The following is a 72089-nucleotide window of genomic DNA, read 5'->3' on the forward strand; positions in this document are numbered from 1 at the left end:
TGGGGGCTTTAAGTAGGATTTATTTTTATTTCTATAATTTTGCATCATTAATTACTGTTACTGTTACTATACTCTTAACAATCCAAGTTGACAAATCGCACCACCTTGTTATAAAACATATGTTCCAACTACACAGTACATACTTTTATTTCAGGTGGACTGATATCCTGCAGCTTTGACTACTCTGATAAAGTCTCTTCCTCCCCTCTGGCAGCCATGATGAGAAGTGCAGTGTAAAGTACAGTAGTGCTTTGCCTTGTCCGGGGGTCCGGGCCGTGGGACGTCTCGTATTGTTGGTCCCGTCAAGGTCAAGGGTGACACCTGTTTCCCGTCTCATCTCCCAAACTTAAGTCCAGTCTGTGGTGAGCTGGGGGGTCCGAGCCTTCTCCACGGGGAAGCACAAAACCTCCTGTGTCTGCTTCCTGCCCTGAGCAAAAGAAGGAGGGGGAAAAAAATACGAATAATGAGAAAGCCAAGTTTGTATATCGGGGTGGGACGTTCATTTCCGAGGTGAAAGCGAAGGCATGCATGTCTTTGAACAAAAACTGGACTTGTTCTTGTTTCGAGTCCTGTTCCAACTGCGCACTCCGCTTCTGGCCGGACTCAAGTCAAGAGCGAGTAGTCGGGCCAAATAATAAAGTAAACTTTTGCCAAACTGCAAGCAGAAGTGGAGGAAGAAAGATTGCAAGAAAAGGTATCAGCCCACTCAAGAGCAAGTAGTGAACGATGATGATAGTAACTGTAAGAACATAGTGTAGTAACTGGCCTACAACTATAATAATATAACAATAATAATAATACTTCAAAATGTCTTCTGTATCGTTGTCTGTATATATTATACTATACTATATACTCAGAATCAGAAAACTTTATTAATCTCTTGAAGGGCAATTAGTTCCAGCCACCAGCGAAAACACATAAAAAACAAGTACCATATTTTCCGGAGTATAAGTTGCACCGGAGTATAAGTCGCACCAGCCCAAAAATGTACAATAGAGAAGAAAAAAACATATATAAGTCGCACTGGAGAATGAAATGCAGTTGCAAGTGTGAAAATAACAAATAATATCACATATAAGTTGCTCCGGAGTATAAGTATAAGTATATAAGTATAAATATAAGTATAAGTCGCACCCCGGCCAAAACTATGAAAAACGTACGGTAATAAGTATAGGCCATAACAGTTCACATTTAGGCTGGGATGAAAGTATACTTAGAATACTTTTACATTAAATTGCATTTTATTATGGCGTAAAAACACACACACACACACACACACACACTAAGGCGTGCAGTTTGAAGCCTGTGTGATCAGTGCAACGTATTCCTTTGATTTTAGAAAAGTCAAATCATCATATTAAAGAGTACCTGTGCATTTATTTTAAATTAGTTTTCTGAATACTACTGTATTTATTGCCAGTACATTTAGTGCATTCAGTTACTTCCCAACACTGTCTATAACGCCTACTCCACTACTGCTTTAGAAGTCGCCGTTATATATAATGCAAGGACACAAAGGCAATAATAATCTGCAACAAAAAATACCAAAAACACATTTCAAACAATAGCTGACTTTACATTTCCAACTTTTCCCTCTCCACTACCATCCATGTCTCCAGTGTGTGCACTATGTGGAGGAAATACTGGACCGAGTCTGCCCCCTTGTGGATAAAAGTGGACAGAGCGCATAACAGAAAGCAGATTAGAAGAGGGTGTTTGTAGTAAATATATTTTTTAAGCTTGATAATGCTTTCAGGTATGGAACTGTATTATTTTTACCCACTGCTGTTTAAATTAAATCAAACACAGTATATTTATTTATATTGGATTAAAGTACAAAAGCCTAAAGTGTACAAAGAGAGCAGCAGGTGGCGTCAGTGGGCACGATGCATGGCTGTATCCCTCTCTTTTGTAAATTACACCTTCAAATTCCAAACTAGTCTTGATTAAATTCACACAAAATGTACAGTTCTCATCAGCAGTCTTGGACCCAGCACACTGGAACTTATCGATCCGGCATCCCGAACATCTAATTTGTCCAAGCCAGACGAAAGAAAGTATTTTATCTCTTAACACATTAATCCATTATTCAACTGTCAGCCCTTTGGAAAGTGTAATTAACAGCGGTGAGATAATTGTACTAGTATTGATTACGGTCCAAAATCGTGGAGTCTTGAAAATGTCTTAGCTCATCCACTACAGAGATAAAGCAGGTGATGTAATGCAGTACACCGCACGGTATTTTAACATTTCAGTCCTGGGAGACTATTGGGGATGCATAAAAATGTCTGCCAACCAATGAGCGCTTGACCTATGACCCACATGATTCACTGGGAATTAATATGTGTCTTCAGGACTGACTGCTATTTTCAGCCAAGCCAAGGCAAAATTTGACAAATGCAATCATATTTGTGGTGCCACTCAAACAGAGGATTGTGTGAGGGATTATCAGTCTGTGTGACGCTGTAACAAGTCCATACATGTGTGGGTAAACAGAATAAACATGAAACATTCAATACAGACAGCCCTGTACCATTTTACCTTCACTGTACAAAATGTTCCACCATAAAAACCAAACTTGCTGCTGTTGTATTGTGAGCCCCTCTGACTTCTCTAATGCTGAGCTTCCATTCATGAAAGCACTGACTAATCAAGAGGACATGTACGTACACTCATACTTTCTATTGTAAAATATTTCTACAAATTCCTCACAGACATTCTGTATCAAGTAAGTAAGTAAGTAAGTAAGTAAGTAAGTAAGTAAGTAAGTCAATTGTATTTGTATAGCACCTTTTACAGACAGAAGTCACAAAGTGCTTCACAAAACACAGAATAAAACGATGAAAACACAAAAAATGTACAGTGAGCAATAAATATACAACAATATACAGTAAAATCAGCCGCTAAAACAAATGCAATTAAAATCATTAATATGAGATAAGACAAATGATAAGCAGCTGTCACAGTTTTACACTTTACTGAACATCAGGGCCATTTTCTTACAGTCACATTACTTGTTCAGCCTGGACACTGCTGTGTTTGACCCGTGTTCTTGCAGATAAGAGTTCATGTGATAAGGAACTTTTGAAGGATGTAAGATTGGGTCAAAATATGTAAATGCATTTTCATTCTTTAAGTCTTGTAACATGACTTTGACATTAGTGACGGTGTAGAGTAGGGCTGTCAAAGTGAAATTGTTAGCTGACTCATGCAATTAATCATCAAAAAATGATGCATTAATCACGGACCGACACTGATGAATCACACGGACTGTTTTGACCACGTTCTTTTAGACTTTTACACTATGAGGTTTTATCCTCGTCCCTGACCACACACACACACACACACACACACACCCCTGACCACACGCTGCTTAACTTCTGCTTAACTCCCACATCTCTGCGCCGTCCCCAGATCGCTCCGCAGCACGTCTCCAAAAAGTGGTAGAGCTTCAACTAAAGTTTTTAAGTTGTTTATACAGACTATTGTGTGTTTCTACAACAGTGAGTCAAGTGCAGGGATGATAACTATATATTTAGTTACGATCACATGAGTTGTGAGCCGTATGAATGGAAAATGTACTTTGAAAATCTAAATGAATAAAGATTTAATAAATCTTATTGGCCAATAACTTTGTACAGTGTTATCAGTATACATCTCTTGTGAATACATAAATGATGGCATTGCTGTTTTTTCCCACTACATCAGCTCGAACCTGCTCATCAGTCCCTCACGCACAGTCGAGGTCACGATCGCTTAACCCAATCTACATCCCGACCACAGAGTAATGCCTTTTCTCGCTTGTTAAAATAAGCCGACGCTTAATGAATTCTCCTACTGTCACTGCTCTGTTCTCGGGGCTCAATTTTCCCTTTCCATCTGTGAGCAGTGGACATCAAATAGTGCGCAAGGCCCCAGTGCCGGATTAGAGGGCCTGTTCCTTTCTAATAGGCCCTTGACCTTCGCGGTTCGCTCCTCTTAGCCTGAGCTCCGAGCCCTGTGCTCTTATGATGCAAATTCCACGTCATCAAACGTCGCTCTGATCAAAGGTCAGCCCTCCTTTGTGTAGGTGCTTGATATCAAAATTTCTATTTCATCTCCTGCTGTCGGGAGCGGTTAGCGTCCAGGAGCCCAGTAAGTGAGCGCGAGACAGGGGGGAAGTAATGAGAGAGATGGTCTGAGCAAGAGTGGAGATGTTGGAACGGTATGAAAAGGGTGATGAAAAACAGGATTTTTGCTGTGATTTTCATATCCATAATTAAAACAGTTACGGTTAGATCCTAGAAGGTGCACACGTCCAGCCATCAGGTTTCCAATACTTAACTTATACTAATACTTAGACTCAACCGGTAGTACACCATCAAACTGCTGAATGGAACAAGAACCTCCTGTGAACCAGTTTCAGAGTCCGGCCTGATTCATTTGTCCTCTTTAATAAAATAAATGACATGCAGGATGCAAAATGTGGGATCTGCATCTTCCACAACATTTGCATTGGTCTATTTGAGGCACATTTAGTGACATAAAAGGCAAACTGAGCTCACAGCAAGGACATTGCAGTGCTAGATCTACCTGGTCAACTGTGCCTTAATTGTCTTGTCTGTATCTACCGTCTGAGATATCACCAACCAATAAACTGCCCCTCTTTTCTCCGCGATAAAGAAAGATTTTCTCGAGATTTCTGGAGAAAATAGAGAATCCTTGGATAAAATCTGTGCTTACGACTTGAAGAGAGTTAATCTAAGCATGCAAACTAAACAAGGATGTTACAATCTTAAACTGACTGGCTCACAACCAAGGTTTTGCACCAAATAGCACCGCAAACTGCACCAGCAAATCAAGGACTGCAACTCTCAAGCTACTATATGTTGATGGGAAAACAAAATGCGAGTCAGGCTGCCCAATCTGATAAATTTGATTCATATTCCCTGTGAAAAGATAAGGCCCGTCCCACTGAAACTAGTAAGATAAGATAAGATAAGATATTCCTTTATTGTCCCACATGGGGAAATTTCATTGGTGCAACGCAGGTAGATACAGAGGTAGATACAGAAGAACAGATCACTTATAGGAAGTCTGAAAAACACTTTCAGTAGAAGATCTCCTATAAATAAATAAAAACTCCCATAGACAAATAAATAAATAAATACATAAATACCATTGCATGTGATCACGACAGTAATTGCACATGAATATGTGTCACGACAGCACATAGGTTGCACATGAATTGCACATGAATTCCAACTGCAATTGCACATATGACAGAATTGCACATGGTTAGGTCAGTATTGCGAGTGTTCAGTACTAACAGTTTTTGTTATAAAGTCTGACAGCAGCAGGAAGGAAAGACCTACGGAACCTTTCCTTCGCACATCGAGGGTGGATCAGTCTCTCACTGAAGCTGCTCTCCAGAGCGGAGAGAGTGTCCTGCAGGGGGTGACACTCATGGTCCAGCATAGATGTGAATCTAGCCAGGACCCTCCTGTCCCCCACCTCCTGCACCGAGTCCAGAGCACAGCCCAGGACGGAGCTGGACTTCTTGATGACTCTGTCCAGCTTCCTCCTCTCCCTCTCTGTGATGCTGCTGCTCCAGCAGGCCACACCGTACAGGAGGGCTGATGCCACCACAGAGTCGTAGAAGGTCTTCAGGAGTGGCCCTGTCACTCCAAAAGACCTGAGTCTCCTCAGGAGGTAGAGCCGACTCTGGCTCTTCCTGTACAGTGCATCTGTGTTATGAGTCCAGTCCAGTTTGTGGTTCAGATGAACACCCAGGTACTTGTATGAGTCCACTCTCTCAATGTCCCGTCCCTGGATGTTCACTGGTGAGGGGGCGGTGGGGTGGCGTCTGCGGAAATCCACCACCATCTCCTTGGTCTTCCCCGCGTTGATGAGGAGGTGGTTCCGCTGACACCAGTCCACAAAGTCCTGCGCCAGTCCTCTGTACTCCGCATCATCGTCGTCCGTGATGAGTCCGATGATGGCAGAGTCGTCAGAGAACTTCTGCAGGACACAGCTGTCCGTGTCATGTCTGAAGTCTGCAGTGTAAAGGGTGAAGAGAAAGGGCGCGAGGACAGTGCCCTGGGGCGCCCCCACACTGCAGGTCCGAGTGTCAGACACACAGTTCCGGGCTCTCACAAACTGGGGTCGGTCTGTGAGGTAGTCCAGGATCCACTCTGCCAGGTCATACTCCACACCAGCCGTCTCCAGCTTGTCCCTCAGGAGCAGCGGCTGGATGGTGTTGAAGGCGCTGGAAAGATCGAAGAACAGAATCCTCACAGAGCTGCCAGGCTTTTCCAGGTGAGAGAGAGAGCGGTGCAGCAGGGAGATGACGGCGTCCTCCACTCCGATGCCAGACCGATATGCAAACTGCAGCGGGTCCATGGCTGAGCTCACAGTGGAGCGGAGGTGGTCCAGGACTAGCCGCTCCAGTGTCTTCATCAGGTGGGACGTGAGAGCCACTGGCCTGAAGCTGTTGAGGTCTTTGGGGCGCGGTGTCTTAGGCACAGGTACCAGTGGTACCACCCTCAGCTTCAGGCTCATGTTGAAGACATGCTCCATAACTCCACACAGTTCATCTGCACAGGACTTAAGGAGCCTGGGGCTGATGCCATCAGGTCCTGCTGCCTTCCTCACTTTAATCCTCTTCAGCTCACTCCTCACCTGTGCTGCTGTGATAGTCAGTGGTTGGCAGGGGGACCGTGTGCTGGGGGGATGGGTGAGTCCAGGCGAAGTGGGGAGCCGATGGTCCGGGGCATATAAGCGAAGAGGAACAGATGCAGGGCATTGTCCAGCTGTGGAAGAGGGAGCATGCAGCTGTGCAGGGGGAGGGGCGGGTGACCGATCAAACCTCAAGAAGTGAGCATTTAAATCATTCACCCACTGTAGATCCCCCTCTGTCTGGGCAGGGGGGATTTTGAAGCCCGAGATGGTTTTCAGGCTCCTCCACACTCCCTGAATGTTCTTTTGCTGCAGCTGCTCCTCCATCCTCCTCTTGTAGCCGGCCTCAGCCTGCCTGATCTTCCTCCTCAGCTCCTTCTGCACAGTCCTCAGCTCCTCCTTGTTCCCTGACCTGAAGGCTCTCTTCTTCTCCTTAAGCAGAGCCTTCAGTTCACGGTTAATCCATGGCTTGTTGTTTGGAAAACACCGCACCGTCCGGGAGGGAACAATGTTCTCAAAACAGAAGTTGATGTAGTCCGTGATGCACTCTGTGATGGTGTTGATGTCCTCCCCATGTGGGTCATAAAGCTCAGTCCAGACAGTGGTGCTGAAGCAGTCCCTCAGAGCCTCCTCGCTCTCAGCAGACCACATCCTCACCTCACGGGACACCACAGGCTGCCTGCGCACGATGGGTTCATACACAGCCCTCAGATGTACAAGGTTGTGGTCCGAGCTGCCCAGGGAAGGGAGGGGGGAAGAAGAATAAGCCTCCTTGGTGTTGGCAAAAAACAAATCCAATGTTCTATTCTCTCTGGTGGAGCAGGTAACATACTGGGTGTATGTTGGTAGAACAGAAGAGGGAGAAGCGTGGTTAAAGTCACCAGAGATGAGGAAGAGAGCCTGTGGATGCTGTGTTTGCAGCCTACAAGTGCAGGAGAGCAGTGCTTCACAAGCATTTTCAGCATTGGCAGACGGGGCCACATAGACTGCGATCAAAATCACATGTGAGAACTCCCGGGGCAGATAATATGGCCTCATGCCAATAGCCAATAGTTCAATATCCTTGTTCCTAGTCTGAAACTTGCTGTGCTAAATGTCAGATCCTTATGTAACAATTGTATTTCTTCTCATAATCTTGATTTTATGTTTTTAGCTGAAACATGGCTTGACAAAAACGCAGAAAATGTAGTTCTGATAGAATCTGCTCCACCTAACTTTAAATCTGAATCTGAAACACGAGAAAACAAAAAAAGGGGGAGGAGTCTGTGCTATCTTTAGAGATGAAATAATTACCCACAGGTTGTCTTGTGGGGTGTTTTCATCATTTGAGTATGTATCCTTTAAAACGGAGCTAAAACAGTCTCCATCAAGCCTCCCCAGCACTGCCCAAGTTTTATTGATGATTTTACTGAGATGCTTCCAGTCGTATGCACAGACTTTGATGGTTTGGTCATTACAGGTGATTTCAATGTGGATGTGGATGTTGATAATATTTGTGACAGAAACGCTAAAGAGCTTGATGCTGTCTTTGAAACCTTCAGTCTTACTCAGCATGTGAGAAGCCCCACCCACAGCAGAGGGCACACTCTAGATCTCATAATTACAAAGGGGGTAAATATTTCAAATGTCAATCTGGTCGATGCTACTCGATGGTCGATGCTCGATCATTTCTGTGTCTTCTTTGACCTGTCTGTTTTTCCCAAACCACCGGCTGGTCCTGCAGTTGTTCAGAGGAGACACATAAATGATGGCACAGGTTCACTGTTTATGGAAATGATAAACTTTGAAAATGTCTCTATCTGAAAATGTGTTCTATCTAGTGTTTTGAATGTTCTGGACACCATTGCCCCTATAAAGGCTAAAATGGTTTAAAAAAAAAGCCGTGGAGAAATGATGATTCGGTCAGGGCACAGAAAAGGGAGTGCCGCAGGGCCAAACGGAAATGGCACAAGTCAAAGCTCCAGGTTCAAAAAGAGATTTACAAAGAGAAGCTGAACATGTACAACCTAATTTTATGTAGAACTAGGGAAAGATATTTTCTGAAATAATTGGAAGCTGCAGTAACAACTGGCGTGTCCTGTTTGCTACAGTAAACAGATTAACAAACCCTCCAGCTCAGCTGCCGTTAGAACTCATTTCCACATCCAAGTGTAATGAGTTTGCATTATTCTTTAATGACAAAGTTCAGGGCATTAAAAATGCTATAAATCCCACAATGCAAAAAATTACCCTAGAACCACCAAGACACTTAGAGCTAACTCACTTTGCACCTGTAACTGACAAAACTGTCCATGAGATCATCACCAGTCTGAGTTCATCTACATGCTGCCTCGATGTGTTACCCACCAGATTTCTAAAGTCTGTTCTGAACAGTTTGTTAGCACCATTCACTCACATAGTTAACATGTCGCTTCAATCTGGAACATTCCCAATGTCTTTGAAAACTGCGGTCATAAAGCCTCTCCTAAAGAAGAGCAGTCTTGATGCCGCAGTACTGAGTAATTACCGGCCCATCTCTAATCTGCCATTTTGGGGCAAAGTCCTTGAAAAGGTTGTTTACCAACAGCTCACAGATTTCCTCTTAATAAACAACTCATTTGATGTTTTTCAGTCAGGTTTTAGACCTCATCACAGCACTGAGACCCCTGTTGTCATGGTGACAAATGACATCCGCCTGAACACTGACACGGGCAAAGCCTCAGTTTTGATTCTGTTAGATCTGAGTGCTGCTTTTGACACTGTCGATCATGGGATCCTCTTACAGAGACTAGAGGACTGGGTGGGCATCACTGGCACTGCCCTAAACTGGTTAAGGTCCTAAGGCAGGAAGTACTTTGTTGAAATTGGTAGATGTATCTCAAGCCACATGCCCCTGACCTGTAGAGTGCCCCAAGGGTCAGTCCTGGGACCCCCTCTGTTCAACCTCTACATGCTGCCGTTAGGTCAGTTGATACGCAGTGAAAATGTGTCCTATCACAATTATGCAGACGACACTCAGATCTATGTTTCACTGTCGGCAGGTGACTATGGACCAGTAGATTCACTCTGTCACTGCATCCAACAGATCAGTGTGTGGATGCTAAACAACTTTCTCCAGCTGAACTCAGACAAGACTGAAATAATCGTTTTTGGCCCACAGAAACAAAGAGAAAGTGTTAGTGGTCACCTCCAGAGTCTCGCTCTAAAACCTACAAATCAATTTAGAAATCTGGGGGTAATAATTGACTCAGACTTGAACTTTAATAGCCACATCAAATCAATAACATCAGCAGCGTTTTACCATCTAAAAAACATTGCCAAAATTAAAAATAATGTCTAAACCAGATTTAGAGAGACTTATCCATGCGTTTGTCTCCAGTAGATTAGACTACTGTAACGGCCTGCTCACTGGCCTCTCCAAACGAGCTGTAAAACAGCTGCGGTACATCCAGAACGCTGCTGCTCAGGTCCTGACTAGAACCAGGAAGTATAATGAAGGTGAGGAAGAATCATATAGGGTCAGTTTTTTCTCCAAAGCCACAAATAAAATCTACCCTAAAATACAAAAAATGTAACAGGACTTTATTAAGATTCTGCCTGGACTTTTAAAAACGTTTTTATAAGTCCCTAAATCAGTGGTGGGCCGTCAGGGCCTTCTCTGCTAGCCTAAACATAATCAGAACGTCATTTAAAAATATATATATATTTTTAAAATTATTCCCCCGAGTAAGAGTTATACTCTTCATTTCATGGCTTTCCTCTTGGTTGCACTTCTTCTGCCCCAGGTTGAGACTTGGAGGGCTGGTCTTTATGTCAGATATTCTATCCAATCATATTCAGCCATCATGTGTTGCCATGGGTCTCAAATCTGCCCTCAGGCCTTCAGACTCAACAGTGAGGGTGCTTGTAGCTTAAAGTGAATGGAAATGAAAATGATGTGTCAACCAATCAGCTTCAGAGTTGGCTCCTGTACGTCTGCTGGTTGTTACGCAGGAGCCATCGAGCAGGTGCATCACGTGCACGTCTTTTGATTGGATCACCAATATTGAGAGGCAGGTCCTCAGAACAAGGAAACGGAATTTGATAAACAAATTAATTTGCGTACTTCTAAGCTGTTTTTCCAACCCACACCGGCAGAAGGAGGAAAATATATCGATTTGGTCGAGGATATAATTATAACGCCTTTCTCAAGACGAACTTTTCAAGAAAAGTTAGACATTGTAAGGAGAGGTCGTCCGACCTGACGCTGCAAAGCCTGTTAAAGGCGGATTCGTTCCCCATTTTCAAAGTTCCAACGCGGACATCGGCACGGAGAACACGCGGACATCGGCGCGGACCACGCGTTGTCCATGCACGGAGAACGGCGTGGAGGACGCGCGGACAAGGTGATGCAGAACTGCGTTTCTCTCTAAATGTATAGTGTCTAGAGCCATGGCATCATAATTATGGTAATAAGAGGTGGATTAATTCTGGTGGAACTGTGTATGACCTGACTGAAGGCCCAAGCCCCAGACCCACATTTTATTTAGGGCCACTGCCCTAAATAAAATGTTTAGTGAATTTACCTTCAGCTTATAAAAAGGAATTGTCAAAATTCAACAAATGCTTAAACTAGTGTCAATCATCCCTCCAGACACTTTACTCTGATTTATATTTAACAACAAATTTAAAATCCGATTTCCTCTGTGCATAGCTTGTTTCCGTTTATAATTAGAGTAAATCATCCTGAATACAAAACTACAGAGTCTCAGCTTCACACAGAGTCCAGCCAATCGTTTGTGCTCCAGGTCCAGGAACAGCTTCAGTTTGAAATGGGGGTCATTTTAGTCTGGTGTTTTAGGGAAAAATTGGAGTAAATTAAGGTTTCCCATGTTTCCCTTTGACTTGCATAAAAGCTCTGGGAGTTTGGCCACCAAGCAGAGCGTGGTTATCATTCAATGAGGTGCTAGTGAAGGAGTGGCCCATGCAAATGTGTGAAGAGGCTGTGGAATAAATCTCAATACAGCATCAGTAAGTGAGGCCATGTGTGGAGGGTACAGACTGTCAGTCATAGCTCCCAGGGTTAAGGGCTGGAATTTATACACCGCTCCCATCCGATTCTTATATAGGGACACTAAGTGAATGTTTGAGAAGAAAGGGGGAACATTAGTTTTGTGTTTGTCTAGCTTTTACTTTTATTTATTTTTGTTCTGGGAATTAAACAGTTTGACTGGAATTGCAATCTGCATTCTTCAGAAATTCTAGTTTTCTGCTAGAAATGCTCAGAGGCACCCCCTTCCACACAATCCCCTTTGAAAGTGCAAAATATATATTGGGCTTTGACATGGCTAATTAGTTATACTCAAGCAAAACGCTAGAGTCCAGACAATCAACCAGGACAAGCCTCCTCTGTGACACAATTGTTTGGCGCTCGCTGAAGTGCTGTGTAACAAGCTCAAGTTCACAGAGGCTGATCTGCTGCACGTCTGAGGAGCTCCAGGTGCTGCTGCACCCGCAGGTGTCAGAGAGGGGACGACCGAACCCAAACACAGGCGCTGCAAACCGACCTACACCACATGAACTGCTGGTTTTAAACCGACCTAAACCACATGAACTGCTGGTTTCAGTGGACTGTGTGTGGAAAGTATGAGGCGGAAACAGAACTGTGTGTTTCCTGCATGTGTGCTATAAATGTAATGTAAAAATATCATGTAATATAATAATGAATTACTCATAGGTTGTTAAAGTTAACGTTTAATAATTTAAATAGTCATTATGTTAAATGTGCTGCAGTATGCATCAAGCTGTTACTGTTTGCATTTGCCTTTTCAGAATGATTTAGGCTTTCCGAGGTTTATGACGCATATGCTTTTAATTAATTACAAATCTACTATAATAAAGAGTATTATAAACTGTTGTTACCAAAGGATCGGTGTCACTGTGTCATTAATTTGAATTGCAGTAGGTCTACAGACATATTATGTAGGCACTTAAGCTTCAGACAGGTCTAATCTCCTTCTTTGCTGCTAAAAGTTAAATTGAAGCGAAACAAATGTTTGGCGCAGTATGACAGGGTTAGAGTCATGATACGCACATCTGCGCCTCGCCTAAATAAACAAAGTAGAACTGCTGATTTTATTATTCATAAACAAGTACCGAATAGTCAACCCAAATTTGTGAGAGACACAAACAGAGACAGTGACAAACGGCTTATACATTACGTCATTTTTGAAGCAGCGTGGTTTGAGTTATAAATATGAGGAGAACAAATGCGTTCGATGGACTGAATTATTTTTGTTGCCATGCAGTAATCATAATAGTATTCTTATTATTCGCAACTCATAACTCACTTTTATGTAAAGCCCCCACAGTCCCTAAATTCCCCTGCTCTAGCACTCACACTCTGCTCCAGAAAACTGTAAACTATTTTGACTGATCTGTCTGTGTCTTTTAAAACTTTACCGTGGTAACCTACTGCCGTGCACATCTCAAACACACTGTGAGAGCAATAACATGGACTCGAATTTTTGTTTTGAAATGATAAAGAACTAACGCCAGGGTAGGCCTAAGCTGCTGCACAAATACAACATTCATTATGTCATTCAATCAAAAGTGAATGGTCAAGCTGGTACCCCCTCGAAGCCCTTGTTGCCCTACACACTGCACCTTATGTGACAGATATGGAGCAATATGCTATTATTTACTGCACCATAATAAACACAACATTTTAAGGCAGTGTTATTTGTCCATAGACTTCTTTTTCACATCCCAAAAATCAGACACACATATAAACACTACTAGGCCTACATGATGGCCCCTCAGACCATGCACTCCTGTTTACAGATGCTAGGTGGCAATGTTGGTCTTCCATAGGGACAATACTGCGCTAAATGCTTTCCAAATGGCAGTTTCTTTTCTCCTCTGATTGACCAAAATGCCATCTTGCCATCAGATGCAGTCTCAATGTTTGGACCCAGTTTAGTCCCGGATTTCAACCTGGTTTGAAAATGTCAGAATTAATCTTCATCAATTTAACTTCATACATTGTAAAAGTGTCAGATATATCAAACAATCAATAACATCGCCATTGTTGTTTTGAAGATACATGTCAAATTCATTTGATATTGAGTACATTAAAAATAGGACGTTTTGATCCTCATCCAAGACTCATTCTCCATCAGATTGAGAATCACTCTTAGATGACAGTCGAAAGGAATATCTTATCTTATCTATCCTGGCGACAAAAACAGAATATTTTTCTACAATGGAACACTCCAGGATGAATGAGGGATTACACTGACAATATTGATAATAATAATACATATATGGCAAATCAAATATGCCAAGTGTAATGTGATTAATTATTTTTTTATCGCTTGTTTCCATTAGGGTTGCGGGTGACAGAGAAGACTTTGGGCCGTAGGCGGGGCACACCCTGGACAGGGGCCGGCTCATGCAGGGTTAATACAGAGACAAAGACACACAGTCAACCATTCACTCTCACATTCATTCACTAGGGGCAATATAGAGTCACCAACTGACCCAACACATGCAAGTGTTTGGACTGTGGGAGGAAGCCAGAGAACCCAGAGAGAACCCACGGTAGCATGGGAAAGACATGCATGGCCTGAGAATAACCTCTAACCTCTCTGACACCGTGCACCCAAATGCGTAATGTGGTATTGGTTCATTTTACAGTCTATTCATGTTTTATGCAATACTTCATTCAGTTAGTAATACCGTCAGCAGGATGAGCCCCCGAAACATTGAAATAATGTTTTTCAATCTCACCCATTTTTTGGTATACATGGCAATATTTGACATTTTTAGGTATACGTGGCAATGTCACTTACAAACAGTGGTCCTTCCATAGTCAATGGTTATTGGTCACATGGAGCAGCAGATGGTCAGTTCATTTCCACGACTGGAGTTTGTATTTTGCAAAATCCAGCAACAGAATTTAATCTTTTTATGTTATAGATTTACTTTTTAAATTATGTAGTATGCCATTCCTAGATAACCAAATTAGCATGTCTGTAACTGTGACAACTGGCTCTCATGTCCATATAAGATGTACAGTATGACATTGTGTTTCTTCAAATGAGATGAATGCCAACAGCTATAGATCAAAGTGCACGGGTCAGATGGGGTTAAAGGTAACATTTGGTTTGTTCTCTGCTCCTACTCACTGCCCCCATCTGGCACATCTGAGGTCAGTGTGGTTGACTCTCAGTAAGCGCTCTCATTAGTATTCTGGAGAGGTGGATGGCACACGTCCAGTTTGTGTGTGGTGGTGGAGAATGCGCTTTATTTGTGAAGAAACACATAAACTTTCCCTAAAGTATTGCTTGAACCCTTTGCTCATTGTAGATTTCACAAGCATTTGTCAGAAGGAAACTAAAGGGGTTTACTCTGACGCGCGTACAAACAACTCTATTTGGAACCATCCCAATAATTAATTTGATTTATTTATCAGTTTTTGGTCACTCAAAAAAAAAACCTCCCTGCTTTTTTGTTTATGCAGCTCTATGTTAAAAAACTGATTCTTTCCTGCACCAATTTCTCCTATTGGTCAGACTGTGATGCTCTGAGTGAGTGACAGGTGGTTTAAACCAATCACAGTGAAGGGTGAACTTCCGAAATGGCAGCAGTAAATATACAACAAAAACATGATTGAATTAAAGAAAAACTGGATTCTGCTTAAGTGTCTTTTTGAACTCCAATCAGGTATGTCAGATGGAACTAAAACAATCAGAAACATGAAGGTATAATACAAGTAAGACTTACAAGTCAGCATTAAAAAGACTCTGCTTTGGGATTATAGCATTTCTTCACACTGATCACACTAGAATGACTGTGATTGCCTTGGAGTGAGAGCAGCATTCATGAATCCAAATATTTCAGCTGGTGTCAGCAGGTACCACTGCATCCAACTGAGTTTCTTTCCACATGAGCTGTGCTGATGTATAAGCAGTCATTCTAAGGCAGCATATTCACTGATCTCCAAATGGAAATGCAAGTGCAGGAGCCCGGAACTGAAGAGCCATACACAAGCAGCAGGCCACCGCCAGGGATCTGCACTCATATTGTGTGGAATCCTCGCAGACTCAGAGTGGTGTGTGCTATAGCTGAGATGATTAAGTGCTAAAGTTGCATTTCTCCTCGGCCCTGTGGCCAGAAGAGCAGCATGATTGCCTCTGTGTGGTACATTACATTGACATGATGGAGAATACTCTCCTGGGGCCTGGAATAATGTGAGAGGAAAGCGGTGAGAAGGGGAGAAGCAGAGAGAAGGGAAAAGCCACTCTGTTGGGACCCTGGAATTCTGTGTGTGGAATTGGATTTGGTGATGGATCTCTGTGCGCCACTGACTCAATATTGATGACAGAGAGAGTATGGGCACTGTGCATAACAGAACACACAGGAAGTTTTCGACTCCTCCCTGCTGCGTGTCCCATATCAGCCCACACTCAGTACTCACTGAGGAAGCACTGGTCTGTGACCAGACCAATTCATTCAACTGGAAAAGAGGCTATAGCTAAAGGTAAACTGGACAAAACGTGTCCTTTCACAAATAAGCAGGCAACAAAGCTAATGCATCAACTGTGTAAGTGAAAATATAAGCTGCACTTTATCTGTGTTGGGTTTTACAACTAAAACTGGAATTCTAAACTACACTTAAGGGGTTATTCATGTAATTAGAGGGACTTGCTAGCAACAGCTGATTTAGTCATTTTTTTTTATTGTAACTTTAGCTAAATCTGGTAATACACTTGTGTTTTGGTGGTACTCCTTGATTCTGCTAGTGTAAATTCACAAACACCTCCCATTGCGCTCCTATTTGTCTCCTCCTGAGTGGCAGACGGTGCAGCACTTATGGCTCTTCACAACATCTGCAGGCGTCCCTTTACAGGTCTCCAGATGCACTTAATTGCCTCCATCGTTGTCAAAAACACAGATTTAAACTACAATTACACCCCCTGCCTCATTTCCTCACGTGTGCCATCTAATGAAATTCACTCCTTTGTGTGTGTAACATCAAAATGGACATATTTTTCACAAATGTAAATAAAACTGGGCTTACAACAATCAAACAAATGTATTTCTTTATGGTAACATTACTAACTAAACTAAACATTTATTAAAAAAAACATGTTTTTAATAACAGTGGTTTGGCTTTAGGATTGACTTGTCTTGACCAATAACAAGAACCAAATTAGTCTAAAACACAAGGCTGTAGCACCTCAGTATGTGCAAAACACTGAGGATTAGATGATGCTGTTTTTGTCCTGGAGGAGACTTTCCTTGTGTATCCTAGGGCTGGACCTACAGGTCCTGGTTCACTTCTGGCTGTCAGGAGGCAGGAGTTTTTTCTAAGTGATTCTTCTAATTTCTCTTTGATTTCAAGAACAATGTTGTGGCTCATTTTGAGCCCAGAAGGAAATGGAAATTGCATGAGAGCAGAGGATTCTCTTTGAGAGTACACTGAGTACACTCTGCATCTTTGTGCCACAGTAAACCAGAACACAGTGTGGTCTGAACCCTTTCAAACGTTGGGGGCATTACAGTTTTTTACAATTGAATAAACACAATTTTGATTGTTTTGTTTTATTTAGCAAAACCCTACACACAATTGGCACAACCACAAACCAATTAGCAAAACACCTTAGCTCCTTTGCAAAATGAAACACTCTTGTAAAAACTATACACTAATTTATCAAAACCATATTTTTTACCATATGAAACACACACGTTGCATATGACTTAACTATGTTTACACCAGTTACACACTGCTGTGGAAAACCTTAAATACTTTCGGCTAATTCTGCTTCTAAGTGCATAGAGTCGTATGGGTGAAGTACACAGAGAATTTGCAAAACATCGCTTGGATTTGCACAACTGTAACACAATGTCTGCTCACACTTTTTGCAGACAATACACACAGTGAACACTACACACACTTGGATGCATCACTGTAGACACCACACAGGACACAAGACTATTGCTGTTGACAATGTCATTTATTTTTTTCCATTATACTCAAGCCAACATGGCGGAAAAAAAAACATTTCCCAATTTTCATGAACATTACTTTTTATCCAGTACAAAGAAGAACCCCCCAAACTTCTCCCCCTCTTCCTCCTGCTTGAAGTCTTCCTCTTCCTCTTCCTCTTTCTCTTCCTCTACCTCTACCTCCACCTCCACCTCTGGCACGGCCTCTGCCTCCTTCTACTTCTCCTTCTCCTCTTCCTCCTTCTCATCTTCTCTCTTCCTCTTCCTTCCATTTTGGTTAAGTTTGATAAACTCACCTGCTTCATTTTTATAGTGTTAAACCTGATTGGTGTGTCTACAATTAAGCGATCTTGTGTTTGTGCGCCTGATGACAGTGTTCAGTGGATTGGCACATGGGTGTGGTCATTTGACAGTCAGTGCTTTAGAATTGCAAGGAAGTGACATCTTGATAAACTTCTGTGTCTAAATGCACAAGTGTGTTCACTGTTGCAAATCACTGTGTGTATTGTTTTGCACAAAGTGTGAACTGACTTATTGTGTTTACAGTAGTGCAAATCTGAGGCTGAGTTTTGTTCCTTGAGTGTGAGGTTTTGATAATTGGGCAAAACTTTAGATTTAGTGTTTATTCAATCGTAAAAAACTGTAAAAGGGAACAAATACAAATGACAAACGAAACATTAAAAACCCATAGACCTTTTTCAACTGGATTACTTTGAATTTCTGACCTGGAAACCAAAGACTATAGTACAGAGTACAGCCCGACAAAGGCATGAAGAATCAGAACATTTATTTTCCCAAAGTGATAAAAAAAATATACAGCCAGGGGCAATTTTAACCCTACGTTTGAGGGAAGGCCTTGCCAATATAATATAGTTAAATAAACTAGAAAAGTGTTTGATATAGTGCTAGACAGTGAGAGGACTTCCTGTAAGACAAACATGAGGTGATTATTGTAGGACTAAAAATTTAAAGAAAATAGAAAAAAATATGTGACTTGTAACTTGGCTTGGTCATCTGCATGTCTCCATGGAGATAGACAATTTTAATTCAAATCAATTCAATTTATTTTTGTAACGCCAAAAATCACAACAGCAGTTGCCTCAACGGGCTACAGTAAGAGAAAAATAAAAGAAAAACAGATTAAACAATGTTCATAGGGACTTGGCAATGTCCCAGCATCCCGTGTTTGATCTAATTTAAGTTTAATGCCATACTGAGGAATATTCAAAGCATCTCCATAGAGTCTGGAGACAAGCAGGTTGTTGTTGTTGTTGTTGTTGTTGTTGTTTTATGGCGGTTGGCATCCAATTGTTGTTGTTGTTGTTGTTGTTGTTTTATGGCGGTTGGCATCCGAGTGTTGCATTACCGCCAGACTTTATTGATGCACAGCTCACCAAAACTTCTACTTCTTCTTTGGTGTTTTATGACGGCTGGTATCCAAGCGTTACATTACAGCCAGACTTTATTCTTGTTGTAGTTGTTTTATGGCGGTTGGCATCCGAGTGTTGCATTACCGCCAGACTTTATTCCTCAGACGTTTCGTAGTCCTCAGACTCTGTCGTAGTCCGTAAAAGTACTCCTCCCATTGCTTTGGCGTTACAAAGCCCATGAGGTCATGATGTGTTTTTGTGACTAGAATAGTTGTTGTGTCAGAGACCAACCGGCTTTATTCCAGGGAGACTCTTCTTCACCTTCCTCGGCCTCTTTGACGTTCGGTGCTTTGGAAGTACTGTCGTTTTATCCTTTAGAAGTCCTTCTTCCATCACTTTGGCGTTTCTAGGCCCATGAAGTCCAAGCGCGTTAGAACATCCTCTTGCTCCTCATCCTCGGCTCAGTCTCCAACACCCCCCACCTCTATAAACGTTTACCCAGCCCTGTGCTACATAAGTAAGCAACCACAGCCTGACACAAACCCTGTGACTGGATCGCCAGAACGTTCCGCAGATTGAACTCCCGCCCATTATTCCGAAACCACAAGGCCAACCCGGCCCTTTCTCTATCATAAGCCTCACAGCAAATCAGCACATGCTCGACAGTCTCTGGCACCCGACAGTGACCACACAGACCGGTCGGATGTTTGCCTATCCTACTCAGTGACCAATTGAGTCCAGTATGGCCAATCCTCATGCGGGCGAAGGCCCTTTCCTCCCACGCGTTCCTGCCCATAGACCCGCAAGGACCCACACTACCCTGTATGTGATAGAGATGCCGTCCAGTAACACAGTGGCTCCAAAATTCCTGCCAAAGGCCGACCACATGACTCTTGATAACGGGCTTGATTTCAGACTTGCCCAACTCAACCGCCACATCAATTGATGGCCGCCGAAGGGAACGTTTAGCCAGTGCATCAGCCATTTCGTTACCATCCACCCCCACATGCGCAGGGACCCAAATGAAGGAAACCCTCACATCCTTCCTGGACAGGGAGAGCATCAGACAGAAGATGCCATTCAACACATCCTGTCTGCAATCCGATTTCCCAGATTTAATGCTTTGCAATGCAGAAAGGCTGTCAGAGGCCACCACAATGCCGCAACACTGCAAAGCAGATTCCGCCCATTCCAACGCCAACCGTATCGCTATAAGTTCCGACGTGAAAACAGAAAGGCGATCTGTCAACCTCTTCTTGACCGCTAGCCCCAGGTCAGGCACAAAATAAGCTGCGCCAGTACGCCCACTCTCAGGATCCCTAGACCCGTCGGTATAAATAAACACATCACCTGAGTGCTTATCGATGAGCGCTTGAACGGCAAACTGCGGTGCCCTCCCAGCGACTCCTCTAAGCTTGCCATGCAAGCTAACATCAACAGGAGCCGGGACAAACTTCCACGGAGCTATAGCAGACAAAGCCACCGACGGGCTCACACGCAGATCACCAACCCCCGCAAGCCGCGCCTTCGCATTTCCTACCTGGCTGAAAACCATACCGCCAGCCTCACTCTGCCCCCCATCAACCCTGAGAAAGTCCCTCACCGGGTGAGAGCTCGTATGACCTTGCACATTCACCCAGTAAGCCAACAGAAGTTCTAGCCTCCGGAGCCGTAACGGCAATTCCCCCAACTCAACCTGCAGCGCCGAGACAGGGGAGGTCCTAAAAGCTCTACAGCAGATGCGCAAGGCCTGGGCTTGCTCCACATCAAGCTTCTTTAAGTTAGTCTCAGCCGCAGACATGTAGGCTATACAGCCATAATCAATAGCCGCCCTCATGACGGCCCGATAAATACCCAGGAGCGACCTTCTGCTGGCCCCCCAGTCCTGGCCGGATAGACAACGAAGCAAGATATTCACCCTTTTGCATTTACCACTGACCTCATCAATGTGCCGACGCCAACTAAGCCTCTCGTCAAAGGTGACCCCCAAGAACCTCACCTCCCTGACCTGTTCGAGCACCTGCCCATGCAGTCGAAGGGAGATGTCCCTATGCCCATTGAAGAAACAGATCACTTGAGACTTCCGTACGGACAGTTTAAACCCCCACTTCAGGGTCCACTGCTCCACCTGCTGTATTGCCCTTTGCAGTTTCGCCTCGTAAAACCGGAGATTCCTCCCTCTCACCCATAGAGCGCCATCGTCAGCATAAAGGCTCCTCCCAACAGACCCATCCACGTCGTCAAAGATGTCCTTAATCATAACATTGAACAAGATAGGGCTACACACACTCCCCTGCGGGATCCCATTCTCCACCCCATAGACCCCAGAGTAAGCAGCGCCCACTCTGGTTTGGATACGCCGGCCAGACAGAAAGCTCCGGACCCAGTTAAACAGTTTACCCTTCACACCACACTTCCGCAGCTTAATGAGGAGCCCATCCTTCCAAACCATATCGTACGCCTTCTCCACATCAAAGAGCACCGCAATAACCTTTTCTTTCTGAGCCCTGGCCAGCTGGATATCAGATTCCAAACACAACACGGAATCCATGGTATTCCTGCCCCTACGGAAACCACTCTGGTGCGCGGGAAGCAAACCCTGACTCTCCAAGAAGTAATCCAACCGCTCGGTAACCATGCGCTCCATCGTTTTCCCGAGCTGCGACGTCAAGGCAATCGGCCTATAACTTGAAGGGTCAGACGCTGGCCTACCCGGCTTCAGAACCGGCACCACCGTAGACTGTTTCCACGCAGATGGAACACAACCTGAATCCCAAACACGGTTGAAAAGACCCAGGACTAGCCCAAGCGTGTCATCAGTCAAATGAGAGAGCATGTCATAGCACACCTCATCTTTACCCGGGGCTGTCTGTTTCGCCTTTATTCTTTAGACTTTATTCCTTAGACTTAATTCTTTAGACTTCATTCTATAGACTTTATTCTGTAGACCGTATTCTTTAGACTTTATTCTATAGACTTTATTCTGTAGACTGTATTCTTTAGATTTTATTCTATAGACTTTATTCTGTAGACTGTATTCTTTAGACTTTATTCTATAGACTTTATTCTGTAGACTTTATTCTTTAGAATTTATCTTAAAGACTTACTTAGCCAAGTGCGGTATTAAACCAGCCTGTAAGAGACTCGGATGCCAACCGCCATAACAACAACAACAACAACAACAACAACAACAACAACAACAACAACAACAACAACAACAGCCTGTAAGAGGAGCCTAATTAAAACCACAGAGGGGAGACTGGGGTAAGTTGAGCCTCTGGTAAGTTAAGCCTCCATTTTAAAAATAAAAAAAATACCATTTTACTGTAATATCCCATTATAAATGGAAAGCATACATCCCTATATCATGTCCAGGTTTAGGTATTGGAGAGGAAATAAACCCAAATTCGCAAGAAAACTGTTTCAAACAACAGCAAGAAACTTGAAAAATGTAATTTCACTTGTTTTATTGTTGTTATTAAATAAAATAAAATCAATATGCTGATGTGCATGTTTGAAAAATACAAGTTGTATTTATTTTGTCCGTATAAAATCCCTCATAGGATACTTTAATAAATACAAGTTATATTCATTTTGATGCAAAGTCAGGCTTATAACTGGGGTAAATAAAGAACAGTTTTGTTCATATGTTGACAGTTAGAAAACACAATGGTTCAACTTCGTCTGATATCAGTCTGTAGCCTATAAACCCAACATTTCCTCTCAGAACATAATACTGACTGAAACGAGGAGCAGCTTTATCTGTGATTATCTGTAGGCACTAGATCCACGGATCCAGACTTCTCAACGCCGTGTTCATTTTGGGCAAGTCTTCATTTACTTTCATGTCCATGGCCTATTTTTTCTGTTCTTCAGATGCACTAATCTGATTGGTTGATATTCCTGAGCGGCGCTGGTGATTGGCTCTTGTTGTTTCCGGGGGCTCCTCTGCTTTCACTGACGTTTCTCGGTCTGCCCCAAGACAGACTGGAGAGAATGGCTGCCAGTGGAGGTTAGCTAAAATCATTGTTTTCTGCACAGGGTTGACTTAAATTGTGTATTATAGTTCTGTCGTTGTATACTTCTACCCACGCCACTGGGACAATCGTGACACGTCCCTTTCTTTTCACACCGAGTCGAGCTCCAAACGACTTGTGAAATTGTTGGTAATCGTTAGCCATTTAAGCAGCTAGTGTTAGCTCTTTGGCTAACTTTACACCGGTTAGCTATAGCTTCTGGTGCACAGCTGATTGTGTAAACATTTCTCTGATAGGCTGTGCGACGGTTAAATAGGCTTGACATTAGGTTGTAGTCGCTCATTTCGCCATTCGAGTCTGTAATTTAAGTTTTGTATTTACGTAATGTGATCTCCAATGCATAAAAGTATTTTTAAAGTCTCATTACAAAGTGGATAAGATCTCTTGTTAGCATTAGCTCGTAGCCTAGCGTTCTGCTAAAAGTTGAGCACTAATGCTGCTCTTTTAAGAACAAGACCCGCTCCGTTTCTTCGACAGTAAATGGCAGACAACTAATACACCGTTTGGTGGAGTGTTTGTGCCGTAACTGCGTCGTGTTTACCTCAAAAGCAGGTTCACATTGACTTGGAAAACCGAGCTGGAACAATCGGGATTAGCAGGCTAGCAGCTACCACCTGGCGAGAGATAGTTTTGTTCTTATCACTTGTGTGGAGTCGCGTCAGGCTCAACTCTTCATAGTTCCATGTGAATATAGCCTTGCACACATTTTACAACACATTTGTACACAGCCTACAGTCTGTACAAGTTTAGTAAATGGCATGTTTTGTTAGAAGTGAATACTTGTGTGTCTGCATTTTTCTGCTTTGTTCACCTCGATAAGAATTAAAGGGGGCAGGCAGGTTTTGTAAAATTGTAGTTTCATGTGTTTTTAACCCTATTATAACAGTGTTCTCTCATCATTCGCTTACCAAAAGTTGTGTTTTGATTGTGTCAAGCATGTTTCTTGTATTGTCCTGTTGACTGCTCCTAAAAAATAATAAAATAGTTTCCACCTACCACTTAGCTCTGCCCACTTCTCTGTATTTGCTTGCACTTAATCAACAAATCGAGAAGAATCCTGGTCAAACATGTACAGTTAAATAATATATATATTTTTTAACAATACAAGCATGTAAATGAGAATCCGCTGCATGTTTTGGGGAAATGCTACTACGAGACCAGGGCTTGCTTATCAGTTCTATGTCTTCTGTCTTTTAACCAATGTCCCCGTCTCTTTATTTTCAGAGGTAGGGAAGCTGTTACAAGTACAAAATGGAACACCACCGAGCACCAACTACAATGGGGTAGATGCTATCCACGCCTGTAACGTCCTTCAGCAGCTCAAATCCTTGTACGATGAAGCACAGCTCACAGACATTGTAGTCGAAGTGGACCATGGCAGGACCTTTTCATGTCATCGAAATGTTCTTGCAGCAATCAGCCCGTATTTTAGGTAGTGTGTCTAATGAATGTTGTGTGTTTGACATTTGTAAAGTACTGTTCTGGAGAAACCCATCCAACTAACGTAAATAATAACTATAATATGGATGTCGAGATGGTTGTGATGACATAAGAACATTAGAATTGTTCGTGACAATATCAGAGGCAAAATTATAGCTGTTTGATTCAATTTATACTCTCAAAAAGAAAGATAATTGAAAGTGATTTTTTTTTTTTTTAATCTTCATCTTTATCAGAAAGTTTCACTTCGATGGTAATGATATACTTAAGGAAGGGTGATTAGACTATTTTAATTTGGGAGTTATTGTTTATTAATTGTTCAATCAGAAATCTCACAATCGTAACGCAAATGTTTATCGTATACTATATTGGTGGTCTTCAGATTCTTGAATGTGATGTCAAAGAACAATGACATGGTATTTTCAAAAGACATTTCTAAAAGGTGAATTTACAAACCTTGATTATTTCTATGAGTGACTTGACCCTGGAACTTGCAATATTCCAACAAAAATCTGAATTGTAATAATCGTTGCTCCTCATCTGTATCCATTATTATTTGCAATATCAACTACATTTGCAATGGGATGTCACTGAATGGATGATTATATTGATAAAGCAATATAACTATATTGCTCCGTTTGACCATTGCTATAACTTAACCGTTTTGTAAGAATTCATCATTACAATATGATTATAGCTTCAATTTGTTTTAGTTAATTTGTCCTTACATCTACATAAATATTCGTAGAGGGCACAAATAACTGCAGTGCAAGGGAAAATGCAGATATTTTTGTCAAATCTAGTTATGGCCAATAAACTAGAGTCCAGTCCCTTGACGCAAAGTGCCAATTTTCTTCTCAACCTTCCTATGTAACCTCGTACTTGCATGTTAAGATCGTTAGTCAAGGGTCCATAATATGCAGCCTAGCATTATTATTCTGGAATATGGAAAATGCACCAGCTCATTTTAAACGTTATGTATAATAAAACGTTATATGTGTGTGTGTGTGTGTGTGTTGTTCCATCATCAGGTCCATGTTCACCAGTGGCCTTACAGAAAGCAGCCAGCGCGAAGTCCGAATTGTCGGAGTGGAATCAGAATCCATGCATCTGGTCCTGGACTATGCCTACACCTCCAAGGTCACGCTTTCTGAGTCCAACGTCCAGGCCCTGTTCACGGCAGCCAGCATATTCCAGATCCCCGCCCTGCAGGACCAGTGTGCCCAGTTCATGTGCAGCCGCCTGGACCCTCAGAACTGTATAGGGGTCTATATGTTTGCTGACGCGTACGGACACCAGGAGCTCCGGGAGAGATCCCAGGATTACATCCGCAAGAAGGTCCGTCAAACACCTGTACTCACTTATACACTACACATGTCATTAACTTTCCATTCCCTTTCTCAAACGACTATAACGTTTCCGACTGCAGTTTTGTTTTACAGCTTATTTGTTTTCACAGCTTGTTATATGAGGAAATTCGAAAATCTCCCCCATCCATAGTAACTAATTTAATTCAATGATCGTTTTCCCCCGTTCGCTGTTTAACCTGACTTTCTGATTGATTTGTCTCTCTTAGTTCTTATGCGTGTCACGAGAACAAGAGTTCCTCCAAATGACCAAGGAGCAGTTGGTTAGCATTTTGAACAATGACGACCTAAACGTGGAAAAGGAGGAGCACGTGTACGAGAGTATCGTGCGCTGGCTGGAGCACGACCTGTCCGGCCGCGAAGCCCACCTGCCCGAAGTGTTTTCCCAGTGCATCCGTCTACCGCTCCTCGACGACGCCTTCCTCAACCGAATACCCGCCCCCTTTGCCTGCGCCCTGTCCATCTCCAAGGACCCGGCCGAAGCCAAAGCTCGTCTCACCGGCACCAACGGCTGCCCTCAGCGCCTGGGGATGACCGCGTCTGAAATGGTCATTTGTTTCGACGCCGCTCACAAACACTCAGGGAAGAAGCAGACAGTGCCTTGCCTGGACACGGCGGCGGGAAGAGTGTTCAAGCTCTGCAAGCCGCCGAACGATCTGCGAGAGGTCGGCATTCTCGTGTCCTCGGAGAACGACATCTACATCGCCGGAGGTTACCGACCGAGCAACAGCGAAGTGTCCATCGATCACCGGGCAGAGAGCGACTTCTGGCAGTACGAGCACGCGGGCAACAGGTGGCTCCCGCGCGCTCCTCTGCTGCGGGCGAGGATTGGCTGTCGACTCGTCCACTGCTGCGGGAAACTTTATGCGCTAGGAGGACGCGTGTACGAAGGCGATGGCCGCAACGCGCTAAAGTCGGTGGAGTGCTACGACGCCCGGGACAACTGTTGGACGGCAGTCAGTCCTATGCCCGTGGCCATGGAGTTTCACAGTGCTGTGGAGTACAAGGACCGGATGTATGTTATCCAAGGTGAGTTGGGTACGGGCTTGATCATGTCTGAAGCGATGGAAAAAAAGGTTTGAGGGTTGAATTTCAGGTAGAATCAGCGATTATGCTAAAAGCTGGAGGTTGTGGTGGGCAAAACAAGACTTTAACTTTGTGAACTGTATTGCATCGTTCTTCTCCAGTTCATTCTCCAATTAAATGTTTTTATGTTTTGAAATAGTTTCTAATTGAAAATGTGCTGTTTTGAGAACGTGCTGTTAGATCTGATGATGGTAAAAGTATTTCTTCCTCCCACAGGTGAATATTTCTTCTATTTTGATCCCCGAAAAGACTACTGGAGCCACCTTCCATCCATGTGCGTCCCCCGAAGCCAGGGCCTGGCTGCCTTGTACAGGAACTGCATCTACTACATCGCCGGCATCTGCCGAAACCATCAGCGCACCTTCACGGTGGAGGTCTACGACATCGAGAAGAACGTCTGGAGCCGTAAGAACGACCTGCCTTTCGACCAAGCGACCAGCCCGTACATCAAGGCCATGCTGCTCCAGGGCAAGCTCCACCTGTTTGTGCGAGCCACGCAGGTCATGGTGGAAAAGCACGTGTTCCGCACCAGCCGCAAGAACTCCCTTTACCAGTACGACGACGAGGCCGATGCATGGACCAAAGTGTACGAGACGCCGGACCGCCTCTGGGATCTGGGCCGCCATTTTGAGTGCGTGGTGGCCAAACTCTACCCACAGTGTCTACAGAAGGTGCTTTGATGAAAGGGAGTAGCTGCGGCAGAGGGAATAGTCTGATCGTGCCTGCCCTGTGCCTGGTGTTTCCTTGGGTGTCCTGCCACAAGGACGCGTTTTTCTTGTCGGTCTTGCGTTGTTCAATGTTTGGTTCCAAGTGATCAAATATCGGGTGCTTTAAAACAAAATTGCAGTATTTTTTTTGTTCAGCGGCACCGACGCGATGCTAACAAAACCGTACAATGAATCATAAGTGCAATTATACTATATTTTGCTTAATGTTGAGCCATTCTATTTTGTTGTTTCAGATACATATAGCTATAGGACATTTACAAATGATAAGCATGCAAGTGAGCGTCATTGAGGGCAAATGAAAAGTTCCCGCTGGAGCTGTGGATGTTACATTTCCAGATCTCTCTATATAAATAACTATATAAAGTCTATATTCATACGGGTAAGGTGAGAACCGTAGCTAGTTGTAGATTTGTGTGAATTTTCCTTGTTTAGTCTTTCTGCAACTCATTTTACAGACTTTTAATTTGATGTGTGCTGGACATTTACATGACGTTTTTTGAACCTTGTATAATACTTTTAATGGCCCTCATTTGTCATTGGTGTCAAACAACACCCCTTTGTGTTGCTCCAAAGCTACTTTTAAGTTTTAGGTGCATGGGGCCTCATGCTTTAGGTTGGCATCCATTTTGTGTCGTGTGAACTTACCTTGTGAAATTGAAAGTGAACACTCACTCTCCACATTGGAGAAATAAGGAGTTAAATTGTGGCAACACTAAGTGGAAAGTTGAGACCAACTATCAGGCTTTTACCTCAGAAGTCTCGGATATTTGACAAAAGGGACATTTAGGTAAGTGTGTGCTACAGTAAGCTCTATTGAGTTTATTTGAACCTTATTGGCCAAAACAAGCTCCTTGTTCTGGTATATCTGGACAAATTATTTTGTGGTAGCAATAACTAAACTAACAGAACTGTGATTAGGCTATATATTATTACTTTAGTAAAGTGCATTAATTTTGTGTGAGAATCGCCAACATTCATACATTTGGCTGTTCCGCGGGTGCAGACTTGAAGTGATCCGTAATTCAGCGCAGATCATCTGGGATGCCAATGTGCCTGTGGCTTGTAAGGAGGCGTCAGAATCAATAACTGTTTCTCCTGATAAAGAAAAGTCTTAATCAGCTTTGCACTGAATCACTCTCCACTTCAGTGGTCCTTCACTACAAACCTTACAGGCGAGCACCCTCCTCAACATGCTACGAACTATAGACCAGTGAGTGAGGGTGATCTGGCCTTTGTCGAGTCCAACAGCCACCAACACGTCTCATGACGTCACACGAGGACACAACTGGTGCTGCTTTTTTTTTATTTTGTGACAATCTCTTGAATAGAAGTTATCCACCACTGAGTCAGTTTGACATGTCCAGTGGCATCATGGTCCTCATGCAAGTTTCTGTGTCATCTTTGCACTACATATTTCCATCCATGTTCTCGTAAAGAAGTTTACCCGTCGATAAAAGGTTCTCCCAGAGCAATCGTCTAAAGCCAGGGGTGTCAAACTCATGTTGGGCCGCAGGTCGAATGTCGACGCTCAGGCCGGGTCGCGGGCTGAACACAACGTAAAAGATAAAACTAAGAAATGCATAGCTTTATATAACCCATAGTTATATGTAGACACTGGTGCACAAATTTGCAACAAGTGAATGTCCATTTTCATGCATCAGGAGCAGGAACATGGACTTCAGTTTGGACCATTCTCTTTTAAAAGATGAAGGTAAATTCACAAAAAAATATTGTAAGGGACCTGTAATAAATGAAAAATGTTAAGACCGAATCCATATAAAAATTCATTTTATTTAAGGGCAATATTTTACTTGTGGTTTCAGAGTACAAACTGACCCCAAAGCTCTCCAGAATGTTTGATATGAGCTTTATTTGTATGTAGAGCATATGAAGCAGCTTGAGGTCCCTGTGCTGTTTGACACCCCTGATCTAAAGGATTTGAATTGAAATGCTAACATTTAGTAAAGTCTTGTTCAAACTTCTCCAAGAGAAGAACTAATGCTATTTTTAAATTGACCTTTGGCTTGGACAGTGCCCTAACTATAGCCCACATCAAGAGGAAGCAAAAGGTTTGCGCTCCATCCACTCGTCTACAGACTTGGAGAACCAGAAAGACAAACTCTCAGGATCTACTGATACACAGTACTGTATTTAAATGTTTTATGTGTAATTTACTGTACCATAGTTTTGCTGTACTTGCACAGTTTTCTAAACTCTTCACTTTCTTTTATAACTTGAAAAATAGATGTGACTTCTTTGTCTTCAGTGGCTGTTTTCTTTTGAGATATGTTAGTGTTTCTTCCCTTATGAGAATGATTATCCACAAAAGTTATGCATTTTGATTTTTTTTCCCTCCTGTAGAATAGTTGGTATTTTACACAATTCTAAAAAAAAAGCATTACACATGACACTGCTTCATATTGTCTTCTTCCCACACCAGTCACGTTGTACGTCAAGCTAACAAAAGACTGTGTGGAACATTCTGTGGTCTTCAGATCTGAACAGTTCTTGACATGTGCATCATCAGTTCTAGGTGCATATTACACTCTCCCTTTGCTTTACTCTGCTTGGTTTGGTTTGTCTGGGTTAATATGGAATTTAATGGTGGTTGAGCTCAACTGTGAAATTCACATTGCACATAATTTGAAAATAAAATAACTGATAATATTAGTCCCAGTGTCTTTTCATGCATTTCACTGTTGGCCCCGGCCTCGTGACGTCATCCTTACTAGGGCAAACTGAGGACACGTGACCCCGGCGTCAATAGGAACGGGTCCATCCGAAGTGTGTCCCCCCCGAACCGTCTTCAGGCCAGACCGGGGACGGGACAGAACTCTGAACGGTAAGATCTGCACCAAAACTTTGTTCCACATCATCAGGACGCGACTTTTAAGCGAGAGACGATAATGTAATGTTTATGTGAATGTCCACGTGGGCCGCGCGCGTTTGTCTTCTCTCCGTGACATGAAGAGACGTGATCGGTCTGTCACGCGAGGAAGAAGAGCAACTGGTACAACAGGAGATCATGGGGATCTTACTTGACTAAAGTCCTACTCAACCATATGTTGGCATTCAGAAGGAAGTGGCACTGGTTTTGTAGGTTTGGGGCTCGTTTCAAGTTGCGATGAATTGGGATGTACAAGGGAAGTACAGTGTGTGTGTGTGTGTACTTGGGAAGTACACACACACACCTACACATTCACACACATACATATACACATACATATACACATAATTGCACCTTTAAGTAAATTAAATGTAAGTCGTTGGTTGTATTTCTATTCACCATAGGAAGACATAGAATGACGTAAGTAGCCAACAAGAGAACCCTGTACAGAACCCTGCACAGAACCCTGTGAGAACCCTGTACAGAACCCTGTACAGAACCCTGTGAGAACCCTGTACAGAACCCTGCACAGAACCCTGTGAGAACCATGTAAAGAACCCTGTGAGAACCCTGTACAGAACCCTGTACAGAACCTTGTGAGAACCATGTACAGAACCCTGTGAGAACCCTGTACAGAACCCTGCACAGAACCCTGTGAGAACCATGTAAAGAACCATGTAAAGAACCATGTAAAGAACCCTGTGAGAACCCTGTACAGAACCTTGTGAGAACCCTGTCAGAACCCTGTCAGAACCCTGTGAGAACCCTGTACAGAACCATGTACAGAACCCTGTGAGAACCCTGTCAGAACCCTGTCAGAACCCTGTGAGAACCCACTGCCCGTCTTCATGTGTATCTTGTCTGTTTTGAGCAGGATCATGCCCTCTGCTGTGGTACCGGCCCAGGCTCAGCCCTTAGATGGAGGCTGGGGGTGGATGGTGGTGTTTGCGGCTCACATTTCTCTTGGCTTTGCATACGCCACGCCAAAAGTGCTTTCCATCTTCTTCAAGGAGATCCAGAGTGACTTGAGGAGCAGCTCCAGTGAAATTGCGTGGATCTCCTCCATAATGCTGGCCTGCATGTATGCTGGAGGTAGGAGGAGAAGTACCAGCTATTGGAAAAGTGACTATAATGATATTTGTTGTGGTCAAGATCTCAAGATCTCAAATCCACAAACTCCTCGGAGAACACCCTAAACCAGAGGTTCTCAAACTCTTTCTGGTGGTTAGGAGATACATTTCCAAAAGTGCCGCGCCCCACGCTTTGAGAAGCTCTGCCCTAAGCCATTACAACCGTGTCTCTGCCATTACAATAACCTCCAGAAGCTTGTCTTGTATCAGCTGCACTTTTAGGACTTTAAGTGACTTCACATGACAGACCGCATCCAAATAATCAGCTCACTTGACCTAATTACAGTTAGTACTTTTCTTAGAACCTGAGCGTGTGTAAAATAATAGACCTCCACTGGCTTATACAGTACTTCTCAAGGCAAAATAATGTACTTAGAATCCACCCACTGGAGCCCGCCCCGCTGAATAGGCAGGATTTAAATGTTTCTCTCATTTACATGACAACATATGTCCAAACAAAGGCTCCACTTACAATGTGCATATTTTTCTGTAGCTGCTCTCAAGGTTGCAGGACAGCGCGGAGTGGGCTCACCTGCACCCGACTTGGAGGGGCCCTATGTAGTTAAATATTCCCCTCCACTGTGGCTCGGGCAGAAGGCTTTATCATATTGTCCTTGGCCAGGATTCAGCAATGTCACCCAGTAGAGGAGAGAGGCAGGGGGGATATATCAGAGGAGCTCACTGGGCTCTGACACTGCAGACCCCATGGGAGCGGCGTGACGGCCCTTTCAGCAAACCTTTGACTCAAAAAGTCCCAATGATTAAGTTCTAATGGAAGTAGAAATGGATGCAGTGTTGAAGATGCTTTGCAGTGACTTAACCGTAGATCGAAGGAGGATCCGTCTGTAACACATGCAGTTCAAAAGACAGAAAGTGTTTAATTTGCTGAGGAAAGAACTCAGCCGTGCCTGTTGTGCAGTGAAACGATATCTGTGTTCAGCCATGCATGCTCCAAAATAATGTACAGACTTGATAGTGATGATTTTACAATTCATTTAGTCTTGTTCTACATGAATGAAATGTAAATAGTCTTAATTACTTGATACTGCATGATTATATTACACTGGAATGACTCTTTTTTTCCCCTCGCAGGACCTGTAAGCAGTGCACTGGTCAATCGCTATGGTAGCCGGCCGGTAGTCATGCTTGGTGGACTGATGTGTGGGATGTCTATGGTCGCTGCTTCTTTTGGGAGTGCCATCGTTTACCTCTACCTGTACATTGGCGTTGTAGGCGGTATGTAGGTGGTAAATCTGTACATATGCAAACGCAGATGACATGAGAGTTATTTCAGGCTTGTTTACATCTTGGCTAAGCATTCCCAGTGGCATTTGTCTTTCTCTTCTGAGATTGGGATGTGGCAGCTTGGGCTTCTGTACTTCTCAGTAGGATGTATTTGTTGCCAGATCTGATTCCCTACACCGAGTGGCTCATCCAGACCCAGGGCATCTGCCCCAGCACCTGGGGTGCACTTTGAGCACCAGGGGAACCATAAGCAGGACAGTAATTAAGACAGAGCTGTCCCCTGTCCCAGAGTGCATGGTCTTCAGTGGCCCTCTGTTCTCTCCCGTAGGCCTCCATCATGCTCGTCACATGGGGGCTCATTGCCACCCTGCTAGGCTCATTACCCTGTCAAGGACTGTTGGAAGGATTAATCGTCTCAAAGAGTGGCTGGGCCATGTGTGGCGCCCGGGACTCGAGTGTGCCCTGCGCAGTTCCCCTGTGCCCTACACATCTGACGTGCAGCCATAGCACCTACAGTATCTGCAATCACCACTAAATTGTGTGGTGAAAAGATTGTCCTAACTATTTGAACCCAGAGCCGCTCACCTTTGTTTACTCACTAGTGGAAATCACATGATGGAGTCACGCGGATGAGAAATGTCCGTGTGCTCGTCTATCCTCCCTCATTTTATTATTATCATTATCATCATTATTATCATTATCATTATCATTATTATTTAAGGCGAGACACTGGAATAAATAGGAATAGGAAAAATCGTAAATTTAAATATATCAATTTGAAGCCTTTCATAAGTTAATTTAGTTAAGACTGAACAATGGGCAAAGCCAGGTTTACGTTTTATAATTTATTTTTTTTGACATATTAAACTAGAATTAAACTAGATCTGACTGAAAATGGGAAAAAAATGTCTAATTGTACCTTATTTTTTAGACTTAAATATTGAATACAGTAAATCAGGCTTAGAATATCAACAAATCCATCTATGGATCCATCATAGTAAATCTTTATTTATGGATTAAATAAAATACATATTTTTTTTTGTCGATTTGACAATTGTGTTGTTTCCATGTAAAAGCGTTTATGTTGAGAAAATAAATGCATCAAACACATGTTTTTTGACATTAGTTTTGATTGTAGCGTCTCGCCTTAAAAGACTATTTACATCAACCTGGATTTTCTTTTTAATTTTAACTAGTCCAGAATATTTTTTTTATTTCTATTAGCTTCAACTTTAAAATGGGCTTTGTTAAGGGGCCGATAGTTCATGTGTTACAACAGCAGCTTTACTCCATATTTACCCCCCAAAAATCCCAGTATTATAAATCTGGTTTTCCTGTGCATTACTTTCCACTTCTCACTCAGAGGCCAAAACGACCGGATCAAATACAGCGTCCGGGGTTTTAGGGACAATCAGCTGGAAGAATAAGTTGTTTGAAATAGTTTTTATTTGTTGTAATAGTTATTATATTTGCTGTATACAATGTTTCTCATCCCCCCTGTGTTCACCCGCAGGCTGTGGACTTGCCTTAAACCTAAACGCATCACTCACCATCATCAGCAAGTACTTCCTTGTCAGACGTCCTTTGGCTAACGGACTCGCCATGGCCGGGAGCCCAGTGTTCCTGTGCTTCCTGGCTCCTCTCAACCAGTTCCTCCTGGAAAGATTTGGCTGGAGAGGCAGTCTCCTCATTCTCGGGGCGCTGATGCTGAACTGCTGCGTGGCCGGCGCCTTGATGAGACCCGTGAAGCAGCTCACCGAGAATCGCAAGAACCTGGAGGAACAGCCCATCGCGAGCACCAGCATCAAAGACGGCTGTGCCCAAAACGTGAAGAAGTTCTTAGATTTGACCTTCTTTAGGGACCGAGGCTTCGTCATCTACCTGATCGGAAACATCATGTTCTTCTTCGGAGCCTACGCACCCATCGTTTTCCTGTCAGCGTATGCGGTCAGCCACGGTGTAGGCGAGTACGATGCGGCCTATCTGCTCTCCGTCATGGGCTTCGTGGACATGTTCGTTCGTCCCGGCACGGGTCTCATCGCCAATTCCAAGTGGGTCCGTCCCAGAGTCCAGTACCTCTTCAGTTTTGCCATGGTCTTCACCGGCATATGTCACTTACTTTGCCCGTTAATCAAAAGCTCTTTGCTTGTGGTTTACGCTGCGTTTTTCGGGGTGGGCTTCGGCATGGTGTTTGCGCTCATATTCGAGTGTCTTATGGACCTGATGGGAAACCAGCGCTTCCCCAGTGCGGTCGGACTGGTCACGATCATCGAGTGCCTTCCCATGTTACTGGGACCACCTGCGGCTGGTAAGTCACTCTTCTATTGTCGATTTGTTAACGACGCGAAATGCAGTGAAGCGCAACTGTCTGTTCTGCAACTGAAGGTTCCTCTTTCAGATTCAACATAATAAGCTTCTAAAATGAATGAATGAAATGTAATGTAATTGTTTAGAAATAGTTACTTGACTGAAGTAATGAACGCAGAAAATATTAGGATACAGTACTGTAATGCAATTATTTCATAAAAGAGTAAACATTTGCATCTAAAAATGTATCTAATATAATCCGTCATTTAAACCATTTATTGCTAGAAATATTGGTGTGTTGGGCAACTTTCTTTCATCATACTTAAACACTTATATACCCGTATTTTCTGGACTATAAGTTGCACCAGCCAAAAAATGCATAATAGAGAAGAAAAAAACATATAAGTTGCACTGGAGTATGAAATGCGGTTGCAACAAGTGTGAAAATAACAAATAATATCACATATAAGTCGCTCTGGAGTATAGTATATAATAATATAATATATAAGTATAAGTCGCACCCCGGCCAAAACTATGAAAAAAGGTGCGATTTATAGTCCGGAAAATACGGTATTCATGTATGAACTTTTGGGGGGTAAATCTGTCATTTAAACCATTTATTGCTAAAAATATTTTGGGCGACTTTCTTTCATAATACTTAAACACTTACATAATAAAGTTGTCAATGTCTTCATTATAATTTGCATCAACATGTGCCTCTGTGTTTGGGGCAATGGTTGGTCGTCCTCTATGTTATAAGGCTGCACACTTGGTCTGGCTCGGTCATGTTCACAGGCACTTGTTTTAAAAGAGTAATAAGCATGTGCTGTTCTGCATGTCTACTATTCTCCTCCAGAGGGCACAATCATTACAACTCCCAAAGTAGTGTGCTTGTTACTGCTCCCAAACCTTCAGGTCAAGCCAATTAGGAGGAAGTGAGGTAAGCAAGCGTAATTAGCCCTTAGCTTTGGGTGTTTAATGATGCTTAGTTCAAACCAGCTTCATTAAAGGCCTGTACCTGGGCCATAATTAGTCTGTGAATACATTAAAATTGTAGCAACTTTGCCAGATGGACATAATTATTGGCTAGCCAATCAATGACCTCTTAATGAGGGTGGTGGTCATTGATGTACACTCACTAGATGAGTTCTATCAATCAGAGTGTGGACATCCCTTATGCAGAGCGACCCTCCCAATATAGTTTAATTTGATTGTATCATGAACACTGTCAATTAAACTCTTGTTATGTTAAACCTGATGAAGCAGAATTAACTGTTCTTAGCTTATTTAAACCGTTAAAGTTAATACATTTTCTTTAGAAGAAAACGACTTAATCTAATTTTCGCACTTATTTTAACATTTTATATTATTTATTTGCATATCGACCAACACTTCCAGGACACACGTCCAAAGTGCCAGTCTTTAAGATGCACAGGCGTCTAACTAGGGGTGTTCTGCTACGTTCAGAACACAACTTCAAAACTGTGCCGAACCCTTCTTGTTGGACGCCTGTGCTTTTGAGGCGCTGGAGGATGTGCCTGAATGAAACTTCTTGGCCACATGTTTTCATGTAAATGCGGTCTGAACACACCACTTTACTCAATGAGGGATAAACGGTGGGATTTGCTGAAATATAGAAAAAGTACAGCTTTAGGTTAGACTTTTGACCAATAACAAGAAGAGACTAATCCGTCTAATTTGTAGGTTTAGGCCTAAACAGTGAGGCGGTTGTCCTGGAAAAGACACTGATTTTGTTCTTGTATTTGTAACACTTCAGACAGTTGGAGCAGGCAGCTTGTGTGCTGGTGCTTCTGGTTCATGTAGGGGGCGCTCTAACAGTCTGGTTCATGACGTGACGATCTGTGCTGTTAAGATGGCTCCATGTGCAGCCGGCCACAGCGTCTGGAGTTTGAATCACTGCTTTAACTATTTGCTGCATGTCCTCCTTTCTCTCATCCCCATTGCAAGTTGAAACTGTGCTGACTAATAAAGCCCTTGGGCCAAAATAATATATTTGACTGTGCGGTTTGTGTAGAACCAGATCTGAATCTGGGTTAAGAGATAAGATAGAAAAGATATTCCTTTATTGTCCCACATGGGGAAATTTCATTGGTGCAACGCAGGTAGATACAGAGATAGATACAGAAGAACAGATCACTTATAGGAAGTCTGAAAAACACTTTCAGTAGAAGATCTCCTATAAATAATTAAAAACTCCCATAGACAAATGAATAAATAAATACATAAATACCATTGCATGTGATCCCGACAGTAATTGCACATGAATATGTGTCACGACAGCACATAGATTGCACATGAATTTCACAGTAATTGCACATATGACAAAATTGCACATCAGTATTAGGTTAGGTCAGTATTGCGAGTGTTCAGTACTAACAGTTTTTGTTATAAAGTCTGACAGCAGCAGGAAGGAAAGACCTACGGAACCTTTCCTTCACACATCGAGGGTGGATCAGTCTCTCACTGAAGCTGCTCTCCAGAGCGGAGAGAGTGTCCTGCAGGGGGTGACACTCATGGTCCAGCATAGATGTGAATCTAGCCAGGACCCTCCTGTCCCCCACCTCCTGCACCGAGTCCAGAGCACAGCCCAGGACGGAGCTGGGCTGTGCTCTGGACTCGGTGCAGGAGGTGGGGGACAGGACCTCCTGCACCGTATTTGATGTTTTCATTTTTTTAAATTTAATTTTACTTCAGTTTAGTACTTTACATTTGTGAATGTAAAATTGCATGTAATGAAAACGTAGTATATGCATTTTTGAAAATCAAAATGTTACATTCAAATACATTCAAGAGCCCCCACATTGGATCGGTTTTGGCCTCACATAGCAATAGTATAGGGTTGATAAATAATAACTGAAAGAAGAAAAGTGATGCAAACGGCTACTTGCATATATTACATGGAGAGTGAGGACATCGGATACGGCAGTGCAGTCTTGGTGGGGCACTAGCCTAAAAAGGTGACCTGACGCATTTAGTCACTTTCTGCAGCCTTGGCTCTGATATTTATAGCTGTAAGAATGGGTCTTCCTCTGATTCGTTTTGGTAGGAGCGATCCAAATTGCCTTTGCCAAGGACCAGGCCGAGCCAAGAGGGCTGAACATCCCTCTATCATTTCCGACATGGCTCATCTGAAACTGGCCACTATTCACTCGTGCACACACACACACACACACACACACACAGGCACACCTAGACACACGCACACGCGCGCACACACACACGCACACATGCCCGCACACCTACACATGCACACGCACACACACATGCCCGCACACCTACACATGCACACGCACACACACATGCACACGCACACACACATGCCCGCACGCACGCACACACACGCACACACACATGCACACGCACACACACACATGCGCACACGCACACACATGCCAGCACACCTACACATGCACACGCACACACACATGCCCGCACACCTACACATGCACACGCACACACACATGCCCGCACGCACGCACACACACGCACACACACATGCCCGCACGCACGCACACACACGCACACACACATGCACACACACACACACACACACATGCACACACACAGGCACGCGCACACACAAGTGTGTTATACTAGGTGTACCATTTACAGAGGTGTCTAGAATAGCCACCGATTGTACTCAAGAAAGGAAAGAGTATTATAAATATGACAAAATGACAAGTAAAGTGGCTCAAAATATATTAGGCAGAATGACAAATTGGCATCCTTGTATATTTAGTGGCATAAAGATGGATGTTTTTGTATTACTCACATGTGACATGACTACTATCAGGTGTGTTTACGCATGTGTCACATGTTCATTAGATTGCACTGTCTGGACCAAATAAACAAACTAGTTTAGAAGTATATATTATGTTGCAGTCAAACTGCTCTTAATCTGGTAAATGTAATGAAAATAAATAAAAGTCGTTACTCACATGCATTTCTTCACAGGTTTCCTCGTGGATGTCTCTGGAGATTACAAGTATCTGTTCTTGATGTGTGGAGGAGTCATTTTAACTGGCGGCATATTTCTCTTCATCATGAACATCTACCACTACCACATGCTGGAGAAAGAAAAGAGCAGGGCGGACACAGAGCAGCCCAAACAAAGCAGCACCGGGGACCAAGGACCAGCCAACTCAGAGGTGCAGATGTAGGCCCTCAGAGGTGCAGATGTAGGCCCTCAGAGGTGCAGGTGTAGGCCCTCAGAGGTGCAGATGTAGGCCCTCAGAGGTGCAGGTGTAGGCCCTCAGAGGTGCAGATGTAGGCCCTCAGAGGTGCAGATGTAGGCCCTCAGAGGTGCAGATGTAGGTTACCCTGTAGGTCCTGACCCAAGTCTGACCAAAGAAGTATGAAGCTCTAGAACTTTGAACTGTATTTGATGTTTTCATTTTTTTAAATTTAATTTTGAATACTACTGATTTTAATACTACTGTTTTTAAGTGACAATTTTAAATGGATAATGTTTTGCCTTTTACTAATTTAGTAAGCTATGGAGCGTTTGCACTCGTCCTCCTGTACATGGCCCTATTCTACTCTACTCTGATTTACAGACGACTGTTACATTGTACAGCCTACAAGCACATAAGTCCTAATCGTCTCATATGTTGTATTTGTACATGCACATCAAACGTGAATGTTTGCCAAGGCAGTAAGATTAAATATGTGCAACTGCAGTGTATTTACTGTACTGTAAATATACTATAGACCCTGGCTGCTGTTCAGAAGGTTTACACAAAGCTTCCTGGATTAAGGAGTTGCATCACTCAGGGGCATACGATAATCACAATTATTGTATGCCATGTTTGTAATGTGATATCAACATTCTACCATTTATATTAAAGTGATTGATTTTTGTACATTTGATCCCTGGCATGATGAATTTATAGCTCTAGATCAGGGGTGGGCAATTATTTTCCTCCGAGGGCCATATTCAAATCCAGGCAAGTAGCGGATCATTGGTGTGAAAAAAAAAGAAAATCTACAAAATTAAATATTACTTTTCTGTCAAATATAGGCGATTGAATATATTATTTAATTTATTTCACGTCATATTTATTAAGGGTACAAGTGCAGACAGATGCCTGAGGGCAAAAAAGATATATATATATTTTTTATATTTCTTGGCCTGTTTGGCGAGCCGGATTATAAAGACAAACGGGCCTTAGTTTTCCCACCCCTGCTCTAGAGGGAGTTTGGATGTTAGACAAAATGCGTCCAAGTGTTTTTTTGTCCCAATCTGCAAAAACTAGGGTAATGTGTCTGAAAAAAAAGAAAAATGGAAAGAAAAAGAATTAGAAGAGAGGGGAGCGGGTTTGAAAATGTCAGCCGCTGAGGGCATGAGCACCTAATGAAGCTGAGCCTGGCTGTTCCGGGCTAATACTCCTCACATCAGTGGGACTGGAGATTAGGCGCACACATGCAAACCCCCCGCATACACAACAACATCATCTGAATATGTCCCTGCGCTAATGCGTGGACTTGACAAGGTGGATATTTCCCCCAGAGAGCGAAGGCTACGACGGCGCTGACCACCAAACTCTTAATCATGATAATATTTCCGCTCACCCGGGGTACAGCGCTCCCCCCTCCACCCAGTGTCCTCTGTGCTCAATGCTAGAACGACTTCTGGGTCTCAGGAGGGTCATCAGAGTGAACGGGTGACCAAGCAGAGAGTCAAAAGGTATGGCCAAATGAAAACAAAGACAAAATGGTTAGCAGCGCACGATTTTTCACATTTTAGAGCAACTTTACAAACTCTCTGGAGTCTGTTTTTTGCTTCATTCTTCATTGTATTGCTAATCCTGGTACAAGTATATACATTGACAGGGGAACCATTTTAAATCAGTAATTACAATAACTGTAGCTTCATATGCATTTATTTGATTTTTTTCACTATGTTGTAAGGTGTAAAGGGTCAAATAATAAACATTTAACACATTACCTTTGATTCTGAAACCCCCCAAAAATATTAAAACTACCTTAAAAGAAGACAAACACAAATAATCCCACATACTAGAGATGGGCGATACCACCATTTTTTCAAGTACTTTTGGAGAGGAGGGGTAGTTATTTATATATTTTTTGGAGGGGTGAAAAGGCATTTTAATATCTATATGTATTAAAAGAAGGGCAGATCCTGACACTGCTGCTGGTGAAATTTTGACACAAAACTATGAAGAAATGTCAAAAAGTGATGCTCATTTACATTTACATGCATTAATTTGTATCAATATTTGCACTACAGTAATAATAATAATAACTTTTATTTATATAGCGCTTTTCAGTGACCCAAAGACGCTGAACATAATAAAAAAGGGGGGGGTATTTACAGACAGGGGGGGACAACACGTACAGAACACATTAATATACAGATAAAATGAACAAGACAGAAGAAGTAGAGAGAAAAAGATGGGGATGTAACAGGGGGTGGAAGTGTAGGCAATGGGGTAGAGGAGGCTAGGGGTAGGGGAGGTCATAGGCTTGGGTGAAGAGGTATGTTTTTAGGCGGGATTTGAATGTTGTGAGTGAGGGAGAGTGGCGGACAGGTTGGGGGAGGGAGTTCCAGAGTCGGGGTGCTGTTCGGGAGAATGCTCTGTCGCCAAAACTTTTGAGTCGGGATGTTGGTGCAGTCAGGGTGAGAGAGGAGGAGGATCGGAGAGCTCGGGAGGGGCGGTGGGGGATGAGGAGGTCAGACAGGTAGGGGGGGGGCAAGGTGGTGAAGAGCTTTGAAGGTGAGGAGGAGTATTTTAAAGTTTATGCGCTGCTTGATGGGGAGCCAGTGGAGAGAGCGGAGAACGGGAGTGATGTGATCACGGGACCGGGTGTGGGTGAGGAGGCGGGCAGCGGAGTTTTGGACCATTTGGAGTCTGTGGAGGGAATGGGAGGAGATGCCAGTGAGGAGGGAGTTGCAGTAGTCAAGGCGGGAGGAGATGGAGGCATGGATGAGGGATTCATGTAATTATACACATGAGTCAGTATCAATACTCCCGTCCCGATCACGTACCATAGCCGCAGAGGTCCCCGCGCACCGCTAGAAGAATGCCTTGCACCGTATCTTGAGAACCTCTGCTCGAGCACCAAGTGTAAAGGGAAAAAGAAGGTGAATTTTACCTCCAGAACTAATGCGCACTAGATGACAATTAGGATGGATGACATGAGAGCACTGATTGACAGTTCTCAGTGGATCTAGTGAGCGCGAGTGTAGAAGTAATTCATCATTCTTTATGACGGCAAACAAAAGGCGCAGTTTTTAAGATTGTCATAAGAGAAACGACAGTCGATTGGCTTCTGGCAGAACCTTCTGTTAATCCTGGTCACGATTGTAAGACAGAGATGATCCCGCAGTATCGCCAGCAAAAAATTGACCCGCATGTTTTAAAGGGAGCTCAGATTAGATATAGGGCCTGACTATGGTTTAACGCAGCGATGTCGATTTTGCAATATTGATAAAAAAGGTCACGTGACAGAAATGATGTAAGGGGCCCTTTGGAACGCTTTTTACAAACATTTGGAAACATGTTTGCAAAATCAACTTACCGATAAGTGATCATGCAGACAGTCAAGTACCTAAGTATGTAAGAGTTCAAGTATCTCTGTGTTTTGTCAAGAGTGAGGGAATTTACTCCGGACCATAATATGTTTGTATTGCAACTTAAACTTATGGATTTGAACCTTATAACAACTGTGTTCCTTCATCATCTGTTCACTCAAAGTTATATTTTTTGATTGTTTCCTGCACGTTTTTGTGTCATCAGCTGCAACTGTGGCTCGAGTGCTCTGGAAATGTCTGTTCTCACCTACCCCCTATCTCCGCCCACACCCCTGTACTTAACAGTGATTGTTTGAAAAATGAAGACACACACGTAGGGTTCTGAAATGTCTCGTAGCAACAAACAAACAAACAAACAAACAAACAAACAAACACGTAAAGGACAATCTGCTGCGTGCTACGATTGAACGTTGCTATGGAGAGGCGGGGCTTAGCATTTCTGCAGTTTTGAACCTGTTTCTATTACGTTTTGGATCGATATTGTGGTTTATAATGAACAAAATGGCAAATTATATAGTTTAATCTAAGTGAGCTTACCTGAAATAAATATGTTTCCTATTTCTAGACACTTTAACCTATAGTTTACTGGAAGAAGCCCACTCGGACTGAAGAAAAAGATGAATACTCCTTAACTGAAAGAATTGCCTCACAATCCAATCAAACCGCTGTGAGATAACAACTACAAAGCCTTCCATGCTCTACAAAAAAAAAGTATAAAGTTAACAATGTCAAAAAAGAAATCAAAAGTTCAAAAAACGAAGCTATAGAAGACTATTGTATCTCGGGGTGTTAAAGCCAAAACCGTTTCCATCCATCACTCCTGTCTTTTGTCCCATCGACGGAGTGCGGGAAGGTAATGAAAGTAATTTAATGTACATCTATAATTAATACGCCGGCTATGAGCGGAGCGCCGGGGCCGAGCCGGTGATGGAGTGTGTTTATTATGTGTGTGTGAAGGTCTACCATAACGGGGCACTGGGCCACCACAAACTAATGCGCCCACTACGTCTCCGGCAGCGCCCACCGCACACGTGGAACTATATCGAGCGCTCCTGGTTACCCCGCGTTCCCATAGGTTGGTTGGACCGATTTCGCGCCTCTCGACCGCTTTGCCACGGCCGTCAGTACACAGCAGCGCCTCGGGCCGTTGTCCTACCCCCACGTGTCCACTGCAAACCCCCAACTCACCCCCCTGCGCCACGTGTTTTTTATTTAATACGATATTCTCCTCTCTTGGAAGAAGAAGAAGCACTTGAGGAATTCCTTTCTTTTGGTCTTTTTTCTGAGGGCTGGCAGCTCGGGCACAAACAGAGTTCAAACCCGGTGCCCTCAGTGCTGTCTCCTTTTGAAAGTGTCTGCTCTTTGAATGGAGCGCGTTTGAAGAGAATGCCCTCTGCATTTCTTCTTCACAGTCACTCGCATGATTATCATTTACGCACACAGGGGCCCGGCTCATACCTTCAGCTCACAGCGTGTTTAAGTGATGTTATTAGTGAAGAGGGCAGAGCAATCTTTCTTTCATTAGCGTTTGTGCATTATGGAGTTTAGAAATTAACGGATTCATGATGAAATAAAGATTTTAGATGATCGCGACCACAGCTAGATTCACTCAAAAAATGTATTTAAATTTGTATTATGTCACACTTTTCCATTTAAGTTTTTGTTTGTTTATGGAAAGCAAAGTATTTCAAAAATATGCACAATTATTTAAGCTACGCTTCTGTTCCACAAAAAACCTGTTGTTTGCTCTTCAAAAACATGTCAATATTCAGCTGTAAACAGACACACTGCAAGCAAAAACAGAAATAAATGCATGAAGATGAACTGATAGAACTGGTTACAAATACATTCCAGAACATTCTTTGAGACTCTCAAAAACACTTATTTTTCTCTGTGTTTTATGCAGAAGTCTCAAACAGCCTTTTGCTCAGCTCCAGTAATCAAACCCAATTCTTTTCCGCTTTTCTAACCTGCTGCCAGTCTCGACCGCCTTCGCCCGGTGCACACACTGTCAACAGATGTGGCGAGGGTCAGCAGGTGCCAGTCTGGGGGCCACGTGTCTGATTCTAATGGGCGGCATATGGAGGCGCTGACTGATGACAGGGAAGGGGCCGCTGACAGGTGCTGAGTGGTCTGTTCTCTTGACCTCTGCACCTCCCCCGGCTGAAGCAGAGGACACCTTTAATTCAACTCTGCTTCCACAAACTCACAAGTCTGCATTCATGATGACGGAGAAGCGACAAAGTGAGGAAAACAAAATGTAGAATGGACTTACAGTTCTGTAGGCCAGGGCACTACTCCACTTTCCAAGGCGTTTGAACGTGTTTGGGACGTTTGGCGAGGTCGGTTCACATCCCCAGGAAGACTGATTTTAGCAGCATAAAACTGAAACGCATGTTTTCCCCATGTTTAGTCCTGACTCTGGCACCAGCAAGAGGCCGGTCCATGTTTAGTCCTGACTCTGGAACCAGCAGGAGGCCGGTCCATGTTTAGTCCTGACTCTGGGCACCAGCAGGAGGCCGGTCCATGTTTAGTCCTGACTCTGGAACCAGCAGGAGGCCGGTCCATGTTTAGTCCTGACTCTGGGCACCAGCAGGAGGCCGGTCCATGTTTAGTCCTGACTCTAGCACCAGCAGGAGGCCGGTCCATGTTTAATCCTGACTCTGGCACCAGCAGGAGGCCGGTCCATGTTTAGTCCTGACTCTAGCACCAGCAGGAGGCCGGTCCATGTTTAGTCCTGACTCTGGCACCAGCAGGAGGCCGGTCCATGTTTAGTCCTGACTCTGGGCACCAGCAGGAGGCCGGTCCATGTTTAGTTCTGACTCTGGGCACCAGCAGGAGGCCGGTCCATGTTTAGTCCTGACTCTGGCACCAGCAGGAGGCCGGTCAATGTTTAGTCCTGACTCTGGCACCAGCAGGAGGCAGATCCCTGAGGTCCTTAGAGTTCATGGTTCATATGGCACTAACATGTACGAGATGTACTTTGGTGCTAGGCCATGGAGAGACTCGTACACCAGCAGAGCTGCTTTAAAGTCTATTCTCTGAACTGTAGCTGAAAGACAGTATTCTGCTAATTGTATGAAAATAGTTGCGGATCAAAAAACGGTTAACAGTCCCTTTTTAAAATCCCCTCTGGTTTAAGCCAGCCTATAGAAGCAATTATTTTATTTAAATTTTGATAATCTTTAATTAAATTCCCTCCACATCATGCTGATATCCCAATGTTGCCCTCAGTAGAAGACGTTTGCTTCTGAGGAATATTACTCAGGCCATCAGAGTTATGTGGAAACTGGCACCTGCAATAAGGTCACAGTGGAGGTGTTTAATTAGTGAGACGCTGCCATCTCTAGGGACTTTTTATTACCTCAGTATATTACAGGGCATCAACAGCATTCATAACGCAACGTGTGAGATGAGACTCAAAATATGGAACGGGAAACTCAGGAGAAGTCGGTGTAATCCTCATTTATCCAGAGGCGTTCCATTGTGGAAAAATAATCAGCTGTAGTTATCTGGACACTGGGTTAGGGTTTGTTATGTTTAGGTGCTGCCCAGTGGTGGAGTGGTTAAGGTTACAGGGCTGTTAAGGTAACAAACTCCAGAGAAGTTGTGAGTTTTATTAGTAAAAGCTAATTTGACTTGAAAGTAATGCAACTGTCTGTTGACTTGAATTCAAACTTCATACGAATCAGCCTCTTGTTTTGGATTCCGGTCGAATGTTTTTTTTTTGTCTGGTCCTATCTAAATGTTGGTGGAGGGTTTTGCTTACGTAAGTGGTGATACAATTGTCTCCATTGATTTGCATGAAATGTTCCACAGAATGGCATTAAACATATCTGCAGAGAAACAAGCAAGTCAAAGTGAGCTTCATGGAGAGAGAACCCAACAATAAAAATGCATATAATTGAATAAGGCAAGGTAAGTGACCAGTGGTGGACCCTCTACCAGAAACGTTACACAGTGCACTCAAAAGAAATATTATGTGCATGTTTGTATTGTATAAGTATTTTATGTTAAATTAACTTAGCTTATATATTTTAAAAAAGATAATCTATTAATAATAATAGTAATCAAAAACATAAAATCATGAATTTGAAAAATGTACTTGACAGTTTGGGTCAGGATTTCCACAAAACCAAAATGACCAACTTCTCATCATATTCAATCAGAGGAGCAAATGTTAAAGGAGGACAATGGACACGAGGAGGTCAGAAAAGATGTCTCAGCAGGACAAAAAGAAAGGCGGCTCGGTAGCTCTACGCTGCGACCTTTTATTACTGCCACGCTGAGATATCTGGGGCACTCTCCAGCACATCGCCAGGTCACTTTGGCCAGCAGAAAGAGGTGGCATCTGTTGGTTGCTGACGGAGTATCCCTGAGCCAGTTGGACGTAGCGCTTTAGCATAGCTGTCAGTGTGTGTGAGCGGGGTGCCAGCTCCATTAGCACATGCCAGCCTCTGAACGGCCTCGCAGCTACATACATGTCAGTGCATCATTAGCTGGAGCAGAAAAAAACAGAAGACAGGAACTTGCACAGGAGGAGAGCAGACTTATCTTTTAGCATGTGGCTAATGGCTGGTAGTATGTGGGAGGTAACGGCCTATTGGAGGAAACAATGGACACAAGATAAAATACAAAGGACACACAGAAACATCACTTAAAAAGCCCAACCCTTTAAAAAGTAGACATATTTTGCAGTAGGTCAAACATATATTTTGAGCTATATGAGAGCACAAACTTTACTACAGGCTTTGTATTTATTTTTTACAGTGTTATATATATTTACATAAGTTTTTCCCCTTTTCTAAATGCATTATAATTATTATTTTACAGTTTACTTGGGGTGTCCATTTACTGCAAAGTTGCCATATAATACAATCAAATTAAAACAATACTTTATTATATTGCACGTGAGTGGATTAAAACAGTAATTTGTGGATTATACAGCCTTTTAAAACGAGTCTCTTATTGGGTTCTGAAGGTGACGAGTGTGACCTAAATCTAGGTTATTAACAGGTAGTGCACTTCCTTCTGTCTGCTCTGCCCTTTGTCTGAGGAGGTGGGGTGCTAAACTGTGTTCTGGGTGGCGGGTGGCCCACATTGAAGCATGTGATTGATAAACCTGCATTTTCACACCGGCACGCTGGAAACCCAGGGCGGTAAGTGGGACGCTGCTTTGTGTTTTTCCATTTATTTATTTATATAGCCTATACTGTGTGATGTATGTTCTCTTTAGTTTCAGTCGCAGGTGACTTAAGGAGGCAATCTTACAGCCAGAATAAGTATTTCAGAACATGTCTAGTTATAATAATCACCAGCAGAGGTCAGTGTTGCTCCATTTATGGACACTGTTATCCTCCTGTTCCATTCTAAAAAGCTGCACTCAGAACATTGCAAAGGGAACTGTGTATGTGGCCTATGCATTTTTATCTCTTACACTCTGTTTAATACGACTCCTACTTAGAACCGCCATGCGCTAATTGCATTTGACTAAATATAATGGCTTTAAAACAATGGAACATAAAGCAGACTCTGAGCAGACGAGATCCAACGAGGGGACTGAATAGTGTTGTGTGTGCGCGAGTCGCTAACAGGATATTGACACAGATTAAGAGCTACACACGAACGGGAGGGGAAGAGATTAAAATTCCACCATCAAAGCGTCCCTCCCATCCCATATCGATCGCCCGATATGTTGTTGTCAACGTTTAGATTTGATTACCGCTGACACGTGCGCGAGGGGGCCCGAGAGCGCGAAACACAAGGCTGGTAATGGCGGAGCGATGCGGTGTGCATATCAAATATAGCGTGAATCCTACCGGGGTAATTAATATCGCTGTGTGGTTATGAGTTTCCTGGCATAAACGGCCAATCGGATTTGCATGGCTTGTGCGGCGGTAATTAAGATGAAGCGTCGGGGAGGGCGCTCAGATCGTTTGGAACCCCGTGTGTCGTGTGTCTCAGGGGGCTTCTGTCTTTAGTCACACTTATCTGCAATATCTGCAGATTAAAAAAAGGAATGCACGACAATAACAGGAATGTCTATTGGAGTTGAGATGACTTGATTCTAATGAGTTAGCTATACTTGGTAATCTTTTAATCAGGCTACTTAGACTATCTGACTTATTTGGACTTATTCCTTTTTTCGTATTCTATCTTAAATGTTAGCACCATTTGGCTTCTTCTTTTTTTTTCCTCGGTGTGCCCTTGTGCCATTTCTCAGTCCTCAGTGCATCCGAGAAAAAGTTAAAACAGTGGAGAAAATATAGACATTATTATTACTTTATTTTGTTTTTTTAAGATTTTGTGCCCGTAGGCTTTGTTGACAGGGAAGTAGTGTGAAATGGGAGATGAGAGAAGGGAGGACATGCAGTAAATAGTCGGAGTCCGGATTCTGTCGAAGTTTAGTCTATAACAGACTGCGAGAGGCGAGGATCGTTCTCAAGGTCTTTATTTGATGAAAACAGGGAAAAACAGACGAAACAGTAGCATGCTGTTCATCTTGCAGCTGAGAATTGACTTTCCACGAGATTTAACTGTGTTTTATATCGCTGTTGCTTGGGTCTGATAAAATGGCATGACGTCAGCTTTAAGATTGTTTATACCAGTCCACAGATAATCAGAAAGTACACAGAAAGTGCATCGTGACCCATATACAGTAAGATCATCGTGACACATGATAAATAGGACACAGAAATATAATATAAATGCATGACAATAATTTGATCAATATCCACAATTCCCCCTTTTGATCACATCCACATGTGATCACACTAAAGAGGCGTCAGACGCAACCTCACAAAATAACAGATCGTAAACCCCACAAAACATATTAAATGTTTATCAAACTCTTTTGTGAACTTTATTTCTACTTTACAAATGTCTGTTATGTTGGAATTCCATTGATTTCAATTCAGAAATAAAGAAAAGTCTCACCGCTAAAATATGATATAAAGTTGATTTGCGCATTGTCACTAATGCACCCTTTGTCCAGGTGGATTGAAATGGCTTTGTAGTTTGTATATAACTTATTTTGTGTTGTGATCGTAAGAATTTTGCAAAAATCATGCGACCGGAAAATAGGCCACAGATCGTGCAGCGCCATGAATAAAGTGAACAAAAGAAATACAAAAAACTCTTGGGCTGATAATATCCATCTACAACTTCAACCTGCCCAGGCACTACAGGTGGAAACGATCATTTTTGCCATAACCTAGTACTTTTATGGTGTTCATTGTACACTTTCCCCATTCAAATAAAAACAGACCATGTCATTGGCGTCTGCCTTTTATGTGGCACACACTTTCTCTGTTCTATTTTAGCTGTAAAATGCTTTTCACAGCTCTTGATTTTCACATGTTTCTCAGCCTTTAGACATCTTGAAGTGATGCAAGTTTCCCACCAGAGGGATTTTTTTCCTTCTTGTAACCGTCTTTCGGCTCTGTCCCATTTGACACTGGATTGTATTTCCTGTGTGCTATTGGCCTCAATCCTCAGGGGGGTTCACAGCGGTTTTTCAAAAATCATCCATCAGAAAGCTGTCAGTGTAGTTTGGGATCAGCAGCTGTCGTCAGGTGCGGCCACATTCTGACCTTGTGAAAGGTAATGCACACCTCACACGGCTCTTCAAACACGCTACACACATGCTACACACACGCCACACACACACGCCACGCAGACGCTACACGCGCCACGCAAAGCCACACACACATGCCAAACACACCCCACACACGCACGCCACACACGCCACACACACTTCACACACACACGCCAAACACATGCCACACACACAGCACACACATGCCACACACACATGCCAAACACACCCCACACAGGCACGCCACACACGCCACACACACTTCACACACACACGCCAAACACATGCCACACACACAGCACACACATGCCACACACACATGCCAAACACACCCCACACACGCACGCCACACACGCCACACACACTTCACACACACACGCCAAACTCATGCCACACACACAGCACACACACATGCCAAACACACCCCACACACGCACGCCACACACGCCACACACACGCCAAACTCATGCCACACACACAGCACACACATGCCACACACACATGCCAAACACACCCCACACACGCACGCCACACACGCCACACACACGCCAAACTCATGCCACACACACAGCACACACATGCCACACACACATGCCAAACACACCCCACACACACGCCACACACACTTCACACACACACGCCCAACACATGCCACACACACAGCACACACACGCCACACACACATGCCAAACACACCCCACACACGCACGCCACACACACACGGCACACACATGGAAAACACATGCAACACACACACCAAACACACGCCACGCACACGCCACACACACGCCACACACCAATTAACTGGGGTGGACCACCCAAGCGCAGCCAATCAGAGCGCTGCATTCAGTTCTTACTTCCAGCTTGGTGAGAAACAGAATACTTTATTATTATATGCAGTGTGCTGCAGTCTCATTTGCGTCTTCAAAGTCGCTCTACCTGATTTTTACTGTTTTGAAATGTAAAAAATAAGAATAAAGAAAAGACCGGTTTTCTCCAGTACAAATATGATGTAAAGGCATTTATTCTGGTGAAAATGAGACCACAGCGCTTTTTCTGCATCGATTAAATATAAACGTTTTACTTTCTGAGAAGCAGGAAGTGCGCCATTAGCATGCTAATGTTTGTTAGCTTCTCCTTGGATGGCAAACCCTGCTGTGGGCTCAGGGAGTTGTGGAAAGTGCTTCTAAACTAAACTCATTGTGGTGAATATTCAAGATGAATGCATTTGGTACGTGAGAGATGCATGTGGACTCCTGTAAAGGGTTTAAAATGAACTAGAACTGTTTTTACGTTTCAAAACGTTAAAAACCACCTTTAATTACTGCTTTTATAATATAGTATTTGGAGGAATAGAGAAAATATACAAATTTACAAATAAAAAAATAAAGAATAAATTATAATTCAGTAATTCAAGTACCGTATTTTCGGGACTCTAAGTCGCACCGGAGTATAAGTCGCACCAGCCAAAAAATGCATAACAGAGAAGAAAAAAACATATATAAGTCGCACTGGAGTATAAAATGCAGTTGCAAGTGTGAAAATAACAAATAATATCACATATAAGTTGCTCCGGAGTACAAGTATAAGTATATGAGTATAAATATAAGTATAAGTTGCACGCTTGCGTAAACTATGAAAAAAGGTGCGACTTGTAGTCCGGAAAATACGTAACTACTTTAATACACTAACCATAACTTCTAACCAGAAATCAGACAAAATCTAGGCTATTTCCATTGTCAGTGACCAAAACTCACAAAAGTAGGAACTTGCTTTGGCAATGACAACTTTGTACTTAATAGTCAATAAACTATTAGTTAAGTGTGAAATAAGTGTTTGTTTGTGTTCATTTATTAAGTCAAATGAATGTGTTATTATCATTTTATTCTTAAACATCTACTACAACTGACTGGAGCACCAGGTCAGTCTTTTTCCATCCAGCCCTTGATAATAAAAGTAACTTGATCATTTGAAGAAACCCGACATCACCGTTCTCAATCCTCTGGCTGTATGAACAAGCACACAGCTGTATTTATTCACAGAAAAGATCAAGCGCCCTCCAGCGTCTTCAAACCGCGACCGTCCGGCATCACGTGCCGCTAATCCCACCGCACGGCCATATTTAAAAACCGCAGATAAAATATGAGTCGGTGTCGGGCGTGTGAAAGGTGCGCTCGCCCCGAGGTGATGCTGATGCCCCTCTGTCCTCCTGCATATGAGATGAGTGATCGTGGGCTGTGGGGGCTCTTCCCTCACTCCGTGTCAGTTCCAGGCCACAGGGTCCCAGGGGGGGGTCTCCCGGTACAGTCCCCGCGCTGCAGCCCCCCGGAACCCCCAGGCCGCACCGCCGCCACGCGCACATAACGCATCGGCTCTGTCACCGCCGCGGCTTATTTTAGAGCGGCCTTCAGGAGAGGAGAAGGGAAAAAAGAGTCCAGTTTTATGTAAATGGTGTTAATAAATATGTGTGTTGGGGGGGGGGGGGGGGGCAGAAGGCGCCAGAGCAACGCTGACAGTCGACAGATGAAGAACGTGAAGCCAAGTGTGACGGTCCAAAAAGCACGGACAAAAAGAGGTTACGGCAACTTTTCCATTTAGTCACATTGTCATGTATTTTTGCGGTTAGTTTACGAGAGTTTTGGGGCTAACGCTAATCGCTAGTTGGGCTGATATCGCGACGGCTACATTTGGATTTTCACCTTTAATCTGTATACGAGGCGAGAGACTTTAAAGGAGTGATTTGTAACGCTTGCGTCAGTTTTTGCTTGGTGTTCCTCCAGATGAAATGATGAAAGTAGAGGACCGTAGCAGTGACCACGCAATTTCTTGTTCTTTGATAGTTGATGGGATTTGCCGTAATTTAGCAGAGCCAATTCGACTTCTGAAAAGCCGCAGCGTAAAGTGGTTCGACATTTACTAATCCGAGTTTTGTCACGACGGTCTTATGCCTATGAAGAGGTTTTTTTGGTTTACTGTCGCCATAGCCACGTCTCACGGCGCCACGAACTTTTAAAATGACTTAATGGCTTTTTGGTGAATTACTGAGATCTGCCTCGTGCGTAAAAAAGTATTGTTCCGGTTCGATTTAGAGTTTATTCATTAAGAAAGACTTTAGTTATGTTTGGGTGACATCAGCAGCGGACAGCCAGTAACAGAAGCATCCCGAGGGGCCGCAAAGTGAACCGCTCTGGGGGTCCGAGGCCGGTCAAAATGTGGCTCGTGTGTTTACGCGGAGGGAAGAGAAACCGTAGAAACCGTAGGGTGCTTTGTCAACGCCTAGAATTGGCTGTGAGGAGCGATCAGAGAAGAATAAGCGCTGCGAAATGGATGAAATATCGCTACTCTGGCACAGCTTTATTTAAACCGCGGCGTTCTTCACTTCTTCAGCGCCGCGGTACAGTAATTGTCTTTTGTTTCGAGTGCAAACTGAGAATATAACACAGTTTCTATTTGTCCAATTTGGTCCCCGCTGCTGCCTTCTAATGGGCCTTTCCACTGAGCTAATCTCCTCCATTTCCAGCAGCACCTGGCTCGCTGTCACGGAGATGGAGAGCGTGAGACCGAGCGCCACGCCGACGCTGTAGCCTTCATTTTCTCCTGGTGCTGCTTCGTGATGCCATTTTAGTCGTTTAGAAATGGTTAAAATTTGCAACTAAGAAACGTTCCGTCCCCTTTGCTGAATTAAAATGCTCACAAATACTTATTGCAAAATATTGAACCCATTTTTTCCACGTAAGAGCCATTTCTAATTGTGCCTTACTGTCTATCGAACAACATATGAGCTGCAGATATAATGTATTTTATGCTTCGTTACATTTGTTATTTGTTCAGCACTCGACTGACATGTTGTTGTACAGTTAAAAGTTAAAAGATTGCTGGTTAAAGGAGACATATTATGACAAATTGACTTTGGAGCGCTTATAGACAAGTTATAACTAACTGTTTTCCCGTTGTATTGTTGTATTTTGTTGTATTTTGTTGTGTAACCCTGTATTGTTCGGCATTTGAGGCGTGATTTCACAGAAAATGTGTTTTCACCTACCCCACATCCTCAGTTAAGTGCTGTGTTGGCTGATTTCAGGAGTTCAGACTTCAGACTCGTTCAGAGTTATACGAAATGTTTAAGAATTCTACCGCCATTTTTCTAAAGCCAGCAACAGAGAATCAGAATCTGCAGTTTTGAACAGGAAGTGAGACCATTTCAACTACAAAGTTATTTTAGATCAATTTTGTGTTTTACAATGAACAAAATGTAAAATAAGGATACGAGTATTGCGAAAAATACTATTATTGTTCAACCAATAAGAGATGGAACTACATTTTTTGGAGTTCTATATTTATTGTGTGTACATTTTCATTGCAATAGTAGGGAAAATGTCATGATTGTTTTTGTGATATGAGAATATTTGAGCCATAAAATGTTGCATAAGTAACATATGTGACTCATTATTATAGTAACTAAATACTAATAAGTGTTTAGTTTGGCTATTTGTTTGTTGCAGCTCATGTTTTTTCCAGCGATATCGTAATAGTAGTTTTAATATGATTGTTTAATGATCATTATATTTTCTGCAGTAATATATCATACTCCAAAATGTGTTAGCAAGACAGGATTATATGTATTCATTACTAAATACAAGAAAAAAAGCACATTATTTCCTCTTTAGCGAAACTTTCCTAAAAAAACTGATGCAAAATTGCGTTAAATAAAAATGATTTGAGTTGAATTTTGTCACAAGTCGGACTAAACCAGAAAAAAGGAAACTTACAATATTAATCTGCACATTTTGAACTTGTATTTTGGCTGTAATTGCCCACTCCACCGACGAGTGAACGTGCAGCGACACAAGACACACGTTCTGACAAACACTCTCTTCATCTGCATCATAAAACACCCAGAAAACTGCAGTAAAAAAAAAAAAGAAAAAAATCAATTTGAGCTTGTCACGGTTTTGTTTTTGGTTACAGCTTGGCAACACGAGCGCCTGTAAAAAGCTCAATGGATAATCCCATCTGCTCACATGGCGCAAATTGTGTTTATTTGAGAGGCAGCCATGAACTCCCATTTCACTACATCTTGGATTACACATTCGAGCGTGTTTGAGCTGCAGTTTTGTCAGAGTAATTTGGACACGTTGTCGCGGGCGCACCTTATTTCCCCAGACTTTGCGAAAACAAAGATGTAGCTTGGCACGCACTCCAGCCGCGCGGCCCGTGTGTCGGTTATGAATACGCACATATGCTCGCTGTCTGCCTGGATCAACGAGAAGCAGGCTGCTCACATGCTAGTGCTAATCACCGCGTCGCTAGCGCCGGCTCTCCGGGGAGATGCGAGCCAAAAACTCGACATTTCAAAGCGCACTTGTGGACGTAATGCCATCAGCCGCTTCTAAAGTAAAGAGATGCGGGGGGAGGACACGGAAACGCCGTCTGCTGCCTGCCACGGCGTCCCGAAAGAAACAGCGAATATGTGTATTTCACTCGAGCTGTAAACAAATACTGTGGAGCGTATGTACGGTATGATTGGGTGTATTTTTCCCAATGTCTTTGATTTGAGACCAGATTGAAGTTTTCTCGAGGCAGGTGAGGGCAAAAACAAACAATACCAATGTTGCGTGCAATGGCAGTGAGTTATAATTGCACCCGAGTTGACATTGCATGGAACAGAACCTGATTTTTACTGTCTTAAAACCGTGAAAAACAGAGTTAGTTCCTTTTATCGTCTCTGCAGCAGTCCATTACTCACGTACCCAAAGCATTCAGACCAGTTATTCACCGCAATGACTTTGTAAGCATGAGCCAGAGCGAGTTTAGCCGTCACCGTAGCTAACAACTAGCATGCTAGTAGCGCACTTCCTGTTTTGCAGAAAATAAAACGCTTTAGATGCAGATAGCACATAGTGGTCATTTTGTCTCAGAGGGGTTTTTTGTGTGTTTTTTTTTTTCAATTTATATCAGTACTTGGAAAAAAAAAAAAAACTTTATAATATGAAACAATTGTTATAACGTTTTTTAGAAGTTAAAGGCGCACTATGGAACCATCACTTGCACATCTGTGAGTGAGATTTCACTGCTTTGCCTGGAATGTTCCATAGTGTGTCTCCATGGAAGAAGCGGGGAACTTTACAGGTGAGATCTGTGGAGAGGCAAGTCCATTGCCAGTGCATATTGTTCAAGGTATTTCAATAAAACAAATCTGTATTTGAATAAATGGAAGACAGACAAGTGTAAAGTCGAACTGTGTGATTTTCCAGGCAAAGAAGTATCATTCATCACAAAAAGTCCAAGAAAAGTTACAAAGTGCATCTTTAAGTAATATAATTGTCTCCAGTCTCTTTGGGGTCTTATTGTAAAAAAAAAAAAAGACAGTCCAGATGCGTTACTGGTCAGAACAATCACCTTTAGAAACATTTCCAAAATCTTACACCTTTTAGAAACTTAGACACATCAATCCTGAGGCGTGAGCAATGGATATTATATGGTTATGGAAAATAAAAACTTGCAATAAGGGAGTATCATTCATTTGTTTGGCAAAATATGTCCATCTGCAGCCGAGACACTGCAGCGGTGCTGGTGAGGCGGCTGGTGATTTTCCAGTTTCGTTTATACATGGAGTTAAGCGCTAAATAATTCACAACAAATGTTTTAATCACACCTCGGGCACTGATCTAAAACACCAAGGACTAGTTTTCTGCGTGTATTTTACTTCTTCTTGCCTTAATATGAATGTTTGTACCGCAGGAAGTGTAATAAGTTGTGAATCTCCCAGTGCAGTGGCATAAGAGCCGCATATTCAATCATCTTCATCCTGTCGGCAGAAAGATAAAGAGTTGCCTCGGAGCGAGTCGTAGCGGTCGGAGGTGAGTTTCGCACAGACAAATAGCATCCGCAGTCTCTCTTACACACCGCGCGGGGGGATCCACCGGAGACCGCCCGGGTGCAGGAGTGGTCGCCAGAAGTGCCCTTGGCGTGAACTTCAGGACACGGAACACAAACCGCCACCACCTTTGTGCACTTCCTGTACCCGCCCACCCTGCCCCCTCTGTCACCCCCTGCCCCCTCTGTCACCCCCTGCCCCCTCTGTCACCCCCTGCCCCCTCTGTCACCCCCTGCCCCCTCTGTCACCCCCTGCCCCCTCTGTCACCCCCTGCCCCCTCTGTCACCCCCTGCCCCCTCTGTCACCCCCAGGTCCTGCTGCCACTGTGGAGCCAGAGTACGGTGATGGTGGTTATGTTTTAAAGAAGGCAAATCTGCTCATGGAGGCACCTAGGCACTACCAAATAATCAAATACCGTATTTTCCGGACTATAGTATAAGTCGCACCAGGCAAAAAATGCAGAATAGAGAAGAAAAAAAACATATAAGTCGCACAGGAGTATAAATCGCATTTTTGGGGGAAATTTATTTGAGAAAATCCAGGAACAGACATTTAATCCTGAAATGCAATTTAAAATAATAACAGATTAGAGAACATGGTGAATAGGTACGTATGCTAACGCTAACACCTTCAGCTACATGACGCACAAACAACGAACTTTGGTAAGTGTCTGGTATGTTAACGTAACATAACAGCTATTCAGATAACTATAGCATAAGATAAAATAATCCTTTAATGTCCACACAAGGGGACATTTCGTTGTTACAACGCAGTAGAACAGGAGGAAAGGACAGATTATAGGAAGTTTAAAAAAAAAAACACACTCTTAATAGAACTCTTGGGAAATAAAATAAAATAGATAAGTAAAAAATAAAAAGATAAGATGATAATAATAAAATAATGATAATAGAATAAAATAAAACAAAGTAAAAATAGCTAGCACAAGACTAGGTAATAGGTAATACTATTAGCAGGTAAGTAAACAGAATAAAAACAAAATAGAACACTCTTATTTACAGGTATTGCACATGGTTACATCAGTATTGCACATGTTCAGGGCTAGCAGTGTTTGTTATAAAGTCTAACAGCAGCAGGAGGAAAGACCTGCGAAACCTTTCCTTCACACAGCGAGGGTGGATCAGTCTCTCACTGAAGCTGCTCTCCGGAGTGGACAGAGTGTCCTGCAGGGGGTGAGACTCATGGTCCAGCATAGATGTGAATCTAGCCAGGACCCTTCTGTCCCCCACCTCCTGCACCGAGTCCAGAGCACAGCCCAGGACGGAGCTGGACTTCTTGATGACTTTGTCCAGCTTCTTCCTCTCCCTCTCTGTGATGCTGCTGCTCCAGCAGGCCACACCGTACAGGAGGGCTGGTGCCACCACAGAGTCGTAGAAGGTCTTCAGGAGTGGCCCTGTCACTCCAAAAGACCTGAGTCTCCTCAGGAGGTAGAGCCGACTCTGGCTCTTCCTGTACAGTGCGTCTGTGTTATGAGTCCAGTCCAGTTTGTGGTTCAGATGAACACCCAGGTAATTGTATAAAGAACATGCTAACAAGTTTACCAAAGCATCAGTATTAACCCAAGTATCACTAAATCCATTGAATTCTTCTTCCTCTGTGTCACTTCTAAACAACACTGCAAACTCCGGAGGTAGAGGAAGTGCCGATTCTTCTTCTGCATCGCTTAGAGCCTAGAGCGCCCTCTTGTGGTTGTATAATTTACATTTACAACATAAACTGATATTCTGGTGGGTAAAATTCCCCTCATCTGCAGTTACAATGTTTATCTAATCATGTCTGTTTGGAAATGGCTCTGCAAACTTTGATAATGGTGGTAATTGTCAACATCTACATGGAAAACACAAAACACACCAAAAGATATGGCCTGAGTGCATTCTTTACATCTTAATCATAGTTATTTTGGGACATTTCCGTCTTCGTAGCGTAGGTTTCACGTCTTACAGCAGCTGTGAAATATTGTTGTTCCATCTGCGTGTGGTTTGCTCGCACAGTTAGATTCCGACCAGACTGGAGCCGCTTCTCGAGACTTGGGACCTGCCCTCGGACCCTTCTCCTTCTTCGGCTTTGATTTCCGATACGTCTCCCCTCGTTGTTCCTCACTCGATAGCGCTAGTGAGGCCCCTGGGCACTGAGGTCGAGGGAGAGGCAAAAATAGAAGGTAATGTAATATTTGACGGGCAAGATAATTGGGGAAGTGGTTGTAGTTATGGCTGACTTTACTGCATACTTTTTGTTTCATATCCTCCTTTAGCATTTCATTTTGGAGATTCTAAAACCATTTTCGGCACAGAACGTCATTGTTTTGTTGCAAATAAACGATCATTTCACATAGCGTCAGGTCATTAAATGAATACTGCAGGTCAGAGACTATTTAATACTATTCCTATCAATGGGATTTGGAGTGATAAACACATTTGTTGCAGCATTTAAATGTAATTAAACACATTTTGTGTCTTTAAATGGTGAAATGTCCTCAAAATGTTGCCTATGAATAGAAAGTTGAAATCCATAAATTACTAGGGCTAAATTACTGTTCCCAACGTAGGCCACTAGGGGTCACGTCATGCCCAGCAGGTTAAAGGTAGTGCATTCACGGTGCATCATCAAATAAGAACTGTCCAGTGCTGATGATTAGACCGGTCAGTATCACAGACAGTAAATATGGTCATTATTGATCACAAAGAGTCAGGAGAATAACGGCGGACAGCGACAAATCTTAAACTGGACACGACACAACCAAATGAAAGCAGAAAGCTGAGCCACGATTATGGATAAACCACTATTAAATAAACCGTTATGCTGTAAAGTCGTTAGCGTTAGCCACTTACACTGAACTTGAGCTGTTAAAAGCGTGATCTCATCTCAGGCAAAACACTGAATAATCTAGTCTCTGGATATTTAATGTGAAATCCATCTCTACTAAAACTTATTCTAGTTCATACGACCATGTGCGTATCAGGTGGGTTGGTCAATCAATATTCATTACAGAAATCCAGTTTTATTTTATTTTACTCAGATGCTAGAGTGACACTTTGAATGATGGAATGCGCATGATAAGAGTGGCTGTCTTTTTTTTTAATCATGAACGCACAGACAAATGTTGTACCTAAGACAAAAACTGGTTCACCCAAAGGACAAGTTGCCGACTCAAAAACAGAGCAATGTAGTTTATTCGATCCAATGCAGTGAAGAAAGTTGTAAAGAACGTTACATAGGTGAGACGAAACAGCCTCTACACAAGAGGCTTTATCAGCACAGAAGAAATACTAGTTCAGGACCTCAGAGTGCCGTGCATCTCCATCTTGAAGCCTCTAATCACTCGTTTGAAGACGGTGAGGTGAAGGTTTTAAGCAGGGAGAAAAGATGGTTTGAAAGAGGAGTCAAGGAAGCTATTTTTGTTAAAAAAGAAAGACCTTCTTTAAACAGAAATGGAGGGCTTAGGTTTCATCTTCCTGTTATTTATAATGGGATTCTGAACCCCTGGAAAGGTAAAGGACATTCAGATGCTAATCAGGTACTCAGGGTGGTTGAGCCAGGGTCTCACAAAGACAAAGAGGTCTCTAATAGCCCATTAAGATTCTGAATAGGCTAGCTCGGTAGATACAAGGGGGGAGTTTCTGTTGAAACAAACAACTCTTTCTACTTCAGGAAGGCTCCTCCCAATGGGCGGGTCTTACCACAGAACAGTATTAATATCGGAGTTCTCGACCTAAATTCTGTTATTGACAATGACTCTTGGATGAGAGTCGAAACGTCTATTTTTTCAAACTGAGTCCAGATGACTACAACTGAAGCTTTTTCTACTACCTTTGAATTGAATAGAGAATGAGTGCACTATAGAGAATGAGTGCACTATAGAGTCTGCTAAATAGTGCAAAACTACAGCATTTAGTCACTACCTTAAAGAGGCACCTTTAGGGAATGATCTTTATGTCCCATGAGAGAAAAATGAGAGAAAACGGTCTTTGAAGACACAATGTTCCATAAATCTATAGATACGTGGATTAAATGAAAGAATACAAATCTGTAGGAGCAGATAGGACAATGTTGTGTGTCCACGTGAAAACTTAAAGGTTGAGACAACAACAACAACAACAACAACAACAACATACTACTAAATAACAACGTGTCCTGAAAGAGTGGCACATGGTGTATTATTCAGTCCAGCCCAACGTGCCAATACGTGGCCTTCAGCGGAACGTAATCGCTCAAACCTGATGTGGTGAACGAGTGGTTCGGGACTATAGGGTCGACATTTGGATTCAGCCCAGAAAACATTTTAACACACTCGTAACTTGCAAACGACTTGATCACCAAACCCAGACTCCTCGTCCTCACTTCTCGGTTGGAGGAAACTGCAGACAACACTGTGCCAGATGGTTCAGTGCCACAGGAAAGTGCAGACGTGAGGAGCACGGGGCCACACCATGTTTGCGTCTCCTGCGAGGCTCTCAGTTTGACGGTACGGGACCCCGAGTTAATCCTCGGTGTTGGTGACAGCTGGGCTTTTGGGCTGGGTCTTTACCACCGCTGAGATTGGCATCGTGCTTGACTCTGCTGCGCGGCACGCCACAGAGAAGCACGTTGTAAATTCACACCTGTACAGAGCTGCCGGCGGGGCGGAGCGGGGCGTGTGGCGGGACAGGGGCTCAGTGGGGAGGAGATAGACCCCACCTGAGAGTGTGTTCGTTAAGAAGAGCTGACCCGGAACATTTCAAAGAGATTTCCAACTGTACACACAAACCAAGATTACTGCGACAATGCCCAGAAAGTGGGAAACCTACAGCTACAGTGTTACAGGTTTAATGTCTCTGTTTAATGGAGAACTAAGTCATTTTTTACCATTTTAAACATCTTTGTAAGTCCATGTAATGATTAAATATGTATTTTTTTTAAGTGTCGCCCCCTGCTGTCTCTGGGCAGAATACCAGCCGTGTAACGTTGCCGACATCGACCCGAAGACAACTCTCCTGAGAAACCCTGGCTCTTTTTTTAATTAACAATGTTCAATGTTTTGTATGTAGATTATACTGTTTTATTCCTATGAGAAAATAAGAAAGTCCGTTCTTTGACAATGTATATTCACAAGGGAGCTGCAGGGGGAGCTCTATTGTGAATATTATTTAGGTCTGCCTTAAAGGTGTAATTATAATACACGATTGCCACATCTACAGTAAACAAACCAGTTAACAAGGGAACAAGGCTTTGACAGATTAGCTTCATGACAGATTATGTTGTTACCATAGAACAAAACAACTAATGTTCATTTTAGCGATTCCTGTGATATTACAACGGGCAGTGAACATTCAGTGTCTGGACATTGAAACATCAAGGTTACACAACTTCTCTGATGTGTGTTATATTGCTTTGCCTAGAATGTTTCACTACATGGAAAATACTTTAGACTTAAACATCTTTAAATAAACAATGCCATACTATGGAACATTCCTGGTAAAGTTATAACATCTCCATAGGGCACCTTTGATGTTATGACTTCAGATATTGATATAAAATGTTATTTGTTGTACATTTAACTTCACTATTAATGTTGCTCTGAGATCATTTTGGACACTAATATCATAAAAAAAAGAACATACTATTGTTCTTATCGTTACATGATATATGGAACCAACACGCTATATGAAGAGTTCATTTTCAAAACGGATATCTCAGTTTTGAATTATTATTATTTTTTATTAAAAAAATAATTCAGTAACCTTATACACATATGATTAATTCATAATTAAAACAGTATAGTTAAGGGGATTTGTCAAAGAAGTGATGGGATGTTTTTTTGTATTAAACTAAAATAGATTTGGCTTTGAAACATAAATAAAAAGTAAAATATAAGACATTTCAAATGGCACGTATCTGTTTACTTTCCCCCTGAATTTACAAGAGAAATAAAGGCCAGTGGTGTTTGGTAGATTTATTTTAGTGTCAATTGGAGACCGTCTTAAGTTCTAAGTCCAGACACCTCGACTTCAAGGTCCCGGGACGGTACAAATGAGGTGATCGCTCCTTTGCCGTTGCTGCTCCTAAACTGCGCTCTGCCTATTATCAATGACGTGTCCCTGTTAAAGACTCACCCGTTCAGACTGGATTTGAACACTAACACTGCTACTTTTAGGTTTTGAGGATTTTCAAAGTGTTATTCCTTCAGTGTTGCCTTATTGTACATTAGTGTGCATTCACGTTGCATTATTGTTGTATTATTGTGTCCTGTTTTATTTCCTTGTTTTCTGTGTCTCGATGTGTTTATTGCATTTTTACCTTATTCATGTCATGTTTTATTTTGACAGGTTCTCTTGTGAAGTTGTTTTTCAGCATTACTTCCTGTCTTTTGATCGTCTTTATTGTGTCTGTTGTGTACCTTGTGTTTTGAAGCCTCATGTTTCTTTGTTGCTCCATTGTCGTTGTCCCGTCCCCATTTGCTTGTAAATTCGTATTTGTTTTGCATCTGATCCCTGGATTTAGACATTTTGTTCATTAAATACTCTTTTTGATTACTTTTGATATCTTCCACTCGCTGTGACGCTCTTTAGTCTTCTCCGTGATGTCATGTGCTCTATAAATAAACTTTGTATGATATGTAAAATAAGTTACTGGCTACTTTTGATAATTGCACATAGTTGTGGATTAAGCATTTCACCACCTTCCCTTCCAACCCATCTCTGTTCTCCAAGACTTCAGGACTCTTGATGGCAAAAAGGCTCCGCCCAGATGAGGACCGTCACATAGGCCGCTCTCGGGACGATGGAAACTGAACTGCGCCTCCTCTCTGCCCATCCATCATCTGCCCGCAGCGTGAAGCCCACCGCGCGCCAACCTTACCAGACCGACCCAGACTAGGACAAGTGCTGACATGGAGAAAAATGAGATCAACCCTTCCCACTGTCCCAGCACATCCCAATGTCATGCAATAAATGCCATCGTGCACCCTCTATTTCTGAAGAAGTGGTTCCCTCCAGATCTTTAAACTTGGCATTCCTTGGGTGAGGCGTGGCGTTGGTGTGTGTTGGCCTTATGTTCGGGTGGAGATTTCTCACCGTGATGAAAATGATGGATGCGTTTTTTCGTCCGCGATGGCGTGTGCATCCGTTGGGACGGTAGCTGCTTCACGGATTAAGCTGCTCTTCAGCCCCTCTCTCCGGGGGATTCCGTACCAGGATCTAGCCCACTGCACCCCCTTAGAACAGGACACGAACCCTCAGGAGACTGAAGGCTGGGCCCACACCATAGCTCAGCACATTAGGCAAAATAGTATTCATGATGTGGAAATCGCCAGCTATTATGCTGTGAATATAATTGTTTTAAATTCTGTTTATAAAGGAGATGGGAGAGGTTTCTGCCCTGAAACCTTCCTCTGTCTTAAATGCATCTCTGAGAGGAGTGTGTATTTAAATACTTTAATTGTGCCAATAAAAACGTACGACTGATGGAAGAAATGTACATATTTATTTGAATGAAATACATTTTAAAAATGGAGGACGAATGTGAATTGTTGGAGAAATCTGTATGTGATTGTTGTATATGCATGGTTTGACCCTTCACCAGATATTACGCAATATCTGTTGATTTGAGTAACTTTATTGCACCAAGAATCATGTTGACTTTTCATATAAAACCCATTTTTTATTTTGAAAATGAAATGCGAAGAATATTATAATACATAATAATTATAATACAAGAAGCCTAGATCTACCAATGCTTCCACTGGTGTAGATTATTCATCCAAAAACAAGTAATGAGCACATTTTAAAGTGTATATATATTATACAGCATTTCATGGGCAAATTCATGTGTAAATTTTGACAAAAGTTTCACATTTTCACACACTATCCCACATGAGGTTACCATGAACCTGGACTTCCTGCAACCCAGGACTCTCATATAATGTTAATACTATTTGTTTTGAACATATCGTCCATTCACTGCTAAAAATAGAAGAAAACTGATGACAACAGCAAATAGCAACATCAAGTCAAAACCGCCAGGGCCCACAGGATGCACAGTAACACATCAATATCCCCTGTACCACATCATGGGATCTGTGACCACTTTGGAGAGCAGTTTGTGGCCTGGTGTGTGTGTGTGTGTGTGTGTGTGTGAGTGTGTGTAGGTGTGTGAGTGTGAGAGTGTGTGTGAGTGTGTGTGAGTGAGAGTGTGTGAATGTGTGTGAGAGTGTGTGAGTGTGTGTGAATGAGTGTGTGTGTGTGAGAGTGTGTGAGTGTGTGTGAGTGAGAGTGTGTGAATGTGTGTGAGAGTGTGTGAGTGTGTGTGTATGAGTGTGTGTGTGTGTGTGTGTGTGAGAGTGTGTGAGTGTGTGTGAGTGAGAGTGTGTGAATGTGTGTGAGAGTGTGTGAGTGTGTGTGAATGAGTGTGTGTGTGTGAGAGTGTGTGAGTGTGTGTGAGTGAGAGTGTGTGAATGTGTGTGAGAGTGTGTGAGTGTGTGTGTATGAGTGTGTGTGTGTGTGTGTGTGTGTGTGAGAGTGTGTGAGTGTGTGTGTCTGTGTGTGTGAGTGTGTGAGAGTGTGTGAGTGTGTGTGAGTGAGAGTGTGTGAATGTGTGTGAGAGTGTGTGAGTGTGTGTGTATGAGTGTGTGTGTGTGTGAGAGTGTGTGAGTGTGTGTGTGAGTATGAGAGTGTGTGTGTGTGTGTGTGTGTGTGAGAGTGTGTGTGTGTAGGTGTGTGAGTGTGAGAGTGTGAGAGTGTGTGTGCGTGCGAGTGTGCGTGTGTGCGTGTGTGCGTGTGTGTGTGTGTGAGTGTGTGTGTGTAGGTGTGTGTGAGTGTGTGAGTGTCAGTGTGTGTGTTTGTGCATGTGTGTGCGTGCGCGCGCTGTGTGTGAGTGTGTGTGTGTGAGTGTGTGTGTGCGTGTGTGCGTGTGTGTGTGTGTGTGAGTGTGTGTGTGTGTGTGTGAGTGTGTGTGTGTGTGTGTGTGGGTGTAGGTGTGTGAGTGTGAGAGTGTGAGAGTGTGTGAGTGTGCGTGCTAGTGTGAGTGTGTATGTGCGTGAGTGTGTGTGTAGGTGTGTGTGAGTGTGTCAGTGTGTGTGTGTGCATGTGTGTGCGTGCGCGCGCGCGCTGTGTGTGTGCGCATGTGTGTGTGTGCGTGCGCTGTGTGTGAGAGACAGTGGATCAATAGTTGTGTTTGTGGCGTTGCTCCCTCAGGACAGCAGCACTTTATGAAAAGGCAGTGGTGATATCTGCTCAAGGCCCTTCAGAACATTCCCATTGAGTTTAGCCCCAGAGCCAAGGTTAAAGGCAGAAGAGACGCCATGGATCCTGCACGGCCCCCGGGACAGAGCGCTGAGGCCCCAGACTGGAGACTGTGTCAGCTGGGAATGCTCCACAGACAAGGGCTGCTCAAAGACCTGTAATACTGTCAGAAGGATAACTTAGAAAGAAAATATACTACTACAATCAACATATTTTTAGTTATTTTAAAAGGAAGAGTATAAATAAAATCTACATTTATTGTTATTAATTATAAATCTTTCTTTGCCGTGTGGGGCAAAGTTTGGGGCACATACTGTGGTGTCCCTGCGGCGCCGGTCACAGAAAGTATTGATTATGACTGATCATTGTGGCAGCTTCTGATGAAAATAGGAAAAAGACAATTCATTATTATATTCATTAGGCCCGAGCCAAAGGACAAGAATTGTCCCGGCGGCCAGAAAATTTGTATCCGGGGGCCGGAAAATCGCAAAAATCTAGTAGTAAACAAAAACAAATAAGCATGTGAGTGGAATCAAAAATTAGAACTTCTAACGGCTCAGTAGCTCCACCTCAAATATGTTTGAACATGGGGCCAATGGGAGCCCATTGTATGACGTTCACTCCAAAAAATAGTTAATGTGAGGGTGACCCCGCCCTAAACCCCACAGGGGTTGAACAAAAGGGTTGTACATTTTTCAAAATGAACTACGCCCATGGAGATGATTATTTAGATTTTTTATAAAAATTCCAAATATGGGCGTGGTAAGCTCGTTACAAAAAAGCAACTTTTTTAAGTGTTAAAACTTGCGTATCGACTGTAAGCAATGTATTTTTTTCCGGGACTAATAAACGTTTTGTGCAAAATGATGAGCTGAACATAATGATATCCAATATATAGAGCTATATTTTATGATTGCTCTTCAGCGCCGCCCTGAACATTTCAATTAAGTAAAAACATTTACTTTGACGTAGACAAATAAACATTTGGAGCAGTCGTACTTCTTGCCATTTTGTACAAAAAAGCCAATGATGACATATTATCTGAAAGCATGTTGCCGTGGCAACCTGACAAATATTGTCATTGACTTACATTTTTTGGTTTTGGTTCACATGAATTTTGAATGGGATGAAATGGGATTTTACTTTGTCATAAACAGTTGGAATTTGGCACTCTTATTCATCACACCTCACTGAACATAAAAGCCAATGAAGAAATGGCTCTCTCGAACCATGCGCTTGTGAAACCTTAAGAAATATTTCTCATTGCAATGAATGAAGTAGTATAAAGTTAGTATTTGTGTGTGTGTGTGTAAATGGTCACATTTATATAGCGCTTTTCTACCGTCAAGGTACTCAAAGCGCTTCACACCCCATATGTACGCAGACACTGGGGGGCGAGTTGGGTTAAGTGTCTTGCCCAAGGACACAACAGCAGTATTCACATGAGGCAGCCAACCTGCGGGCCAGTGGATCTGACCACTCTGACCGTGGTCGAGCACTCTACCACTGAGCTACTGCTGTGTGTGTGTGTGTGTGTGTCTAAAGGGATGGATGAATGAGTCGTGTTTCTAGTAGGGATGGTGCTACAGAATCTAAAATGTTTCGCCTGTAATACTTTAATGTCTCTATAACTTGTTGTTATTGCCTTTTGCAACAATGATGGAGACAACTGCGAAGATGTAAAACAAAGCGATATTACTAAAGATGGCTGTTGCATATCTTATACAAGTGCAATGATCCTGCTGTAAATATGCAAGAGATTTCATTTAGAAGGACTGTTATGTGGAGCCCGGGCTGTGTCACCCTAAGTGATTTATCCTGACTTCATTTCCATGTGAATACCTCTTTATTGCTTTTACTAGCATTAACCGCCCCTCCGAGGCAGCGGCAATAAGCACAGAGCCATAACACTGTTAAATCATCCATTAAGCAGCAGAGGGGATAAGAATCCGACCAGAGGGATAAAGAAGAAGTATTCAAAGACTGACTTAAGGTTATTGTGTACAGTGTTCATTAACAAAACCAAGGAAGCAAGTACGTCTCTAAAGACAAGTATCTGAAACAAGTAAGGCAGGTAAACAAACACTCCTGTCTGACCAAAAGAAATTGTAACTTAATAGAAAAGTACCTACGAGTATTCTTGTTAACTTAAAAAGACTGAAGCTACAACATCCGCTGCGGCTACTAATTTGCCAAACTTTTTTATTCAAATTGTGTAACAGAAAATGTACAGAAAATACACTAACATAATCGTTTATTATTCTCTTTTTTAATGATTACTGTCACACAAGCTCAATAGGCAGACATGAAGTAAAACTCGCAGGCCGCACTCTCACAGCTCCTCCATACGTTCCTCCTGAAGCCCCGCCTCTCGCCGCCCCGCCGCCAACGCCTCGACAGGCCATCATTGCTGGACAACTGATGGCATACTAATCAGCGCCGCGGCGGTTGAATTATTCATGCGTCTTAATTAGGGCGAGATTTCCCATTAGGCTTTAGAAGTGACGGTGGAGTTTGGCGTATAGTTTCCGTGGGCCTGTGGATGTGTGCGTGCAGACAGACTGTACGGGTGCATAATGTGGAGAGGACGCACGCCAACCACTGTCAATATTTGCCCTTATAATATACAATCTGCAGAAGTACATTTCAATTGTCAGAGTTTAAACATCTATTCTAATCTAAAATGGCTTATTTCTCTGGGTACTCGAAGTGCTCCACACGTCATGGAGCCAGTGACGCGTTGCAAAGACTGGGCTGTATTATGATCTTTATGATGGTTTATTTCGGTTGGGACGGATCAGGCATTGAGATGGTATGCTATATTCAATTAAATGTATTTTGGCGAGCAAGGCTTTAAAAAACAGTTGATTATACCACTCGAAGACATGCAGATTAAGATTAAGATAAATTCATCTTTATTTGTCCCACAATGGGGAAATTCCAGTGTTGTAACACAGATTGGGCAGCAGAAGTAAATAATAAAAAACAGATAACATATAAAAACAAAATAATAATAACACTCTTATTTACAGCTGTTATATGGACAGAAAAATTGCACCAGGATGATTATGTTATGATTATGACAGTATTGCACATGAGTATAACAGTATTGCACATGAGTATAACAGTATTGCACATGATTATGAAGATGAATGACACATGTTCAGGGCTAAAAGTAAAAGTGTTCATTGTAAAGTCTGACAGCAGCAGGAAGGAAAGACCTGTGAAACGTATCCTTCACACAGCGAGGGTGGATCAGTCTGTCAGAGCGTCCTGCAGGGGGCGACACTCATGGTCCAGAATAGAGGCGAGTTTAGCCAGGACCCTTCTGTCTTCACCCTCCTGCACCGAGTCCAGAGCACAGCCCAGGAACTAACATTCACAGGAAATAAGCAAATTAATAACGGTCCCGTTCTCCTGAAAACAGTTTGCAGAGCCTCATTCATCTCAGTCCAGTATTTCTGAATAATGAGCCGGTTCCAAAACACAACATGATAGCGATAAGCTAATTGACAGTTTCTCCAACAACTAGCATTCCCCTTAATTTGCTCCATCTTGAAGTACACGCAGCAGGCTTTTGTACTTGAAGTAACTACGCAGAGGGCCAAACGGTCGACATTAGACCACTTTGTCATGACGACGTGTTGCAGCACTCCTACTTAACAATGCATGAATACAAACTACCAGCTGCTCCTTCGCCGAGCTGCAGCGGAACGCGCAGGTCGAGCCGGCCTTTTGGGTTTGGTTCACTGGTCAGCTAATGTGCTAAAGCGAAGACAGTGGTCAACCGCGCATTGTACTTTCCTCTCCCCGCGCCTTCTCTTCGGAACGACTCCGCGAGCTCAGCCCGATCCATCTGCCCCAGTTTAGCGGGGGAAATTAGGCACTCAATGTAGCATATTTGTTTAAGTAATTGGAAAGTAATTAATAAGCTGGAAATATAATCATTTCTCTTCTGCAAACCATTCGGAGGTAATGCAAGCAGCTGCCGAACTGAACATCCACGTCCCGTCAGCACATTTCGGTGCGGCTGCCGGCGGCTTAGTTTGTGTGTAGGTATATTTAATTTTTGGATCAGTTTATGCTTTAGTGGTGCAAAAATAGTGAGCGCCTCAGTGCTAATGTAAAATACATTCAATGCATTTTAGTACAACATTCGAGTATTGTATTTCGGATTGATATTGCGATACTAAGATACAAAAATCAAAATAAAATAAGTGGTATTGCCCAACACTAATGCTTGTAATCCAAATTATAATGTTCTGATATGTATATTTCAAAATTTAAAAAAGCAAAGTATTTGTTTAGCATTAACTCAACAAATGTCCAATATTTCACAACAATTTATCTTCATATAAAATATATTATGGCATATAAAAACTTCAGTTGATGGGTAGTACTCAGATTTACACTCCTTCAGGTATTATTTTGTTTACCGTACTTTGTTCATTATTAAATATTTTGTCCAGCCAATTCATATGAACTAACAATTTCGAACGAGATGTTACAACCAGACGGTTACTTCAATTACTCTTGTTGTTTCCTCAAATACTTTTTAATTATACACCTGCTATTTTCTCTACAGTTTATTCATATATTTAGCCATTACGGTGCATATCAATGGACATTTTCAACAAACACAGTTATAAATATTCCAAATTAGAGCAAAAGTGCAAATTTCCATCTGGCGGGAGAAACTGTCTCAAACTTAAAAACAAAACAGAAACAATAAAATTAAGCATTCCAAGTATTTTTTGTGGCTATTTCCATGTATTTTCTGTGGATGTGAGAGGTCTTGTTCCTTCTTCCTAACCCTTCACCTGACCCCCTGGGGTTTTCACGTGGTTAATTAGGAAGCAGATACAAGCTGTTTCATGGTTTCATATCTCTGCATAATGTTTTTTTTCCTTCTTGAGAACTGTTTATAGCTCTCACACACACACACACACACACATATGTCCCACGTGGGGCCCCGAGCAGCTGCTGTGCCGGTGCTTGGGGACACCTGCCTGCCGACCGTAGCCCAGCGCAGATAGACTTCTTTTAAGTGCCCTTGGAGGGGAGCTTGAAGGGCAGAGGATCCAGGTGGAGGGAGACAGGAGGGATGTCCCAGGCCGCTGCCACCACTTTGAGGCTCCACTAAGACGGCGCGCTGACAGCTGTTACGCCGAGCCAAACTGCTGCTTCACCGCTTTGAGCAGAGGGAGGGAACGCACGGCGAGCAGGAGCCACATGGGCTAATCCCAATGTGTGGTGGGAAAGTAAAAGGGTTTGGGTGTTAACTTAAAGGTGCTCAACCAGATTTGACCATCTTCAAAATGTCTCAAACTGTGGTATGTGTACCTTTTAAGTGCATTTTATTCAAATTTTTGCTTTTTCTAAAGGAATTTCTTAGCTATAGCTACGTAATCCCTCCTCGTCCAGGAGTGATCTGTTTCAAATTTTTCAGGCAGAGACAGTAGGGCTATGATTTTCAGTCAGATTACAACAGGACTGTAATGACCCATGACAGATCTCGCAGGTAAACAAAGGCAGGCTGTTTCAGGTGGAACTCCTCCCTGATGGAGGTCGAAATATCTTG

General features: G+C 42.9%; 2 protein-coding genes across 2 annotated transcripts; both read left to right on the plus strand.

The window, feature by feature from the left end:
* Nucleotides 1-22902: 22902 nt before the first annotated feature.
* Nucleotides 22903-30323, plus strand: kbtbd8 (kelch repeat and BTB (POZ) domain containing 8). The gene is made up of 5 exons (XM_072451668.1): nt 22903-23010; nt 24260-24467; nt 25507-25813; nt 26052-26871; nt 27145-30323. Exons 1-5 carry the CDS (start codon nt 22995-22997, stop codon nt 27606-27608), a joined length of 1815 nt encoding a protein of 604 aa, XP_072307769.1. The 5' UTR covers nt 22903-22994; the 3' UTR covers nt 27609-30323.
* Nucleotides 30324-31421: 1098 nt separating this feature from the next.
* Nucleotides 31422-39406, plus strand: LOC140365294 (monocarboxylate transporter 2-like). The gene is made up of 4 exons (XM_072451642.1): nt 31422-31635; nt 32766-32909; nt 34432-35226; nt 39201-39406. Exons 1-4 carry the CDS (start codon nt 31422-31424, stop codon nt 39404-39406), a joined length of 1359 nt encoding a protein of 452 aa, XP_072307743.1.
* Nucleotides 39407-72089: the final 32683 nt, after the last annotated feature.

Source organism: Eucyclogobius newberryi, unplaced genomic scaffold (assembly GCF_026437365.1).
Source record: "Eucyclogobius newberryi isolate DKJ021-1_F unplaced genomic scaffold, fEucNew1.0.hap1 SCAF_19, whole genome shotgun sequence".
Classification (NCBI taxonomy): domain Eukaryota; kingdom Metazoa; phylum Chordata; class Actinopteri; order Gobiiformes; family Gobiidae; genus Eucyclogobius; species Eucyclogobius newberryi.

Excerpts from the sequence above, each read along its gene's own strand:
- kbtbd8 (XM_072451668.1), top strand. Across the intron at positions 24,468-25,506 it reads GCAATCAGCCCGTATTTTAG|GTCCATGTTCACCAGTGGCC; the intron begins GTAGTGTGTCTA and ends TTCCATCATCAG. Across the intron at positions 26,872-27,144 it reads CCGGATGTATGTTATCCAAG|GTGAATATTTCTTCTATTTT; the intron begins GTGAGTTGGGTA and ends TTCCTCCCACAG.
- LOC140365294 (XM_072451642.1), top strand. The coding sequence starts at position 31,422 with ATGCCCTCTGCTGTGGTACCGGCCCAGGCTCAGCCCTTAGATGGAGGC. Across the intron at positions 31,636-32,765 it reads GGCCTGCATGTATGCTGGAG|GACCTGTAAGCAGTGCACTG; the intron begins GTAGGAGGAGAA and ends TTCCCCTCGCAG. Across the intron at positions 32,910-34,431 it reads GTACATTGGCGTTGTAGGCG|GCTGTGGACTTGCCTTAAAC; the intron begins GTATGTAGGTGG and ends GTTCACCCGCAG.